The 64,420-nt window shown below is 42.6% G+C and overlaps 1 long non-coding RNA gene across 1 annotated transcript; it reads right to left on the bottom strand.

The window, feature by feature from the left end:
• Positions 1–12,959: 12,959 nt before the first annotated feature.
• LOC137299537 (uncharacterized) lies at positions 12,960–43,399 on the bottom strand. Its single transcript, XR_010957916.1, has 4 exons — positions 43,314–43,399; positions 41,303–41,456; positions 25,061–25,146; positions 12,960–13,179 (listed from the first exon to the last, which is right to left on the bottom strand). It is a non-coding gene; the product is annotated as an uncharacterized lncRNA (long non-coding RNA).
• Between the last annotated feature and the right edge of the window lie 21,021 nt (positions 43,400–64,420).

The raw sequence follows: 64,420 nt of genomic DNA, 5'->3' as shown, positions 1-64,420 counted from the left end.
CTAAATGAACTACAACAACAAACCGGTAATTGGTAAAGTCCAAAAAGGTAAACTAAACTGTACCTGCTATGAAAAAAATAAGTTTTATTTCAGGACATCTTTAAGGCTCCAAAAATTCTTGGTGTTTGGATGGTCCTTTAAACCCCCTCAGCCTTTCCTTACACTTACAATCTTCAGGCGTTTAAAACCAACCTCAGCGTCATGTACTCACTACTGATTCATTTCCACCTCTTTTACCCTTTTTCTACCTGATGGTATCACACACTATAGGCCTTGGCCCTTCACAGAGGTATCTATTAAATTAAAAAATAAGTTTGAGTTTTCACTCTCACGATTTCTGTCATTCACGTTGTGTTACAGTCCATTGATTATTCATAATTTCAGATCTAGTTTGTGTGTCCAACCCTCAGGAGAAATGGCAATTTTGTATTACAATGTAGGAATTTCAAGTAAATGACAACATGGCGAGGAATTTCTTTGGAGCTGCTCCTGCTCCACCACTCCAGTTTCCCGGAAGTCTGGCTGAAACTCCACTTACACATGTAGACGAGATTGTGAAAGCCACTTTAGAAATGCAAGCCTTTCTTTCTTTCATTGGGTAAATGCACTTAGTGCGATACTGAACCATATACACCATGAAGGTTAGCCAAACGTAACCAGAGTAAGAGTATTACAATTAGCCTATGTACCCAGACTAAGAAAAGGGAAAATTCAGACAGGATTCATGCTTCTGATCCATTTGCAGTGATAGTGCATAAATATAGGTGTCAGATGGACCAGCTTAGGCTCGACTGCAGTGGCTCCCATTCTCGAATAGCCTGCTGACTCTGTGATACCCAAACTTTGGAGAGGTACCATACGACCTCCCATGCTAGATTAGATTCCATTCAGGTATGCATGTTCGCTGTGAATAATCTGTACACCAACTAACCCCACAACATAATAGGCAAAAGCATTACCTAGTGAAGTGCTAAGCCAAAAGGTCCCAGGCTGCATCCCCAGTCCGTGCTGAGTCAGTCAGTGTTAGCTGGGATAGCAGCTGAGGTGCTTTCATTGGCCACTTAGTCCCTCTGGGTAACTGAGGAAGAAAATCAGCCAGGGTTTCTGCTCATCATTGTTATCTAGTGACCTCTTTTGAAAAATGCACATGTGTGGATGTCACAGGACAACAGAATTTGGCTTGGCCGTGATACCCACCATGGTCAAATAGCCAGAAAATACTCATTATCAAGTTTCACACAAAAAGAGTTACAATACGGGTGATATATTAGAGTGCTGCCTGCACCTGGGGAATTATGCCCCAGGAAGAGTCGGTGCCTTCAAGAGAATGGAAATTCGAGTCAGAGCCTTGAAGAGAGAAAACTGAGGGAGGAAGCAACTTTGTACCCTTTAAAAGATTTTAAAGTTAAGGTGGAGACCTCCTCACTTTGCAGACATTTGACTTTCACCAATTCCGTGTGTGGCATGCATATTTCTGTCTCTGTGGCTTCAGTGTTCCCTGTGGAGGCTTTTCCAGAAATCCTCTCTGTCACGTGGAAAGAATTTTAACCCAGGTTTCATTGAGGTCTTGTAAGAACGCTGGCGACAGCCCTGAAATCACAGCAGAACCGGAGTGGAGAGAAATTGAGTCATGTGGGGTGACTAATACGACGAAGCTTTAGACAGTAAACAGTTTGTATATTAAACAAGATTCAACTGTCCCCATATTTCTGGCATTTTGATCCTATCAAACCATGTTGTGATAATAAACAAACTCCTGTATTCGTTCTGTGTATTTTTGGTTTGGTTTTGAATTGTACCAACTCCTCAGAAAAGAAAATGATTAACCTGAACTGCTACTTGTGCAAACAGATTTTTAAAAATTTCATCACTTTTGATTGTTCAACCTTCATTTTGTCACATTACTTAACTAACACAAAAACTCGTGGGGTAACAGAAAATGTCAGCGTTGACGCAAATTGGCCATGCAACAGTTCGTCCTGCTCGAGTGGCCCTTTTGACTGCAAATGGCGAGATTCAGTAATCTAAACAGGCAGGACTGTGAAAGATGTAGTTTGGTGTAAATGGTACCTAATAGCTAGATTTAAATTAACTCGTTGCCTGCTGAGTATTTTCTATAGCCATGTTTACATTCCAAATCACAATTAAACAGTGCAAACTTACTTCTGTTCTTCTGTTTTACTTCAGAGTAAACCAATCATCTCCTAATGCCAACACAAAATGAGAACAGTCAGAAGTAAATAGATGTGAATCTAGCTGATGTAAATAGCTTGATTGATTTCAATTCTTGCTCTCCATGGGGAACAGGGATTCAATCTGACGCTGCTGTCAGTAAGTCTATACTGCTCCAAAATTTGTCTTTTAACCATAAGTTTGCGAGAGGCCTGTTTTACCCCAGATGGAGGTGGCAGGACTTTTACGGTCCATGCAGCTCAACAGTCGGCCATGCAGCCACGCAGCCCGTTACTCATTCAAGTACGGCAGCACATAGTACCAGCAGAGCACCACAGGAAGTTACACACAGAAGCTAACAGCACACAAGGAGAACAGCCATCTTCACTACATCCTGCAATGTGTAATTTTATCATTGTGCAGTGAAGAAAGTGCGCAAAAGTAAAGCTGACAGAATATAAGCCGTTCTCAGCAAAAGTATACGTGTAAAGCAAATAGCAGCTCTATGATTTGTAAATATATCCAATAGAAAGTAATAGGCCTAGAAATTCGGCCATGTAGTGCCCATTGCACCACACCTACTCTATGACAAAGAGGCCCGAGGCCCAATATCTTGGGAGCCTCGGACTTCACCATTCTGGTGCAGGGTATTAAACCTTCACCGCTCTGAGAGCCCAAAAATGGGCACTCCCAAATTCCTAGGCCACTGTAGGCCTAGGAAGAACTCAGCATTGATACGAAGCTGTCTTCCAGCCTACAGTGGCTGATGTGCTGCCACACACTGGGGTTCTCCTGGCCTTCCATGCCTTGCAGTTGCTCCTCATCCAAATCCATGGTGAGGCCTCTGTTCAAAGCAATATCACACACCAGGCAGAACATTACCAACATTTTGACAACTTTTTCTGGATATATTATAAGCCCCTCTTCCTCTCACTAATCCAATTATTGATTTTTTAGCACCCCTCAAATGTCTGCTCAGTGAAAGCTCTCTTCACACATGTGCCTCAGTTTCCTGCTAGGGTTTCGGGTTGTGCGGATATAGCAATAAATAACCCGTATCTCTGAGGAGCAGACAATCCATCCTACCTCCCCCTTCAAAGAGCTATGACACATTTAATTGGCTTGGAATGAAAGCGTCATGCGCACCCCAAGGGAAACATACACTGACGTGCATTATTTCCTGGCAGTAATGATGTACTATTTGCATGTTGATAAATGATGGCCCTCCCTATTTAGGTATGCTATAGGGTTACTGGTCAGTATAAAAAAATCCTTGCATTTATATAGTGTTGGAAATGTCTCAAAAGCACTTTACCTACAATGGGGGTGATTTTAAAATGGAACTGGAAAGGGGGCGGGGGTCAAATTGAGATCAGGAAACCCATTAGTACAGGTTTCCTGGACTTCCTTACGACTTTGACATAAGGACATCTTTTATTTTTTTTGTCGGTTTCCAGCCAACTGATCGGCCTGATTGACAGGCTGGTCTCAGTCGGACGGGAGACCAGCCAGGGATAGTACGTCTGCAGGTAAGTCTTTACTTGTATGGATGGGGGGCTGGCATGGTTGGGGGGGGGGCATGGGTGGGCAAGGCGCATAGGGAGGCAAGGGGCATGGGTGGGCAAGAGGCATGGATGGGCATAGGTGGGCGTGGGTGGGCATAGGTGGTCACTGGGGTCGCGAGTCATGGGGGATGGGATCGGGGTCAGTCATGGGGGGGTGTTGGGATTGGGGGTCATCGCGGGGGTCCGTGATCGTTGAGGGGAAGGGTCGGGGGTCAGAGGATAGGAGTGGGTGGGGGAGGATCAGGGTCATGGGTGGGAGGATCGGTGGGGTGATCAGGGTCAGGGTTCGGAGGGGGAGGATCGGGGTCGGGGGTTGAGGATTGGGGTCAGGGGTCCATGATTGGGGGTTGGGGGCTGGGATCAGGGGTTGGGCGTCACGATCAGGGGTCGGAGGTCCATGATTGGGGGGTGGGGGGGGGCGGTCAGTGCAGGTAGGCTTGTTGAGCCTGGGGACGCACTTCTGCTCCTCCGGGCCCACAAGCTGTGCCTTTCTAGGCACCTGCCTGTTAGTCTCAGGCCTTCTCACCTCCTTTCATGAGATGTAAAACAGAATCCCGGCCCCCCGGGGTTGAAAGCGGGAATTAGTGAAAAATGGAGGTCTGTTGTCTCCTTGAAAGGTTTCTAGGCCCGACTCGCCTCCAAATTTAATTTGAAAATTGAGCCTAATGAGTTCATTTGAAGTGCAGTGACTGTTGTTATGTAGGTAAAGGGAGCATCTATTTTGTGCACAGCTGCTGCATTTGACTCCAAAACAAATTATTTATCCCACAAACAACAATGAGATGAATGACCAGTGAATTTATTTTTGGTGGCGTTGGTTGAGGGGGAATGTTGCACAAATGGTAAAGTCAAGTGACGCCGAGAACCTAGGGCATGCCAGCAAAGAAAGAAAGCAAGCTTTCACTTAAATAGCGCCTTTCACATTCTAAGGATATTCCAAAGCACTTCACAGCCAATGAATTAATTTTTGAAGTGTAGTCACTGCTATAATGTAGGAAACGCGGGAGCCAATTTATACTCAGCAAGGTCCCAAACACCAATGAGATAAATGACCAGGTGGTTGAGGGATTAAATGTTGGCCTGGACACCGGAGAACTCCCTGCTCTTCCTCTAATTGAGCCATGAGATCTTTTACATCTTCTTGGAAAGGCAGACGGGACCTCAGTTTAACATCTCATCCAGAAAACAGCACCTGTAACAACGCAGCACTCCCCCGATAGTGCACTGAAGTATCAATCTGGATTTATGTACTCAAGTCCTGGAGTGGGGATTGGACCCACAGACTTTTAACTGAGAGGTGAGGGTGCTACCATAGCACCACAATGAAACTCATTGTTTACATTTGCAATCTTATTACATGGTTTATAATGACCTACATTTGTCACTTGTAAGAATGTATTAACATTGTAAATATACATGGAGTGTGTCGACCTTGCATTCATTAGTTCTGCAGCCTCTCCTATTAGCACCCATTAAGGACCCACACAGACAAATATTAGTATGTATTAATAGCCTGTTTGTAAAAGGTAAGAAGAAACCAATTTGCTAACTTTAATTCAATTGTACATATTGTTATGGCTGAGATGTTTTATGTAGTGCCTAACTGTCAGCTACTTAACAGTTGGTTTTAGTTTCATAACAAAAAATTATAGTGCTCCATTTTATGGGTGACTCAATTTAAAAGCAAGCAGTTTAAGAGCAATTTACTGTTCCAATTAATAATAGTGGAGAAAGACAGACTCCTGGTAAAAGCTATTTCAAATCAAAACAATTGTTTGGGTTTGAAAATTCAATTGGATATTACATTGATCCTTTGGCACTGGTGCTGGTCCAATGTTTTTGTTGCTCCAATGTCAAAACTGCAGTATAATGGAACTTGTACTTGCCTATAGGATGGCTGGAGGATGGAGATGCAGACTTTTCACATTGCAGCTATGAATGCCACCTTTTCTTTACTTTTTAACAATTTCCAAGGCTCCATTGGTGCCTCAACAAGTTTGTCCCACTATTGGCAGCCATGCCTTCAACTGTCTAGGCCCAAAGCTCTGGAATTCCCTACCTAAGCATCTCCGCCTCTGTCTCCTCCTTTAAGACGCTCCTTAAAATCCACCTCTACGACCAAACTTTGGATGACCTGTCCTAATATCTCCTTCTTTGGCTCGGTGTCAATTTTTGTCTGATTAAGCTCCTTGGGATGTTTTACTACTTTAAAGGCGCTCTATAAATGCAAGTTGTTGTTGTTGTTGTCCTTGCACCAGCAAGGTCATGGGTTCGATTCCAGATCTGTGCCTCGGATCCCCTTGGTTAGAGAGGGGAAAACTGAGCTCTGGCTCTAACTCTTAATCGATATCCAGAGCGCTGTTGGTAGTGGGCGTGTTTGGACCTCAGCTCAAATGTCAAGGCTCAAACATGAATACTGGCTACTAGGGTAAGGTACTGGAGGGTGCCCGTGCTCATGGAACTGTACCACGTCTAAAGAATGGAGCAAAACAGAAACAATATTTTTCTAAAAATAAATCAAGCAGTCTCTTCTAGCACCATTCTATTTTCTACTGATTAAAAAGAACTGACCCATCAATTAATCAATAGAAAAGTAACCTGCATTACAGAAGGCTGGAAAACAGCATTCAGTAATTGTGTTTAAGTTCCTGTGTGGACCTTTCCCATGGCCTGCCCTTGCCTGAATGCTCCACGGCAATGTAACCGTGCAATGTATAACTAACTCTTTCCTCACAGTGACAGTAGTATACTCGCAAAAATGTGCTAGAATGCTAGTGGAGGACTTGGCTCTATATCTCTTTTAAAATGTTGTTGTAATTTGTTACCTAAAAATTTATAATACTTCATTTATATAGTGCCTTTCATGTCAAAATACCTCGATGTGGTTCCCCCAATGAGTTACTTTTTGAAGTGCAGTGAATGTTGTTACGTAGACAAACATAGCAGCCATGAAACACTAGCAACATCCCACAAATAACAATGAGATGAATGACTAGGCAATTGTTCATTGGTGGTTTTGTTTGAGAAAGGAATGTAAGGCACAGCATCAGGAGATTAATTCCTCTTCCATAGGAGATCAATTTCTAACAGAACCAGAACCTTGGTTTGATATCTCACCCAAATTATACTGCCATAAATAACATAGCACTTCCTTTGTGCTGCATTGGAGTATGAGCTTAGATTATGCACTCGAACCCTGAAGTGGGCTTTGAATCCATAGTTTCCTGACTTACTGTTGACAGTGCTATGAATTGAGCTAAGTCTGACACAAAGTGAGATAGCTCATTTAAAGATATGTCTCTGGAGACAAAACAGTTTGACTGATATGGGGAGAATTTGAGGTTGCCACCCATTCATCTTTTGAGCAAACGACCCATTTTTTACTTTTGAAGTGAACTGGGCAGAAAAAGTTAGCTTTTCCGAGTTTTTGTCTGGTTTTCAGTAGCTTTTATTTCATCTGGAATTGTGAGATCTGGAGGACTAATGTCCCTGTGGCTGCAAAAGCATCTAGGAACCAAAATGAAGTTCGCTACCCCTAGCAAGGAAAAGAATAGCACTGATACAAATATTCCCCCTGCACCAGGCAAGTATCCAGGTCACATAGGAGTTGAAATAATGTGTCTTAATAGAATTTTTTTTAAAGTTCTTTTCCTAAATTCATCCCTGTCCCACCTGAGCCCTGCCCTCTATCCAATCTTGGACTTGGTAAACAGAGGCAACCCTATAGCTGGGGTGGAGATCTGTCAAAAAGAGATGGGTTTATTGGGTTCAATGGCTTTTACCTGTTCCCAAAAATTGTTTTGCTCTTATGAAGCAGAATATCAGAGGCTTATCTATAGCAGTGACTCATGTAGCACATGTAGGCTGCCCTTGAAGCCCAGGAAACTCAGATCTACTTGCTCTGGTAACATCACCGGCGTGTCATGTTTGAACGTTGTACTTGGAGGTTTGTTCTTAGTTCTGTTGTCTCATTGCTGGATAAATTTTAAAACAGAACACCAAGATCTGTTAGTATCAGCAACGTGAGATATATGCAAATTAACGGGAACACGAAGTTATATGTGGCCCTGAGGCTCCATGGCATGCATCAATGCAACACACAAAGACAAAATAGCTTTGATACCCATGCCCATAGAGCAAATTCCAAGACGTCAGTTCTATCAGATTACTCTCTTGCTTTTTTATGCTAACTGTTCTGACATTGGGCAACACCTCAACATTCATTGTTTGCATGAGGAAGAATATAACTCATTGTTTCTCACTGTGCTTTGCTGGCTGCAAAGTATGTTAAAATATACCAAGCCTGCATTTGACTCTTGTTAAAATATGTTCCTTGTTCCCCATCTTGTGACTTGCTACAGATGGATTTGAAAAAAATAAAACCTTGTTTTGACAAATCAATGAGTCAGGAACAAAGTGCAAGCTCCCAGAGAAATCGAGCAGCCATTATAATTTCTGATTCAAGCTTTTCATTTTGCGGAGGAGCCAAGTCAGAAAAATAGATTCCTATTTCTTATTTGGTTTTAACTGGTCCACACACAAAGTTGAAGGGTTTGGCCAAAGCATAATGGCTGGAAACTTGCTGTTGGAGTCTCTATACGTTGTTCTTCCAGTTGTTGGTTGTCATAATCATGTTGCATTTTCTGCAAAAGCAACTGGTTCAGGGAAGAAAATTCATTGTGCTGTTTAACCAGTAAGATAAGCAGAATCAAAGACTTAAATGCCAGCCTGTGAATCTAGCTTTGTGTCAAGGTAAGTACCCACACAATATTTTAGTGATCACCCACTTCTTGTCTCAGGATTCTTCAAATTTGCTGATATATATTTTGACATACGTTGATCTTTCCACTTTTAGCAGTTAACACAGATATATCCCTATCCAGCTGTATAGCCAGGCCTACCAACTCTCCCACATCCAGTGGGAGTCTCACAAGGGAGATTGCCATCTTCCACTCTCCCCCCTGAGAATTTTGATTTACCGTACATGTGCACTAGTGCCAGTTTTGCTGTTTTCTTTTGCTTTCTCTCTAGGCATAGCAGGCGGAAGAGATTCCAATGGAATCGCAGCTTCACCAGCGTTCACTGTAATAGTGAAAAGTCTCAAGCTTTTTTTGTTAAGTCGCGCCAGTTTTCTCTCTTTCTCTTCTCTCCTTTCCTGAAGGTGTTAACTTTTTGCTGGGTGCAGTTACAAAGTTGTCTTCCAATATGTTGCTCAAGTTTTACCAAAGCTAGGGGCCATAAATATAAGATGGTCATTAATAAATCCAGGAGAATTCAGGAGAAACTTCTTTACCCAGAGAGTGGTTAGAATGCGGAACTCGCTACCACAAGGAGTAGTTGAGGTGAATAGAAAAGATGCATTTAAGAGGAAGCTAGATAAGTACATGAGGGAGAAAGGAATAGAAGGTTATGCTGATAGGGTTAGATGAAGAGAGGAAGGAGGTGGCTCGTGTGGAGCATAAACACCGGCGTGGACCAGTTGGGCCAAATGGCCTGTTTCTGTGCTATACAGTCAATGTAATTGAGCCTTGAAAGTGAATATTGACAGGCTATTCAACCTTTGGGGGCATCACAGTGGAGTTCAATCCTGTTCTCATCAATATCCACATGGATTTATAACACATGTGACTGGATAGCACAGGCTAATTTTTCACTTCCTAGCCCAGGGGCACTGAGGCCAATTCTAGCACTCCAACCATTGCTCCAGCTGAGATCTGCTAACTCAGCATAGCCTGAAACCAAAATATGGAGATCTCCTGATCTGTCATGGCTCAATGGTTCACTAGCTTACTTGCTGAGCCATCAGGGGAAGCTTCCGAGCTATTGAGGCAGAAATTGCTCCCAAAATAACGGAGGAGCTCAACAGCGCTCTCCATTTTTTATGGTGAATCAAAGGAGCAAGTTCCCATGCTTGAACAAGCACACTAAAACGCGGAAATCGTGAACTTGCTCCTATTGGTTCGCCAGCAATTTGACAGCTGCGAATTAAAGGGCCATCGCACGCTACAATCATTAAAACCACTGAAAAATCGCAAACTTGCTCATCTGCCCAGCTGGAAAGTAACTAACTACGCCACCAAAAGGTACACTTAAAAATACCAGTTTAAAAGCGTGCTAACTCTTAATGAGTGCCAAACAACTAGAAGTTAAATTTTAAAAATGTGGAGTTTCATATTACTCCTTATTTCAATCGTTTTTGGTCATTAAAAAAAATTAAATTAAAAATTAAAAATTAACTTTTTTTTACTTTTCTCTACTGTCTCTTCAATTCAATTATTTCTTTGGCTTTTTATAAAAAATGTTACATTTTATAAAAAATATTACTTTTTTTTTATTTATAATGACGTCCAGAATATTAACTTTAAATGAATGAAGTCTGCTTGCCTGCTTTTGGTGTGACTTCTCTTCCTGACAGATTTTGTGGGCGTGTCTTCTATTCTCACAGACTGTTCCGTGCACATCGACTTATGCTGCTCAGAGGCTGAGTTGATAGCGTACAATTTTTTTAAAGTTCAAAATCAAGCAACTCGATGCCACGGAGCCCACAATAAGTACATTTGTTAATTTAATTCACAGGAGCTGCAGTGATCGTTGCCATGCAGCTCTGCGCAAGTTCTGGCCCGATGTTTTAGTCAACTGTGAATCTTGGGATGTCCCTGCCTCCATAATACTATCAGGCAGGTTGGAAAGAAAGAAAATGAGACAGAAAGTGGGATGATAGCAACAGAGAGAATGCAAAGAGAAAAGATAATAAACGGCAGAGTCTAAGAAAGAGATTACATTAATGTCACTTCACCCTTCAATGCAGCCCATGTGAGAGACTCAGTTTGGACTTTTATCCATCTTTACGTCCCTGCAATCAAAGGATAGCTCACAATTGAAAGCCTAACAGTGAAGATTTGTCAAGTGTTAACCACTCTAGATAAAGCATAAGCAATCTATGTGACTATCCCAGTTACGTGGTTCACAACTTACAGCAGAAAATATATAAACTTGCTGATTCAGTGCCAGCTTTTTTTGAGCACCAGAAACACAATAATTTTTCTCTTCATGTAAAATGGACATGCAAAGACCAAGGCCTTGAGCTGACACTGTATTGTGGAAGGCTTTCATTGTTAATTCCTGTACATAACCGTAATAGCATAATTTGCTATTTGTTACCATAAGTATATCCAGCGTGTAGAGTGGGGTTGCAAAAGTCCTATTTATTTCTACAAATATATCTCTACATCTCTAGCTGTAATTTGTTCACATTTTCTGGTGTGGAATATAAATGAAACCATTGCTTTATATACCTAGATGAATGCAGGGTTGTCTTTATCTGTTTTCTTTCCTGTATTATTGCATGGGCGACATTTTCTATATACATACTGGTGGCGAGCAACCTTGCCTGCTTCTAATGTGTATAAAGAACGAAAGAACTTGCATTTATATAGCGCCTTTCATGACCTCAGGACGTCCCAAAGCACTTTGCAGCCAATGAAGTATTTTTGAAGTGTAGTCACAGTTGTAATGTAGGAAACATGGTAGCCAATTTGCACACCGCCATGTCCCACAAACAGCAATTAAATAAATTACCACATCATCTGTTTTAGGTGTTGTTTGAGGGATAAACGTTGGCCACAACACCGGGGAGAACTCCCCTGCTCTTCTTCGAATAACGCCGTGGGATCTTCTACGTCCACCTAAGAGGTCATATGAGACCTTGGTTTAATCCAAAGGATGGCACCTCCAACAGTGCAGCACTCCCTCAGTATTGCACTGAAGTGTCAGCCTGGATTATGTGCTCAGATCTCTGGATTGGGACTTGCACCCACAACCTTCTGACTCAGAGGCGAGAGTGCTCCCACTGAGGCAAAGCTGACACACATAGAAAAATCTTTGGCAGCGTGCCTGCAGTTTGATAGGCACTGCCGCAGACATGTTTCCTTGCTGCCATCAGGTTTTGGAAAATTCAGCCTTGCATGAAATGACTTAGTGACATCTCTTGTGTCTCTATATGCAGCTCTAATTTGGCTATTCAACCTTATCATAAGATGGGGACAGAAAAATCTGAATTTTACTTAACTGAAACTAACTTCTGAGCTCACGTTGGTTTGCACATCCTTACATGTAGAAAGCCAGGTGACAGGCCAAGGGATAATGCAGGACACCATTAAGGGCAAAAACAGTAGGAGAGTAGATGAGATTAAATCAAGAAGTGCTAATTAAGTGATTCTACGCTTGGGTTTTAAAAGCCTGGGGATTTGTCAGAGAACGGGAAAACTGAGTGAGATAAGGAGTTCCTGAGAAAGAATAATTTTGGGTAGTCTTGATTTGAACACAATAAAAATGCAGGGAGGAGGAAGTGCAAGTAGGAAGGCACATTTGGAGGAACAAAATTAGATGATACAGAGGAGCAATGAGAGAAATGAAGGTTGAACCAAGTGTGTGTGATTTGAAGGAAGGTGATGAACACAGAGTGGAACCATCAGAGTGGATGAATGGAGGTGGTCTTTTATATGGAGAAGAAAAGAGTGGGATAGAGATCAAAATTCCCGGGGAACTCTTGACGATGGAAAAAAGAGTCAGAGGATAAGCCATCAACTAAAAATAGAGCCATTTGAGATTAAATTAGATAGCTATAAACATTGCTGTGTTGAAAGACCATATAACAGTAACTTATTTAGAAGTGAACAGTGCCAGAGTTATCAAAGATTTGGAAGATATCCAAGACAGCAACAAATCAATCACTTAATTTTTCGAAAGTAGACTTCCAGAGATTTATGGCTCAGGCAAGAAGATCACCAGTGTAATGCCCAAACTGAGAAACATACTGATCAGGGATGAGGGCAGAACTTTTAAATTGATGGATATTTTGAGAGTTCACAGCGATTTTCATACATTAGAAAGTTTATTCAAAGCACAAATTGAAGAAGAGTTCTCCTGGTATCTTGACTAACATTCCTCCCTCAACCAACATCACCAAAAACAGTTTCATTGTTCATTACTCTCACTTGCTATTTGTAAATTGTAAACAATTTTACAACACCAAGTTATAGTCCAACAAATTTATTTTAAATTCCACAAGCTTTCGGAGGCTTCCTCCTTCGTCAGGTGAACGGTATGGAAAAATATATTTCCACACCGTTCACCTGACGAAGGAGGAAGCCTCCGAAAGCTTGTGGAATTTAAAATAAATTTGTTGGACTATAACTTGGTGTTGTAAAATTGTTTACAATTGTCAACCCCAGTCCATCACCGGCATCTCCACATCATTGCTATTTGTAGGAATTTGCTGTCTGCAATTTGGTTGCTGTGCTTGAATACACAATAGTGACTGCACTTCAAAAGTAATTGATTGGATGTGAAGAACTTTGGGACATACTGAGGACGTGATAAGGTGATAAATACAAACTTATTCTTTCCAGGAACAGGTGGCAGGCACCAACCAACAGAGACCCTAAAGGAAGAAAACAAAACACATAGTTAAACATGGGGCTAACACATGGTTTTCTCTCATCCCTGATAAAGACACATTGAAAAAATTTTTTAAAACTCTAATCTCTGTCTGGGCCATGCTTTTGGCAATGCCGCTGTTAATTGTATTATTTAATGAAATTCAAAGGACTGACTGTTGTACCAGTTACTCTGAAGGGAGCCCAAACTAGATTCAACCAGCACAAACCATTAGTATAAATACATTTAAACATGTTTAAATATGTTTTAAAATTTATCCCAGTGCACAGTGGAGACTCCACTCACTGTGTTGGGCTGGGAGAACGGAGATACAGGTCCCTCACTTTCCCTACATGATTTGTTGCTGATCTTAGCTTTATCCTCAAATAGAAATCAGACACTCCCCCACAACACTAGATGGAAAATAGAACTGAAAAAGGAAACTTGTGTTTGTATGTCCTTGGGACATCCCAAAACACTTATATTTGAAGTGCAGTCACTGTTATGCAGGCAAGCTCAGCAGCCAATTTGAAACCAGTGAGGTCTCACAAGGGGCAATCCAGTTGAGGGGGGAATGTTGGCCAGGACATCAGGAGAACTATCCTGTATGTTTCAAACAGTGCCATGGAATCTTTTGTATCCATCTTAATAAGCAGCCAGGGCTTCAGTCCATCCACTCGCCTGAAAGGCAGCACCTCTGATAATGCAACACTTTCTCAGTCCTGCATTGAAGTTTCAGCTTGGGCTCTGTGCTCAAGTCTATAGTTGATCTTATGTCTACTGAGATTATGTGCTCAACTTTCTGACCTACAAGCAAGAGGTGCTACCAACTGAGTTAAACTGACACTAGTGAAAATTACCCCAGGCAGCTGGCCTAAATATCCAACCACATGTAGCCCTTGGTTACAGAATGGTGTTGATCATCTAATGCTCTCTTTGCTAGAAAAATAATGAGAAAGAATTATTAAAAAATAGCTTAATGGCTAAATACAGTGTGTGATATGTCATTAAGACAGACCTGGAAGGTCCCAAGTTGAACTCCTGCTTTGTTCTTAGCTGATCTTAGCAAGTGCAGGTGGTAGAATTGGTCCCCAACACCCCTAAACTAAAAAGGCGAGAAAAAAAACATCTGTGCTGAAAGTACACTGCGTGAACACTGGGTGAAGACAGACTCAGGGCTGGTTATGATGGCTGCCACAATCAGAAAGCCTGCTGACATTCACTGCCAGGTGCACACATGAAGAATGGCCAATTACAGCAGGTACTGGAAGGCTGCCACCACCGAGGAACAATATCCCACAGTGAGTCATTACCTCAGGGGTAGATGTAAGGAAAGAAATCAAGAGGGTAAAAACAAAACAATAAAGCCCTTAAGATTATTTTTTACAATGAGAATAATAACAATATATTTTAAGCTACTTATTTTAATGCACGCAAAAACAAATGCTGTGACTCACGACAGCAACAAAGGTGGAGTGCTGAGTGCTGGAATAATGTCAGTTGTGAAAATCTCATTCTGATAGAACGATGACTGAATCACTAAGAATACAAATCCCATCCTATTGCCTGGCAACCGTGCAGATTTTACAATGAACGAATAAATGAATGAATGAGTGAGTGTGTTGTTTACAGTAGTAAGACTGTTCAGGATATGACAGTGTTTCGTATCATGCGTACGAGTGCAATATACAGAAATGAATGGCTCGTCAATTACACTAATGCACACATGCCAACAACACTAAACAGTTTTTAGATATGTCCTATAAATTATTCTTGAAGATTTGTTCACTTACGTATGTTTAAGATCAGACTATAGAAAAAATTGGCTCTATAATTCCTGGGCGTGTGAGGGCACTGTAGTGGGTACACTGAATGATGGGGAGGAGAGGGGGCCAGAATGTGGACAGGACCTGTTTCTGTCAGGTCTCTTTCTCTTTACCGAACTTTAAAAGAAGTCCCATGGAAGTGAGGGCACCTTCACCTGTGCTGACATTAGAAGAGAAGGGGGGAGTGACAGGATCATGCCGCCTGCCAGAAATCCCAGCAGTTCTGCCTCCTTTGTCCCCAAATCAAATATGCCTGCATGATGTTAGGATATTATCCTTGTGGAAGTGGGGCCCACAATGTTGGTTTTCCAGCAGTAATCAATCGCAGAGCGATCGATTATCATTGGGAAAATGGCATATGCTTTGTTTATTCTTATAGTTCCATCTTTGGCTGGAACAGCCCACGGCCTGATGGGACAGCAAGGTACCGCTTCGAAATTCTTGGTCCCCCATGAGACAAGCACCCAGGGAGAGGCTGTAAATGGAGCATGGGGCCCTTTCCTTTTATGCACATGCTCCCGGCTCTAGGATTAGGGATGGGATCAAGGCCAGGATAGACTGGCAGCCGGAAGTCCTGCTGGTTTACTCCTGGGAGTCGGAGCGGGCCTTCAGGAATTTCAGGCCAAAAATGTAAATGATATAAGGGGTCCTATTATGCTGTAGCATTCAGAGACTTGAAAACCAATATCAATACTGTTCAAATCATGTGATACAAAGCATATCAGTTCAGTTCAGAAGTCCACCATACATCACCCTACCTGTCCTCTAAAGCAGGGGTGTCCAAGTCTGTTGTTGTGCAAAACATAGGTGTTTACTCTGAGCCCTCAGGAGCCACATATAAAGATTAAATCGGTGTTCCTGTTCATTTGCATATATCTCAAGTTGCCTTATTTCCTGATTTAGGATTTATCCGCCAATGAGGGATTGGCACTAAGAACAGCCCTTCCCCACCTCTAGGACCACAAATTCAAACAGGACAAACCAAAAATAAGGAATTAAAGTGTGGATATGATGGACCATAAGAGACCATAAGACCATAAGAGATAGGAGCAGGAGTAGGCCATTCGACCCCTCGAGCCTGCTCTGCCATTCAATGAGATCATGGCTGATCTGATTTTTACCTCAACTCCACTTTCCCGCCCTTTCCCCATATCCTTTGACTCCCTTGCTGATTAAAAATTTGTCTAACTCAGCCTTGAATGTATTCAAAGACTCAGCTTCCACAGCTTTTTGAGGTAAAGAATTCCAAAGATTCACGACCCTCTGGGAGAAGAAATTCCTCCTCATTTCCGTCTTAAATGGGCGACCCCTTGTTCTGAGACTATGCCCCCGAGTTTTAGATTCCCCCATGAGGGGTAACATCCTCTCAGCATCGACCCTATCAAGTCCCCTCAGAATCTTATATGTTTCAATAAGATCTCCTCTCATTCTTCTAAACTCCAATGAGTATAGACCCAACCTGTTCAATCTTTCCTCATAAGACAACCCTTCCATACCCGGAATCAATCTAGTGAACCTTCTCTGAACTGCCTCCAATGCAAGTATGTCCTTCCTTAAATAAGGGCACCAGATCTGTACGCAGTACTCCAGGTTTGGTCTCACCAGCACCCTGTACAGTTGTAGCATGACTTCCCTGCTTTTATACTCCATCCCCCCAGAAATAAAGGCCAATATTCCGTTTGCCTTCCGGATTACCTGCTGCACCTATATGTTGACTTTTTGTGTTTCATGTACGAGGACACCCAGATCCCTCTGTACGGCAGAATTTTGTACTATTTCTGCATTCAAATAATATTTTGCTTTTTTATTTTTCCTCCCAAAGTGGATGACTTCACATTTTCCCATATTATATTCCATTTGCCAAATTTTTGCCCATTTGCTTAACCTGTCAATATCCCTTTGCAGACACTTTGTGTCCTCATCGCAACTTGCTTTTCCACCTATCTTTGTATCATCAGCAAATTTGGCCACAAGACACTCTGTTCCTTCATCCAAGTCATTGATATATATTGTAAATAGTTGTGGCCCCAGCACTGAGCCCTGCGGCACCCCACTAGTTACAGATTGCCATTTTGAAAATGACCCTTTTATCCCGACTCTTTGTTTTCTGTTAGTTAGCCAATCTTCTATCCATGCCAATATATTACCCCCAACACCATGAGCTCTTATCTTGTGCAGTAATATTTTATGTGGCACATTATCGAATGCCTTTTGGAAATCCAAATATACTGCATCCATTGGTTCCCCTTTATGCACCCTGCCCGTTACTTCCTCAAAGAACTCTAATAAATTTGTCAGACACGATTTCCCCTTCATAAAACCATGTTGACTCTCCTTGATTGTATTATGAGTCTCCAAATGTCCTGATACTACTTCCTTAATAATGGATTCTAGCATTTTCCCAATGGCAGATGTTAGGCTAACTGGTCTATAGTTACCTGCTTTCTGTCTCACTCCCTTCTTGAATAGGGGTGTTAGGTTTGCGGTTTTCCAATCCGCTGGGACCTTTCCAGAATCTAATGAATTCTGGAAGATTACAACCAATGCATCCATTATCTCTGTAGCCACTTCCTTTAAGACCCTCGGATGCAAGCCATCAGGTCCAGGGGACTTGTCAGCCTTTAGACCCATTAGTTTACCTAGTATTTTTTCTGCAGTGATAGTGATTGTTTTTAGTTCCTCCCTCCCCTTTGCCCCTTGATTTTCTACTATTTTGGTGTATTATTAGTGTCTTCTACTGTGAAGACAGATATAAAATATCTGTTCAATTCCTCTGCCATTTCCTTGTTTTCCATTATTATTTCCCCTGTCTCATCCTCTAAGGGACCAATGTTTACTTTAGCTACCCTCTTCCTTTTATATACTTTTAGAAGCTTTTACTGTCAGTTTTTATATTTCTTGCTAGTTTACTCTCATAATTTATTTTCTCCCTCTTTATTATTCTTTTAGTCATCCTTTGCCGGTTTTTAAAGTCTTCCCAATCTTTGGGCTTACCTGTAATCTTTGCCATGTTGTATGCATTTTCTTTTAACCTGATACCATCCTTGACTTCCTTAGTTAGCCATGGTTGGTTCACCCTTTTTGTGGAGTCTTTCCTCCTCACAGGGATATATTTTTGTTGCGAGTAATAAAATATCTTTTTAAATGTTTGCCACTGCTTATCCACCATCATACCATCTAATCTGTTTACCCAGTCCACTTTAGCCAATTCCGCCCTCATTCCTTTATAATTGCCCTTATTTAAGTTTAATACAGTAGTTTCAGACCCAAGATCCTCGCTCTCAAACTGGTTGTGAAATTCTATCATGTTATGATCATTGCTTCCCAAGGGATCCTTTACTTTGAGATCATTAATTAATCCTGTTTCGTTACCCATTACCAGATCCAAAATGGCCTGTTCCCTGGTTGGTTCCCCGACGTATTAGTCTAAGAAAGAATTCCTAATAGATCCTATGAACTCCTCCTCAGGGCTATTTTTGCCAATTTGATTTGTCCAATCTATGTGAAAGTTAAAATCGCCAATGATTATTGCATTACCTTTTTTACAAGCCCCCCTTATTTCCTGATTAATATTTTGCCCTACAGTGTAGTTACCGTTAGGAGGCCTATATATTACTCCCACCAGTGATTTCTTTCCCTTACTATTTCTTACCTCCACCCAAATTGATTCGACATCTTGATCTTCTGAGCCAAGATCATTTCCCACTATTATACCAATTTCATCCTTTATTAACAGAGCTACTCCACCACCTTTACCTTTTTTCCTATCCTTCCAAAATGTTAAATAACCCTGACTATTTAGCTCCCAACCTTGGTCACCTTGCAACCGCGTCTCTGTAATGGCCACGAGATCATACCCATTTGTTTCTATTTGTGCCATCAATTCATCTATCTTATTAAGAATGCTGTGCACATTCATTTAATTTTGTCTTTTTACCATTCTTTCCTACCCCAGCTCCATTTGCTAGTGCACTCTTATGTTTGTACGCTCTGTCCCTTCCTGACATATTCTGTTTATCATTACCCCCATCACTTTCCTGTACTACTTCCTTGTCTTTTCTCTTCATCAATCTAAGCTTCGTCCCACTTGAGCCCTCCCCCCCTCTATTTAGTTTAAAGCCTTCTCTACCGCCCTAGTTAATCGGTTTGCCAGAACACTGGTCCCAGCATGGTTCAGGTGAAGCCCATCCCAACGGAACAGCTCCCTCTTTCCCCAGTACTGCTGCCAGTGCCCCATGAATCAAAACCCACTTCTCCCACACCAATCTTTGAGCCACGCATTCATCTCTCTGATCTGTTTGAACCTGTGCCAATTTGCTCGTGGCTCAGGTAATAATCCGGAGATTATCACCTTTGTGGTTCTGCTTTTTAATTTAGTCCCCAGCTGCTCAAACTCCCTCAGCAGAACCTCTTTCTTAGTCCTACCTATGTCGTTGGTACCTACATGGACCACGACAACTGGATCCTCCCCCTCCCACTCCAAGTTTCTCTCCAGCCCTGAGGAGATGTCCTTAACCCTGGCACCGGGTAGGCAACACAGCCTTCGGGACATGGAGGGAAAGCTAAATAGGTACATTAGGGAAAAAGGAATAGAAGGTTATGCTGATAGGGTTAAATGAAGTAGAGTAGGAAGAGGCTCGTGTGAAGCATAAACACCAGTATAGACCCAGTTGGGCCAAAGGCCTGTTACTGCGCTGTAAATTCTATGTAATTCTGTGAGTTGCCAGGACTTTGAGGGCCAGATTGCCAGGTCTCGGGGCTTCACGTGGCCTTAAAGCCACAACTTGGACACTCCTCGGCTAAAACACCTCCAATTGGGAAAGAAAATATGCCATAAAAATTTAAGTTATTCCTACATGCTTCACAATATATCCTCCTCTCTCCCGATCACCCCCTCTCTTCCAATTGCTTCCCTCCTTCTCCCGATCGCCCCACTCTTCTGATCGCAGGCTAGCACAAACCAATTTCTAGACACCTGGGTCCAATTCCTATGTATATTCAACCTTTCATCCTTCTGAGGAGGATAAAATGAGTACCAAGTCTTAGGATGTTTTGAGAAAACAGTAGCTTACACAGAGTGCTTGCCAAACAGTCACAACATCTGTCCTGGGACACTCCTGACTGTTGGTAATGAAAGTGAGTATCAGAACAGACCCAAAAAATCTTCACGTGTAACAGAGACTGACTTTTATAAGTGTTTTCTATTTCCCTCTTATATTACAGGCCTGCTTCTAGAGTACGGACATTTCACCTCACGAGGGGTGGCAAAAGCACGGGAAACACTTGCAGTCAGGTGCCATTTTGTTTTGGCCGCTGGAAGCTTAGACCTTCAGGCCATCTGTGGAGGCCAACGGTGCAATTTTCACTTCTTGTATGAATCTCCTATTTTACAGCACGTCAGCTCTTCTGTCAGCGGGCTAAAATTTAGAGTCTGGAATGTGATCAGTATAAATAACTCTGCAGTGTTTATACCTGACCATTTACTGAGAGCCAGTGAAAATTCACAACAAATGCAAAATTTACAGCTATCATGTAAACACGGATTTTTATTCCATGATTAACAGGGGTCCAGACTAAACAGAAGACAGGCAGTATCACCTCTCCACATACCTTCACTGCCACACTGCCAAGTCCATATATGGTACTGGCAAAATACCCATAGCAGGTAATTTAAAAAGACTTCCCTATATATCTTCTGTAAAGCTCAGTGGTAATACTTTTGCCTCTGAGTGAGAAGGTTGCAAGTTCAAACCCCACTCCAGGACTTGAGCGTATAATCTAGGATGATACTTCAATGCTGTACTGACAGAATACTGTATTGCCAGAGACCCTGTCTGCCTGTTCAAGTGGACATAAAAGATCCCATGGCACTATTTTGAAGAAAAGCAGGGGAGTTCTCCTGGTGTCCTGGCCAAAATTTATCCCTCAGCCAACACCACCATGACATATTAACTAGTCATTTATCTCATTGCTGTGCACAAATTGGCTTCCATGTTTGCCTACACAATAACAGTGACTACACTTCAATAGTACTTAATTGGCTGTGAAGTGCCTAGGACGCCCTGAGGCCATGAAATGCACTTTAAAAATGAAGATTCGTTTATATTTAAACTTGAATTTATATAGCAGCTTTCACATACGATCAGATGCCTGACTTAGCTCAGTGGTAGTATTTTCACCTCTGAATCATTAGGTGGTGGGTTCCAGTCTACTTCCAGAGACTTGAGCAGAAAATCTAGGCTGACACTACAGTGCAGTACTGAGAGCCTGTTATACTGTCAGAGGTGCCGTCCTTCGGATAAGATGTTAAACCGAGGCCTCGTCTGCCCTCTCAGGTGGATGTAAAAGAACGCATGGCACTATTTGAAGAGCGGGGCAGTCTTCCCTGGTGCCCTGGCTAACATTCATCCCTCAACCAACATCACTACAAAAGATTATTTAGTCATTTATCTCACGGCTGGTTGTGGGACCTTGCTGTGCGCAAATTGCTTGTTGTGTTTCCCTACATTACAACAGTTTCTTTCTGATTCAAACAACCCAGTTGATATCCACAGGCTGCTGCGTTCTCCTTCAGAACACCTAAGCCCCAGTACCGGTACTAGCAGTCACCTGCAAGTATCGCTTCTCACCAGCTCATCAGCCACAAGATTTCCCAAGCTGTCACTGATATAATATAGCTTGAGGTTGTGCTTGAGCACGGTCTTTCTAATTCTAGCACAGCTCCATTCCAGTTTGCAACATATGATCCTTTTTTTCGCACTCTGAAGTCTTATAAAGAGATCTCCGCGCTCCTCCAATTCTGGCCTCTCGCGCATCTCCGATTTTCATCGCTCTACCATTGGCGGCCGTGCCTTCAGTTGCCTAGGCCCTAAGCTCTGGAATTCCTTCCATAAACCTCTCTGCCTCTCTACCACTCTCTCCTCCTTTAAGAAGCTCCTTAAAACCTACCTCTATGAGCAACCTTTTAGTCACCTGTCCTAATACCTCCTTATGTGTCTCGGTGTCAAATTTTGTGAAGCGCCTTGGGACGTTTTACTATGTTAAAGGCTCTATATAAATGCAAGTTGTTGTTGTTGTTATGCAATTCTCCCGTAATCTGCCATGACATAAGCGTTTTTTAAACTTACTGACATGGCATGCAGATACAGGAGTGACTTCCTTTTACATCCCGCTAATATAGTAGAGTCACAGAAGAAGCTGCAGGTTTTTAACAGCCTACCCACCAGGCTTTTCCTAGCTTTTGCTTCAGGCTTCCTGCAATGCTCATTTAGGATTCTCAGAGCAGATGCTCCAGGCTGCCCATAACTGGCGTGTCAGTCTTACAGTGACTGACACCCCAGGTGTTTCTTGACTGGTGCGCTAGGTGCCCTCCCACTCCATGTTCTTCGGCTGTGCCGTTTTTCCCATGAAATAATGGCTACACCGAGACGCCCATGACGATGCTGCTGTTGCATCCTCATGGGAAAAGAATCCATTCAGCTACTTCCAGAGGAAGACAGAAGGCACTGCGTGAAATTTTCTCTCAACTTCCTCCCCACAAATCCATTATATTATTCCTTGCGACAGTCCCCAACCTCAGGGCAGTTATAATGATGACCAGTGACTGCAGTGAAAGTAACCTCAAATAATTTTCTTTCTGCACTCTCCCTTTTTCTCCTGAAGATGCCGATTTATACTGAGCTCCAGGTCCTCGGGCTTCAGGTCCAATTTGCAGGAGAGATCACTGATCAGCAATCAGAAGCAAGCAAACCTGGCTGACTTTTCCGCTTTATTGCCCTGGCTCACTAAGGCACTCTGCCTCTCCACCTCCTTTAAGGCACTCTTTAAAACCTACCTCTTTGACCAAGCTTTTGGTTACCTGTCCTAATGTCTCCTTCTTTGGCTCGGTGTCAATTTTTTTTGTCTAATAATGCTCCAGTGGGTCGTTTAACTATGTAAACTGTGCCATATAAATGCAAGTTGTTGTTAACATCCTATCGATGCCCAGTTAACTCAGCGCAGACCAGAGATCAAAACTGAGACCTTTCATGTGATTTCTTTAGTACTGAATGGGTTAAAAGATGGAAAATGTATTCTTTCTCTGTTTTTTCTCAAAACAAAGGAGAAAAAGCAAAAGTTAGTTGGGAATTCATCCAGCCAAAATGACCTAGCTCATTGCAGCTTGCAGCTTTGGCTTGCTGGCTCACCAATGCCTGTTAAAAACACATAAATAATTTTGCAGATGTTCATAATATAACAGAAAACAAGTGTGTATTTTGAAAGCTGAAAAGGTAATTTAGTTCCCAGGAGATTAATATAACAACAGAAGCCTATCCAAACTAGGCAAGAGTGTGCTGAAATGCAATAAAATATCCCAAGAGCAGGACTTAAAATTCATCATTATACCTGTACTGAAGTTAAGTGACATGAAAAGTGAATCGCACTTATATCAGGGTCAAGCAACAGGAGCAGGACTGATGGGGATTTTTACTTGCAGTGCTAGTGAGTAATTTTAAGCCAGCAGTGTTCCTTTTATAGGCCTATATATAATCCTGCCCACCAATCTAGGGGGATGGGGTTTCACCCCAATTTTCTCTTCTTTCATCCCCTTCCCTCTTCATGACTACGGTGTGGATTTTCTGATCGGGCAGACATTGAGTGGTGGATCATTAAAATGCATGGATTGTTAGTGTTTTATCCCAGCTTGTATTTCCGGGATCAGCCTAATTAACATTCTGTGGGCAAGCTCCCAGTGTGAATAAAACCACTGATTAGGAGCTTGTTTGTTTGCAGACAGGAAATCTCATGCTGCTGCAGGCCTTTAAAGGCCCTACAGCACTTTAAAGGGTAGCCTTTTTTTTTGTCAGCAATACTGGGAAGAGGAAGGACGTTGGGAATTTTGCTTTGTCTGCTTTTATTTGTGCTGGCCACAGGATGTCTCATTTTTCAGATGGAGTCATTGCAATATTATTGGAGCAAGTGCACCAGAGAAGGAAGGCCCCCACCAGTACTGACGGAGGGCAAGTACTCAGATGAATTGCTCATGAAGAGCATAGGAGGAGGTAGCCATCAATGTAAATGCACTATGCACCATTCAGCAAACATGCACATTATAGGCAGACATCTGATGTAAGCAATCTCCCACTCATACATCTGCTTGGTTACGACTCAATTATGCACCTTTATGGGGTATAGCTCAGCCAAAAATCAACTCTGGTGACTTATGTTAAGATATGTTTCTGAGGACACTCACAGAAAATTGCTCATGTATCTATTCTCCATGGGTGAGCCTAGACGATAGAGGACAATTTCCTATTTATAGTGAAATCATAAGCAAGGTTATTATGCGAATGGGGAAGAGGAGGAAATTTCCCCCCAAGTGACAGTACACTGTTCAATCATGGGGCAATCGGGCGATGGGATGGGCGGTGGGAGGGGGGAAGGAGGGAATATCAGCTGAGCAGGATTCTGTCCTCACCCAATATCCACAAATGATCACCTCCAGTAAGTGTCACTGGATGTGGTCAGGAACAGAACTTGGATGATTTTTTTTTCTCTAGCCCAGAACATTAAGGCCAATTGTAGCATATGGCAGCTGACCTGGCTCAGAATGGTTCAGGTTTACTATCCCCTGTTCTGCAGAAGGATCAAGGTGTTGCACTCATGAAGAACCGTGGTAGGGGTACCAGGGCAATTACAACCTTTTCTTTCATTTGAAAACCTTCATATAAAATTATTGCAGCTCAGTACCTATCCCAGGAGAGGAGAGGGGAAAGAAAGAGCACAGGAACAGCTTGAGCTGTTACATATGACAATGTCAATGGGATGTCGCCTACAGGATGTCAAACCCAGCACCGTCAGGGAGCTCCGCAATGGTGGCAGACATTCAGAGTCAGTAATGTTGATGGCATGATCACGCTGTCAATCATCAGCACTGCCACAGAGAGAGGCAGACAATTTGCAAGCATCCAGATGACAACGGTAAATATGAATGTGTCACAGATTTGATCATGAGTGTGCTTTCTGACATTTTTGTCCTGGTGTAGACTTACAGCAAAAAAAATCCCAAAATGAACATACCATCAGACTCCTGCAATCTGCAAACGTGACATCACAAAGAACACTCGTTCACGAACGTCACCAGCTCTATTTGTAACTGCCAGATTCTGTCATGTCACAAGGAAAATAATACAGGAATTAGCTCACTTCAAGGAAAATAATACAGGAATATCTCATGAGAAGGAAAATAATACAGGAATACCTCATGAGAAGGAAAGTAATACAGGAATATCTCATGAGAAGGAAAATAATACAGGAATATCTCATGAGAAGGAAAGTAATACAGGAATATCTCATGAGAAGGAAAGTAATACAGGAATATCTCATGAAAAGGAAAATAATACAGGAATATCTCATGAGAAGGAAAATAATACAGGAATTAGCTCACTTCAAGGAAAATAATATAGGAATATCTCATGAGAAGGAAAATAACACAGGAATATCTCACGTCAAGAAATAAATGAAAAATATGAAATTAAGTCTGTGTCATGAAATTTAGTTCTGCAAATATTAGCCTATTAACCCTTAACCTGTTTGTACAAAATTGTCCCCTGCAATTTTAAGGGCGATATTAACCCCAAACATGTGTCAGTTTGGCTCCATTGGTGGCACCCTCACCTCTTAGTCAAAAGGACCTCTCAGTCAGAAAGTTTTGTGTTTGAATTCCACTCTAGGACTTGATCACAAAGTGGGTGAATTTCCTTGCCATTTTCAGCGCATTAGTTGTGTATAAGTGTCAAAGGAAACTTTTCTGGAGAGGAAATTTGGGTGGAAGTCATTTCCACCACTTTTACGCCTTGAGAACACTTCCCCTGAGTTTCCCCAACTTTTTGAGCCTTCCTGCAATATCTCCGCCGAGTCCCCGTGGCCTCATTTGCATATATCAGAGTGAGAACCAGTGGCGTAGCAGCTACACATTTCCTGGGTGTGCACTGCTAATGCACTCTGGGTAACTTAGAATGAGTGGCTGTCAGAATCAGCTGATACAGGCGGAAGTGAGACAGAACTGACACAGAAGAGTGGAGATTTTGAATACATATATCTGTAACTGGGAAATGCTTTTTAAAGCGTTTTTTTCCCCCATTTTGCCTATGCACACCTTTTAAACTCCAAGAACGCGTGGGTGGGAGTTGAAAATAGTTGTTTTTTGGGTCACGACCACTACCCGCCTTTATTTCCGGGTTTAATGTCAACGCGGAAAGGTACAGGCTTCCCACTGGGAATGCCAAGTCCAAAAACTTTGTGGTCGCGACCCAAAAAGACAACTAATTTCAACTCCCACCCGGGCCCAACCTACCTGTTCTGGAAATGTGCATGCGCAGCCAAGAGGCCATCTTGGATGTTGGCAAGGCCGTGTACCGTCAAAACAACGGGCATTAAATGGTCCAATTTAGCGCCCTATATTCTTTAAGATTGGTGGCAACAGTATAAGGGATCAGAACAAAGCAGACGCGACATGTGGTACCAGGAGTGGACTTGACGGAAAGAATAAAACCCTCCTGGACTTGCTTCTCACAGGGTCAGACCACTTCTTTTTCCCTCCACAGTTTTCTTCCCTGCTTCTCCAGGGGGTACATACGAACATATGAAAAGACAGACAGCAAAAGACCATCTGGTCCATCGAGCATATCCCAAATGGTCACGATTCAATAAAGCATCAAGAAACCCAATTTCCCTCACACTAATACTCAAGTAATCTCCTGGGAGATGCGAAAAACAGATAAAAAACAACCAAGGCCAATTTGCGGTTAAAAAATCTGGGAAATTCCTCTCCGATCCCCCTAAGGCGATCAAAAGAAGTTCCAGGAGATCAGACTGACCTTGAGGTGCAAATAAAATCCCACCTACCTTCTGTATGGAGTGACGATAGGCACAGCGAGGAACTCATTCAGTTTCTTTCTCCACTCGAGCTGGCAACTTGTCCCAGGCATCGACAACCCTCTGCTTCAAGAGAAACCTCCTGACATTTAAGTATTGACTCGCTTATGGCAGTATAATTCCACGTGTGGCGATCGTGCTTCAGAACCTTGTCTAAACAGTTTTTATTTACGTTTGAGCCTTGACAGAGAGTATCGGAGGCCTATCTCATCTTAAAGCACATCACAGTTGAGCCCAACCCTGCCGTCACTTACCATCCACACGTGAGCAATAGCCACATAGCGACCAGGTGCAAGAAAATGGGGTGAATTTCCCTCTTGTCTAATGCAGGGCTGCTGCAGCCAGCTGTGGTGCCCTTAACACTACTTCAACTGAGATCAGTTTAAACAGTACAGACCCAGGATCGGACACAGTGGGGCAAATTCTCTTGTTAATGTACTGGGTATATTAGATTGCCTGGGCACTGTGCCTGGAGGAAAACTGGGCAGAGAGAAATGCACATGTGTAAGGGAGCCTGCCGCATTTTCCATCCATTTAAATTAAGCAAAGGAAAATCCGGTGGCCTCCCTTATTGGTGTGCACTCCTCCTCGCCCGATTTTCCTTTATGGGTTACACTCAGTACAATCCGATGCATCTGGGCACAGGATCAGGAAAATCTGACCCTGTGGCATTACCTCTGAGCAATCAGAGGAACTGTGATTCTGCATTTGAGGGTATGTTAGACCTCAAAAGTTAGCTTTAATCTAAATTCCAAAATCTGGCATATTTGGGTGTAATGAGGCATTCTGAAATGGTGCAGTAAAATAAGACCCACCTCCCAACCACTATCCAGCTGATATTGATTTGGATGCATGCCAGCAGAACCTGATGGTAGACTCAACTCTCGTTCTCCTTTCATTGCAACTATTGAATCTCCTTATTCTTTCCGTTAAGTCCACTCCTGGTACAACATGTTCCGTCTGCTTTGTTCTGATCCCTTATACTGTTGCCGCCAATCTTAAAGAATGTAGGGCACTAAATTGGGCCGTTTAGTGCCCGTTCTTTTAGCGCTACATGGTCTCTCCAGCGTGCACATTTCCAGCATGATGTATGCTGGACACCATCTTGGTATAGGAGTTAGCTCAAGCGCAAATACCGAATGCCGGACGCATGTAAAGTAAGGAGAAAATGGATAGAATCAGTTTGCAACGCTGTTTTAAAGAGATAGACACCATTTTGGCACTTAATGCTCAACGCAACACACAGTCTGAAACCCGACCATCTAAACGTGTCCAAGAGTGCCTGGAGGACTCCCAACAGCGTTATTTAAAGGGACCATGCAGGATTTACAGGTTAGTGGCCAGATTATTGCTTCTAGCTGCCGAGACATTTCACCTGTTTTTGGAGGTCTCCTATACTTGAATATTAGGACTAGGGGACATAGCCTAACATTTGGAGCCAGGATGTGCAGGAGTAAAGTTTGGAAATGCTTCTACACACAAAGGGTGGGAGACGTTTGGAACGCTCTTCTGCAAACAGCAGTAGATGCTAGCTCAATTGTGAATTCTAAATCTGCGATTGATAGATTTCTGTGAACCAAGGGTATTAAGGGATATGGGGCTAAGGCGGGTATACGGAGTTAGGTCACAGGTCCACTATGATCTCATTGAATGGAGGAACAGGCTCGAGGGACTAAATGCCACTGCCACTTGCTGCCTCCCGATATGCGCCACCTTTTCCTGCAAGAAAGCGGGATGTCTGGGCGATGTGCCTGTCATGGTTGAATAGCTGCCAGTGTGTGTGGCCTGTGAGTTGTGGATGGGTGGCTTGCAAAAGCGGTAATGTGTAGGGGTGAGAAGAAGCATCTGATTGGAAGAGTTGAGTACTGATGGAAAGAATTTGTTGGTTCGTGGGTGATGGGGGTGTAGTGCGTGGAGCAGTGGATGCGGATAGTGGTGCAGTTGGTAGGAGACGCCGCTTAACAGTTGACCACTCACCTTGACCACTCATGTCCAAGCATTGAACTTCTTCCTGCACTGCATCCATGTTCATGATGCTGTGCGCCTGGCATTGACTTCGTCCCCCGCTGCCTCCCACTTCCTTTTGGGTATATGTCTGGTGGTCTGCCCATTGCTTTAATCTAGTGGGCTCAGCAAAGCACAACTATAGGGTTTACAGCTCGATCTGTGAAATCCTGAAGGATTTACTTCTGCCATATAGGTTGCTGTTGTTCCCTATAAACCCAGCTAAAAATTCCATGAACGTATAGTCGCAGTACATAGATTTTTCCAACATAAAGAAGAGAAAAGAAAGATATGTATTTATACAGCGTCTTTCATTACCTCAGGACGTCCCAAAGTGCTTTACAACCAATGAAGCACTTTTGAAGTGTAGGCACCGTTGTAATGTAGGAAAGAACTCTTGGCCACAAACCAGAAAAAAAATAACTCGGCAAAAAAAGAGCAATGAAAATGACTTGTAACATAAATCTACACAAATTGCAGTTTCAATTTACAGCAATTATGGATCACTGATCTCCCTTTAAATGCTGACTTCATGTCAGTGTGGAATGGGCCTCCCTGCAAGGCCTGGGTTAAATGGATGAGAGGAGGGCACAGTGCATTCCCGTGATGACAGGAAATTGCGCTTGTGTTGATCATCATACAATTTTACTCCATTTTGATATTGTAATAAAGTTCTCATCTGTTGTCAGTGAGAGCTTCTTATCCCTCCTTCCTCCAGGAGTAAACACATGTAACTGGTACAAAACTAGCGATTAGGTTCTCTGCCTGATTTCCCAACCACCCGCTCTATCAGCAGCAGTGACATTTGTAAAATGTGCACGACGTGTATGCAGAGTATCAAAGGGATCAACCTCTGGCGGCTTTGTAGAAGTACGTTTCCCATGAGCGTTGACACATTGATCAGTCACTGTTTCCCGACTTGGGTGGGTGGATTCTGTATTCAATTGCTGCTGATGTCAATATTTTTCTCATGGGACAGGCCAATTCCAAAACCCAAGTCATGCTAAACTAGGCAAATGTGCTTGTGCAGCAGGGGAAATGTGCCCTTCCTTCCTGCCTGACAGGCCGATCAGATTTGCTAGCTGGATCAGCCTGAGGACTTCTTCCACTTTCAAAACAAATTCTCATCTGGCTAGGTCTGAGCTCAAATCTCCAGCATGGGGCTTGATTCCAATAAGTTACTGCTTCAAGGCAGAAGAGCTACCCTACCAGTCAGCTGCTCACTGTCGAACTGAGCGATACAAAGAAAAGACTTGCATTTATTTAGCGCCTTTCACTACTTCACAACGCCCCAAAGTGCTTTACAGCCAGTGAAGAACTTTTGAAGTGCAGTCACTGTTGTGATGAGGAAGGTCCTATATTGACTCCCCACTATGTTCTAGGGAGGGAAGAAATCGAGCCAAGATTCTTGCTCCCAGTCCCTATCAAGTGACCCCTGTGCGTGTGTGTGGGTGTCGGATGAAGACTGGATTGGGTTAGGATGTGATGCCCCTATAGTGGAATAGCTAGTCACCACTCATTTCCTCAGACATGCTGAACATCCACTTGGGCAAGGGATTCAGGAGTACATCAGCAGAGAGCAGAGCGGATGAAAAGAAAGTTAAAATGTATGCAGTATAAACCTATCATTTTATTGAAGCCTGATTAATGTAACTACAACTTCTCAACGTGTCCTTGTCTCGGAAGCCAGTCCGATTCTTTTGTGAACTCCACACTATTCTACAGCAAAGGGAAACCTCACAATGATTATTTTGTTCACGGTTGCCGGCTTCGGAAAGGCGACCGTCCTTTTAAAAATAAACCGCAGCTGTCGAAAGGGAGAAACACGATCTTTCAAGGGGGTTAAGGTCATCGGCTCGATGCCATTAACGTTCACCTGGGTAATCAACAGCAAATCGGGAACAAAACCTATCTGTGGTCTGTTGGCAGCTGGAGAGAGCGAGAGAGAGAGAGAGAGGAGCTAGGACTGAATGTACATAACCAGTGAGACGTCAACAGCAGCGTAATGTTTCTGAGTTACATGTAAATAGAATGACGCATTAAGCTCTAGGAGCGTTTGCTTTTTATGGCAGTTATTCCATAGACAGCAGCAGCAGTTGCAGAGTTTGCTAAAAGCAAGGGTGAGCCTGAACTGAAAGGCCAGCAATTTCCTCTTCAGGATTTTTACTGGCAAAAGCACCAGTGGCTGAGTAATCACTAAAATACAAAATTCAGTACCTCGTGGATTGATTATCAAATGCAAAGCATGTCGTTTGGCTTTTAGTTGCCTCACTTTACTGGGGAAAAACATGTTTCAAGTCTGAATTCCTATACTATGACACTCCAATTGATACCAGCTGTAAATAAATAATGCACAAAGCAGCAAAAATAGTTTTTACCCTGGTAGATTACAACAACCACGTCAATCTGAAAAGGTCAAATTCAGACAATTAATCTATTTTAAGCACTGCTCTTATAAATCTTCAATTATGGCAAGGTTAGCATTATTTATTTTTCAGAATTCAATGCTGCATCCACCGTAAAGTGTTTTGTTAATAGCGGAGGGTTTCAGATACTGTGAGGTTGTGTTTGATGTTTGTCTGCTGACGAGAATCTAGTACAATCTTCGGAACATACATCTGCATTGAAAATCTTCAATCAGGTTCTCTCCCTTCAATTTCTCCCCTTCCTCTTCCTCAAGCCACTGACCCTTGCCAGGGTTTGATTCCCTGGACGCTGCCAGCCCTTCCTGCCTCGCTGAACAAATCAGTCTATACGTGTGAGCCTACACATAGAGCGCTAGGCTTTCCAGCCCATCCTGCCTATTTTCCGGAAGATTTGGGGTGGGGAGGGCCAGAATTGTGCTCGTCATTCCCTCCCCCAATTTTTCCAGAGGGTGGACCCGTCAGCCTAAAATGCACCTAAACATATTCGGGTGGGCACATGCCAATTAAATTAAAATGAGGGAAACATGACCCCCACCCTGTTTCTCACTATTTTCCATGATTGAATGCTAACTGCCCGGGCTGCCTATTAAGCAACAATGTCCAGCGTTCAGCGTTCGACAGTGGGCGCCTCAGATGGATAATCATGAATGGACTGGTTCAAGTGCACTCAGAGCGTGGTGATGCCCATATCCCAGTAGCAGCACAAAACGTTTAAAGATTTCTATTTTCTTCAATTGGATGTGAGAAAAGAAGACTGAGGGGTGACCTGATAGAGGTCTTTAAGATTATGAAAGGGTTTGATAGGGTAGATGTAGAGAAGATGTTTCCACTTGTGGGGGAGACCAGAACTAAGGGCCATAAATATAAGATAGTCACTAATAAATCCAATAGGGAATTCAGGGTTAACTTCTTTACCCAGAGGGTGGTTGGAATGTGGAACTCGCCAGCATAAGGAGTAATTGAGGCGACTAGCATAGATGCATTTAAGGGGAGGCTAGATAAGTACATGAGGGAGAAAGGAATAGAAGGATATATTGATGGGGTTAGATGAAGAAGGGCGGGAGGAGGCTCGTGTGGAGCATAAACACCGGCAATGACCTGTTGGGCTGAATGGCCTGTTTTGTGCTATGCATTCTATGTAATTCTATGTAATGCTTTGGGGTGCCTCAAGGATGTGATAAGGTGCTGTACTTACTTACTGTACTTTACTTACCACCACCACTGCAAAGATCACCTAACTCAGCACAGTTCAGAGACGGAACCTGGTAACTTTCCAATGTGAATGGCTCAGCACCACACTGGGCAGTGGATTTAACCACTCAGCAGGCGGGTAGCGATGCTGTGGCACTCTTAAATGTTGATGTTTTGTCTATTGAAGTTGGAGTTTTTTACTTGGCCAAAAATAACGTTCTTGTTTAGGAAAATCTTGCATTAAGATTTCATTTTGAATAAAGCAGAAATCCAGGAATAACAACCTTACTAATTAAAACCAGTAGCAAAGAGATTGTAATTTCTTATCCACTTCCAATTAAACTGTTCTTGAGAAAATAAATTTTACTTTAACTTGTCTAAAGAAACAACTTTTTTAAAACAATGATTGTTAATGACGTCAGCTTGAAGAAAGTGAACAAAATACTTAGTTAACTCTTAGTTCTTCAATATTGTTTCAATTGTATTCGCGTTACTTCAGCTCCCTCTCTCAGCTGGGATAAATAACTGCCATTGTTGCACTTAGTTTTCTACCATGGCTGAAGTGCCACTGTACTACCCAGGATACCCACTTGGCACACACTGGTTTCCTCTGAATTGGAACGTGCAGGTACACATGCGTTGCATCTATACATTGTCATAATGGGCCGAGTGACACTCCAACTTCCTACAAAAAACCGGCATGCCCATTGTGTGGAGCGGGGAAGGTATAATTTGGCCATTCACATAATAAGTCTGCTTCCCAAGCCAGCTCCGTTCCTCTCCTGAGGACTGACTCATGCTGGAGTATGTTTCCATTGGCCCTGGTAGTCCGCAGGTACCTCGCTCTCGGTCAACAACAACATCAACGACATTTATATATAGAACCTTTGCATTTATATAGTACCTTTAACATAGTAAAATGTCCCAAGGTGCTTCACAGGAGCATTATAAGGAGATATTAGGAAAAGAGGTTGGTTTTAAGGAGCGTTTTAAAGGAGGGGAAAGAGACGGAGAGGTTTAGGAAGGGAATTGCAGAGCTTAGGGGCTAAGCAGCTGAAGGCACTGCCACCAATGGTGGAGCGATTAAAATCGGGCATTTTGCAAGAGGCAAGAATTGGAGGAGTGCAGAGATCTCAGAAGGTTGTAGGGCTGGAGGAGGTTACAGAGATAGGGAGGGGTGAGGCCATGGAGGGATTTGAAAACGAGGATAAGAATTTTAAAATCAAGGCATTGCTGGACCAGGAGCCAATGTAGGACAGCATGCACAGGGGTGATGGTTGAATGGGACTTGGTGTGAGTTAGGATATGGGTTTTGGGATAGGCAGAGTTTTGGATGAGCTCAAGTTTATGGAGGGTGGAAGATGGGAGGCCGGCCAGGAGAGCATTGGAATAGACAAGTCTAGAGGTAACAAAGGCATGGATGAGGGTTTCAGCTGCAGATGAGCTGAGGAAGGGGTGGAGATGGGCGAATTTACGGAGATGGAAGTAGGTGGTTTTGGTGATGGAGCAGTTATGTTGTCGGAAGCTCACATCAGGGTCAAATAGAACGCCAGACAGTGGCCAGGGAGAGGGATGGAGTCGGTGGCTAGGGAACGGAATGGCATCGCAACCGACCCCAAACCCATTGCAGAAATACATTTGGTGTGAACAACATACTTAAAAAGGAAAGATTTACAGGGCTATGGGGATAGAGCAAGGGGGTGGGACTAATTGGTAGCTCTTTCAGAGAGCCGGCACAGGCACAATGGACCGAATAGTCTCCTTCTGTGCTGCATGATTCTATAATTCTATGATATCTTCAGTCTTTACTCTTCAAAGTGTTTTTGGAGGAAGAAAAACAAAATGGATGCTAATTATAATGAACTGACATTTTCTGAAATGGGTGGAGATAGTGAGACTGGCTAAACATGCAGTCTGAAGTATGAAACTATAACCCTTGGTGAATACTGATGTTAAGCATTTAAAGGAATCATCAGCTTGCAAAGTTTGCTCAGTTCAGATATTATATTATGTATTCTGTTGGAGGCATGGGCCTGCCAATCAATATTCACATGCGAGACATTAAATTTTGCCGATCTCCAAATTACTACTTTGCTAGCAAAAGAAATTACTTTGGGAGCTGGTAATTTTTCTGCAAATAGTGTAATTGTCACTTTGCCTGCAAGTTTCTTTCTGTGAAGATATTTCCATCTGGTAATACACACAGTCGGTATTGAGCCTGGAAGAAGTGGCACCTCATGGAAAGGACTTTCAGGATAAGGGCCACATTCCTGAACCAGCCAGACACCAAAGTGATGTGGGGATACTGGTTAAACAAGTAGGCAGAGCTGGATTTAAGGAGTAACCTTCAGGGCATCATTGTCGTCAGGCAATCTCAGTGCACAGTAAGGTTACTGCTGCATTGAGCACTTATCTGCAGTTATAACTCCAATTACTCTTCAGTTACAATAACTTGGCAAACGTTACATTGTTAGGGTTCTGGCATCTGCTACTCAGAACTGGAGGACAGCTTCCCCTGGTGCAGAGGCCACAGTTCTTTCTGGGTCACTGTCCCAAAGACATGTGAGGTGTTTAGCTGTCTCCTTTTTCTCCTGTCATATAAGTCTGTCCACCTCCTTAGGGTGTATTGTTCCTTATGTGTGAAGGAGCACAAATGAAGACACTCCTCCATTAATATTTAGGGGAATAATCCCCAGCAGTTGTATTGCTATCCTGAAATAATGTAGTTCTCATCATAATTGTGGATGTAATGCAAATGAATTATAAATATTTAAAAAAAACTTTTATTGGTGTTCAGATGCTTGGGCCTACTGCTGGTCCCTGGGATTTCATAGGTATCCTTCGCTGATCAAACAGGCCACTGGATCAAAGAAATGTTGCATAAGGCCACAGCATCCCTTTGGCCACCCCATCAGGCCCAGATGGCCTTTGCTGACCTTGGGACCCAAGAGACTGAATCCGCCAGTAATCCCTTGTCAGATTGCATTGTAATCATTAAGGAACAACCTTAAGTGGCCATTAGGGAACGGCCTCCTCAAAACAGCTGGTTGAGAATGTCATTTTACCTTTAAGTTTCCAGAATTTTGAGCGTTTTAGCCGCAGTTTACTAACAGCAGCCACTTTGAAGAAACCTGTAAAACCTCTGCAGCCGACATGTAATTAGCATAACATTTTATTCACCTTTATGACAGAACCATTCTGCAAGTAAGCTCAAGAAAGTTTTATTGTACAGGGCTGGAATGTTATTCAAGACATATCCTGCAGTGCAAACCTGCTTTACTAATGGTTTAAATGGGAAATGCACCAGCCTGTGTAGTACTGAGTCAAGAAGACTAGGAAGGCTCTGTGCTGCTAGCCAATTTCAGCCGGGGCTTTACAATTAACTACATTGTCACGGGCTATGGAGAGGAAAAATTAACCAGGGATCCCACTTCTGCTCGTTATCAAATAACCCCCGCAGGGAGGTTTGTGTCATTGGGTGAGGAGAGGACTGAACTTGGTTATGATGCCGTCCATGTTGGAGTAGCCTGCCAGTACTCACTATGCATGCCCACATATGCAAAGGGGCAGCTGGGGCAAGACACCAGAGGGCTGCTGACAGCTGTGAAACTTTACCATAACATAACTCAGAAAGCGGAAAATCTGGGAACTGATTTGCTGAAACTCCAAGTGTCTATGAATGAGGTAACTGAGAACTAGTAGATAAAAGTAAGGGCTGATTATGGAGTTCCTTTCTAATGTCAGTGGGACTGCTGAGATTCACACACGTGGTCAATAGAGAGAGAGAGAGACAGACAGAAAAGAGGCGATTACAGCATTTGTATTTTTTTGTTTATATTGAGAATTCAAAAGCAATGAGTCCACAGAACAGAGTTATTTATGCAGCTATTTAATCTATTTATTAATGCAGCTGCAGCTACAGGGGATGAGGTAAATATTAATCCCTTATCTTCCAGAATTCAACCAAAAAAACACTTCACTGGCTCAGGCAGAATCCTCCTAAATTTTTTTCTTTTTTTTTTACTCGGGATGTGCATCACTCCACCATTTCCACATCCCGGGAACATCCCATTCTCCTGGGAACAGAATAATCTAAGCCCACCACTTCCGGTTACGTCCTGGCTCCTGGCTCCCCATTCCCTCCCAGTTTGAATCTCCAGCTCGTCAGTTTATTTCTCAATTACATGTCTCCCTCCTTAAACTTAATACCTACCTTCAACCTGTTATTTCTTGTTATCATCTTGCTCTATACCCTGGTCCTAAAAATGATCTATTTGCTGCAGCTCTTGTCTCCAGTAAGGATTTCTTGACATTCACCTGAGGAAGGAGGAAGCCTCCGAAAGCTTGTGATTTTCAAATAAAATTGTTGGACTATAACTTGGTGTTGTAAAATTGTTTACAATTGTCAACCCCAGTCCATCACCGGCATCTCCACATCATGGCCCCCATATTATGGGCAGAGATATATTTATATAACTGTGACATCTATTTAATTGTTTATACATAGCATTACATCGAATGTACAGCATGGAAACAGACCATTGGCCCAACTGGTCCATGCTGGTGTTTATGCTCCACACGAGCCTCCTTCCACTCCTATCAGCATATCCTTCTATTCCTTTCTCCCTCATGTCTTATCTAGCCTCCTCTTAAATGCATCTATGTTAGTGACTCAACTACTACTTGTGGTAGCAAGTTTCACATTCTAACCATTCTCTGGGTAAAGAAGTTTCTCCTGAATTCCCTATCGGATTTATTAATTTATTATCTACCTATAGTGGGTTAGGAAAGCAAACCTATTTATTTTCCAGGAACCAATCAAAAAAAAAATCACTTACTTTACTGTCTCTGCAGAGATCTCTTACAAACATATTTCTAAATTCTTTTACTGGAATGTGCAATCCTCCCCAATTTCCACCCGTCAGCAATAGTGTAATCTCTGTCTAACTTTGAGCAATGCATGGGAGTTTATATAAACATTTTGAGTGTATGTAACACTTTTACATTAAACTCCAGATGTCATATGCCAGACATCACACTCCAGACAATTCAAACTTGAAGAATCTTTAAAAAAAAATAGAAAGAGACCCACAAAGTTCTAGCTGTTTCTTTTTCTGACCTCGCGATAACCCGAAGTGTGTGTTGCATAAGTAAAAGAGGAACCAAGCAACTGCCAAACTAGGGAAACTTTCAACAACCACAATTAGTCTTCAAATGACCTCAGCATCTATTTTCAGAGAATACCTGAGCAGTGGCATTGAGAGAACAGGCAAAGATAGCAGCTGAACATTGCAACCTTCCTCCAGACCCAAGATTACATAGGAACATAGGAACAGGGGTAGGCCATTCAGCCCCTCATGCCTGCTCCGCCATTTGATAAGATCATGGCTGATCTGTGATCTAACTCCATATACCTGCCTTTGGTCCATATCCCTTACCCATGAGAAATGCCACAGGAGATCAACTAGTTTTCAAAATGCATATTAAAGACTTTGTAAATCTCTTGTAAAAGCAGGAAAATTGAAGCTAGGTGCAACAAACACTGCATGAGAAGAGAAAAAGCAGGAAAGAGAGCTCAAGAGAGGTGAGAACAGGAGACAAAAAGTGAGATAGGCAGAGCACAACAGAAAGTGACATAAAGCGAGAGAAAGAGAAGCACAGGAGAGAGTGAGAGAACACAAGAGCATGAGAGACAGAACACAAAAGAGTGAGAGCATGAGTGACAGAATGAGAAAAAGGGAGAGAGATTCTTAGGGCATTTTCTTTAAATCTAATTTAAGGGTAATGCCAGTGGAAAGGTTAAATACTTTATGAGTACAATGTAGGCTATCTATGAAATGTTACACACTGAGAAAGCAAAATGATCATAAAGGCAAGAACTTATAATTTTTTTTCACTAATTGTACACATTTTAAAAGCGAATGAGTTCCACAGGAATTATTTTGGTGAATAAGCTGAAAGGTCATGTACCATTACAGTTTTTGTTTGTGTTCAACTAAGCAAAGCTGTAAGTGCCTGGAGTGCCATTTATCTCACATAGGTTTTTAGAGGCTTTAAAGCCTTAACATTTAACTTTTGTCTTCAAAGCAGCACCTGGTAACTCATTCTGCATCATTTCTTGAAGTAAATAAGAATTTGTAGTGCAATCATTTATTACAGTAGTCTAATGATAAAAATGTCTTTTATGCAAGAATGGGCAAAATGTTAAATATTCAAGTCTTATATTTCTCAAGAACCTAATTATGTCTCTGTAACCTCCTCCAACCTTACAACTCTCCGAGAAATCTGTGTTTCTCCAACTCTGGCCTCATGCACATCCCTCCACTCCTTCCGCCCCACCATTGGCGGCCGAGCCTTCAGCCGTCTAGGCCCTAAGCTCTTGAATCCCCTCCCTAAACCTCTCCGCTTCCTTCATCTCATTTATGACCCTCCTTAAAACCTACCTCTGACCTAGCTTTTAGTCACCCCTTCTAATACCTCCTTCTCTGGCTCGGTGTCAATTTCTGTATGATTACGCCCCATGTGGGATGATTTCCTACGTTAAAGATGCCATATAAATGGTGGTGGTGGTGGTGGTGGTGGTGGTGGTGGTGGTGGTGGTGGTGGTGGTGGTTGTTGTTGTTGTTGTTGTTGTTGTTGTTGTGCTTGGATTATTATATATGCCAATGTGGTGATGTTACAATGTTGGCTTACTCTGTTGGTAAGTGCGCTGTGGGACTGAGCCACAGGTTGAAGTTCGACCCCCAGTCGGTCCTGAGCTAGCTACTCTCAGCCAAGGGTGTAATAGGAATGCTGAAATTGACCATAACATTCCTGGGCTCATGAGGAGTAAAATCAGGCAGGGTACCTGATCCTGATAGCTGTTGAGTGACTCATACGAACATACAAAATTGATGGGCAGGAAAAGTCCTGCTGGTCTATCAAGCCTGCCCCACACCCCATGATGGTCTAAACACTTCTTCCCTCCGTCCCCACCCCACCTCCCACCCACCCCTGCAGCCATGTAATCTCCTGGGAGAGGCAAAAAAAGAGAAAAAAGAACCCAAGGCCAATAAGGGAAAAAATACTCTGGAAAATTCCTCTCCGAACCCCTCAAGAGATCAAAACCAGTCCAGGAGATCACATGGACCAAGTGTTATCTATAAAAACACTTATTTGTGTACAAAACTACGAGGGGCCTAGATAGAGTGGATAGGAAGGACCTAGCGGAGGGGTCAATAACCATGGTGCGTAGATTTAAAGTGATTGGTAGAAGGATTAGAGCGGAAATGAGGAAAATATTTTTCACCCAGAGGGTGGTGAGGGTCTGGAACTCACTGCCTGAGAGGGTGGTAGAGGCAGAAACCCTCATCACATTTTAAAAATACCTGGATGTGCACCTGAAGAGCCGCGACCTGCAGGGCTACAGACCAAATGCGGGAAGGTGGGATTAGGTTGGATGGCTCGTTTCTCAGCCGGCGCGGACACGATGGGCCAAATGGCCTCCTTCTGTACCGTAAATTTTCTATGATTCTAAGATTACTTTCCATGCACTGCAATCTCTGCCCCAGTCAGGAACCAGTCCAGCTCCCTTTTGAAGACATGCAGAGCATCAAGACCCACCACACCAGCCGGCAATGTATTCCAGAGGCTCACAATTCTCTGGGAAAAGGCTCCTGGTGAAAAGCATACATTGTATGGATATTAGGGGAGGAGAAGGTCAGGCTCGGCGGCAATGTCCCCACGATTGAATAGCCTGCCAACACTCACTGTTTATGCCTACATATGAACAATGGCCACTTGGATGAAAAACCGGAGAGTGGCTGGAACTTATGGCACTGCAGTCCAGCAAGAGCAAGATCCTTCAGGAAGAAAAGGAAACATCAGAAGAGGGAAAAAAAAGAACTATACTGGTATTAAAAACAGAAAATGCTGGAAACACTCAGCAGGTCGAGGAGCATCCGTGGAGAGGGAAACAGAGTTAACGTTTCAGGTTGATGACCTTTCATCAGAACTCGGCCATACTGGCATTGTCAGTAGGGCTAAGGAAACAATAGCACCATGCAATTATATAGCGTCTCTAACATAGTAACACAGCCCAAGATGCTTCACAGAGATAGAAAACAGATGCTGAGCAGTAGCAGGCCAGATCAAAAGGTGAATTCTGGTGTCACTATAGGTCAGTGCTTTAAGCTGCTTCTATGCCATGCGAAGCCTGTGCCAGCATTGCCAGTACCTATCGCACAAAACTCACACAGTCAGCTGCGAGCTGAAGGCAAACCAGCATTTAAGGCTCATCTCTAGGAAGGCCCAGTAAATTCAGGTTTGCCTTCAGGCTGCAGCCATCTGTGTGAGGCCGTGCGTCGGGTGATAGCTCAGGTCTCCCGCCATAAGCAGCTTTGCACTGAACTGTTTTACATAATGTGGAGATGCCGGTGATGGACTGGGGTTGACAATTGTAAACAATTTTACAACACCAAGTTATAGTCCAGCAATTTTATTTTAAATTCACAAGCTTTCGGAGGCTTCCTCCTTCGTCAGGTGAACGATGTGATCTGTTTTACATAGGAAGCTTGGGATCGAGGGGATGAGTTTTTGTGTCAACAAAACTGCAACATGAGGGTTTACACGGCAGGTTTTGTACAGGAGTTGAGTCTACAATGGGAGTCACTCTGAACTAAAAGTTGAAGTGCGAATGGGAACTTTGCAGTAGCTGGTAGAGATCGGCATACTCAGCACAGGATCGAACTGAAACCTTTTTATTGTGTATGGCTCAGAAATATACCTGAGGGTGCATTAGCCCACTGATCCATTGCAGCAGCCTGGCTCCCCTTCTGATCATAGCAAGATTCAGGACAGTCTTTTGCTAGCAACTGATGCTTTTGCCCTTGTTCCTTCCTTTCGGTTCAGAACTGCATCCTCTGCTGCAGATCTACTGTCTGGGAGTGAAAGACAAAAAAGGACTTATGACGACTTCACAGCCTTGTTGTCTCTGTTTCTCTATGTGCTGATCAGTAAATACTCAGCACTGAGGAGCAAGAGAGGAAGATTGTTGAGATTTTTTCCCGGGTGAGGGTGCCCTGACCAGCAACACAAAAAGAACTGGCAAAGCACATTGTATGTGAGGAAGTTAAGTCAGATTGTTAACTGGTGCCGAGATTTAAAATCAGTGTGAGGTTGGCGTGTTCCAGCATTACACCTCCCATGTAGACTTAATTTTTTTTTAATAACAGCAGAAGCAAAGCCCCAGTAGATTCACTTCAGTGCCATAATGTTGATCTGCCAATCTGACTGCTTTGGACTCACATCAATTTGCAATAAGCAGCCAAATTTGGCTTTGTTATGAGGAAATGGTTCAGTCCAGACAACCTATTTGGTGCATTATCTTCAAGTTAAAACACATGGCTCTCCCAGTGCAACAACAGGACCATCTAAACCATCAATCTTTAGTCTCCGATGTGAAATAGTTGTACGATTACAACAGACAATAGTTATTTAACAGGGAAAACAGATTCCCTCCCAATTATCTCTCCTTCTATGCCGAAGGTACTCATGCTGAGGGAGGGTTCCACAGTAGCTACAATAGTTCATTCAAATTGCTATTTTCCATGTGTAAGTCTAAAAAACGAGTGCCAGCAGGCTTTTTGCTTGTATATGGGGAGGAGGGGAGGTAACACAGCCAAGCCCTATTTTATCCTACGTCCTCGTATTTTCTAGCAGAGGCCATTGAATAGTAATCAGGAATCCTGACTGATGTTTCCCCCTCCCTAACCTAAGGGCACAGAGACTTTAGACGTTGTTAACCAGCCTCCAGGTTACCGCGCTCTCCCTTTTACATTCCCACCCAGCAGCATTAACTATCAGCCACCAGGCAGAAGCAGAACTAAAGAAACCAGGGCATCTCCACACACAAAAAATAAGTTTCTGCTGTTGCCGGAAGAAGGTAAATCATCAAGTTTAGATTACTAAGTACAACCGACAACGAGTGAGCCGTTTGTTTGCAGTCGGCTGCTGTTTGAAATTTTTTAACAGCATCTCATAATAGTGCGCCAAGTGCTGCTGAGATCACCAAACTCAGCACACAACAGGGGATCGAACCAGAGGCCTTCCTGCTCCGTATGACTCAGTAGCCTGCTGAGGAGCACATTTACCCATTAAGCGATCAGGGTAGACGAAAACAGGTTCAGTATGAAAGGAAACAAAGCGAAAGCATCTGCACAATGGCCTGTGCCATATCCCTAAACCCTTTAGTCTTTTGTAGGCCTACATGGAAATGAATGCTCAAACTAAATCCACAATCAGGCACTCCCAGGGATCCTGCTCCTCGCTGGAAGGCCCGAATCGTGGAATCAGCCCTGTAGTGTCCTTTTTGAATCTCTAATTTTGTCTCAGTTACTTCTCCTTCAAAAGTTAATTACATTTTGCTGCAGTAATCGACCTACTTAGAACTCTACTCACAGACAGTCTGCAGAAACTATGGGCTGTTTCTCGATTTATGAAGATAAACTGAAAATTCACAAACGCACGGATACTTCTGCTTTAAAAGTCCAACCCTCTATTTTGAAGAGCTTTTCTTTTAGGTTTTACATTTTGCTGCAGTAATCTACCTACTTAGAACTCTACTCACAGACAGTCTGCGGAAACTATGGGCTGTTTCTCGATTTATCAAAATAAACTGAAAATTCACAAACACACGGATACTTCTGCTTTAAAAGTCCAACCCTCTATTTTGAAGAGCTTTTCTTTTAGGTTTTTCTTTCTCATTCTTGATTTTAAATTTTTTTTAAAGGTCCTACCTTGGCTTGACGTTTGAAAAATATATTTTTAAAAATATGGTTGAATTGCTTTACTTCTGTTTAGAGGCTGTTCTGATTTCAGTTCATGTATTTTGGTTCTAGGGAGTGGAAGTCATTTCATTCCGGGAATATGTAACTGAGACCTTGCTTGTGCCCCAGTGGCTATTTTAGTCAAAGTTAACTCCTTCAGTGCCAAGGTGCTGGGGCTGGGACTTGATCCAGCCAAAGCAAAGCTCAAGAACTCTGGGTTGTTTGTCCAGGACTGGTATGGATGTAAGAATTTGGATGAATGGTCCCCATCTGAGAAGTTAACCTTTCATTTCACTATCAGATCCTTATAGACCTGCTACACATTAACAGGACTTCTTGTTTATCTCTGTTGGCCCTGATTTCTAAATCACAGCTCCGGATACTGTAATCACAAGCACGCTACTGATTTCCCTTGTTGCTACCTGACTTCTTTTCCTGTCCCACCTCCTGCCCACCGCCCCTACCCCTGCCCGCTTTCTAGCGCTTTGCAATTAAGGCGTAGAGGCTAGCATACTTTGCATATATGTCTGAAATTCCCCTCTCCGCTATTTGAATGGAGGTGTTAACCTGTTAAAATAAATGGATTAACACTTCTTTTAAAAGAGCAGATGAAGGAATTTCACACAAATGCGTTACATGTCTGTGAGCTAACATCCCATCGAGTAATTTAAGGCCTAGGTCTTCAACCTTCCCACGTTTCTTAAATCTTCTCTCCCATTTACCTGCCCAGTTACATTTTGATTTAATTTCTTTAGACTGATGCGCTGTATTAATTTACAATCAAAACTTTGAACAAAAGTTTCGGAGAAAAATTGCCTCCCAGTCTACACACCGACCAGTTCACAGGCCCATTACAGTGCACTTTATTGCTGCAGCTTTCTCCCCTCCTCTCCTGAAGGCAGGACTCATGCTGGGGTACAGACGCTGACAGTCATTCTTCATGTGTGGACCTAAACAGTGAGGGTTGGCAGGCCATCTCCATATATCCCCCCTTTCATGACACGGTTTGTTAGCTTGCACATGGCACACATTCCTTTTACCAAAATATCATGCAGCATCTCAGCACTGCACACCACCAGTGAGGAGATTCACTTGAAGTGCAGGACTGTGTGTCAAGCAGAGATGGAGTACCTTAAACTGACATTTGGCTTTATACATCTAATATGGGCCACAGAGATGTGGCCATGTGTCAAGTTTATTTACACACCTGTAGTTTATTTTATATCAAATATGTCATTTTGCCAGTACAGTTGCTTCTAACAGAAAATACTTGAATAAAACACCACTGCTGCATTCCTTGGCCAAGTAGAGTCAGTGAGTGCCAGCAATTGGAAAAGAAAGAAAGAAGGAAAGAAAGAAAGAACAAACTTGCATTTATATAGCACCTTTCACACCCTCAGGACGTTCCAAAATGCTTTACAACCAATAAAGCACTTTTGAAGTGTAGTCATTGTTGTAATGTAGGAGACGCAGCAGCCAATTCTCGCACAGCAAGATCCCACAAACAGCAATGAGATAATGACCAGATTATTTTTTTAGTAATGTTGGTTGAGGGATAAGTAGAATTCCCCTCCTTTTCTTCAAAATCATGCCATGGGATATTTAATATCTCATCTGAAAGACGGCACCTCCGACAGTGCAGCACTTCCTTGGTATATGCACTGAAGTGCGGTGTCAGCCTAGATTATGTGCCTAGGTGTCAGGAATGGGACTTGAACCCACAACATTCCAACACAGAAGCAAGAGCGTTGCCACTGACCCACAGCTGACACCTTTTGCATTTGTCATTTCACTTTACAAACTGAAATTTTTGTGAATGCCACAGATTCAGTCTGACATTTTCAGCTTGGAAAATCTATGGTTATTTGAGTTCAAAAATTGTGAATTTGACACGTGCAGAGGGATAATAAGGCAGTTTGCGTTGACAATTCAATGCAACTTGATGCAATCTTTTCTTCTCCCTTTAATTTTCTTTCTGTACTTTCTTTCCTCCATGTTGTGGACTTCTCTGGTGTCAACTCAAAAGCCACTTTATTACCATGATGTGGAGATGCCGGTGATGGACTGGGGTTGACAATTGTAAACAATTTTACAACACCAAGTTATAGTCCAGCAATTTTATTTTAAATTCACAAGCTTTCGGAGGCTTCCTCCTTCCTCAGGTGAACGAAATGAAACTTTATTACCAGTCAGCGGGTTATCCACTTCCACAGGGGCAGGGTGACGAGTATCAGTTTGAAACTGATAAACTCTCCATTCTTCTGAGCTGTTACACCCGCTGTCCCAGCAAAGGACTAAGAAGATTGATCAGATTCATAGCTGAGGCTGGCAGACTCCATTGCCAGGTATCCTTGGGCTCTGAACCTGGTATCGTCTTGGCATTCCACAAGTGGGCATATTTATGTTCTTTTTTTCTGTACATGTGATTTATGTATATATAACAGTGGTTTCTTTCTGACGATCAATGACTGCAATGAGATATTGGGATGAACTGAATAGCGACTTTAAATTCATAGTTTATTAAGTTGCCTTGTGGCATCAGAACTTTATTGCCCACTCAGAGTTTGGGTCCCAAATGTTTCTCAGTCATTTAATTTTCAGCAACAGCTCATCATTATTTAGTCATCTGACAAATTCGACATCCCTTTGCCAAATGTCATTCGGCTATTGACCCACAACCCACAACTGGAAAAACCAGTAGACGTAAATGCATTAATCCTCTAAGTAAAGCAGGAGCGTCCGACTTTTCCATCCAAACAGCGGTCAACCCATCGTGCTAAGCAGCTCCAGGGTTAACAGGGAGGCATGGAAACATGTAGTGTTTCCAGCCACTGATCAAATGCAGAAATACTTCAGTAGTTGAAGCACTGTTGTGCTTGAGGGGTGCGGGAGGGGAGGTACTTGGCTGGCAACGAGTAGGAAATTTAAAGTATTCCAAGTGTTGCATAAGTTGTACGGAATGTAAAAATGTGCCGTCACTAGGCCTGTAAACTTTCCATGGAAAATGAGAAGCTAAAAAATAGATAGTTGACTGTGATAATACACGTAAATCAACTGAGAAAACATTATCGCCAGGTTAACTCCTTGAGTGGATCATTTTCTACTGCAGGGCAATATATGAATTGCTCATTTTGTCTCAATGAGAAGTCATCATAAAACATTCCATTTATGTTGACTGTGACAGCAAGTATGGGAATGCTGTTAATAACAGCAGGAGGTAAAGGAATCAAAACAAGTCATACAAAAAAAGAGAAACCTACAATCCTGCTACTCTACTGAAGCAAACTCCCCCTGTGATGAACTCAACCAGTGCACCACTAGATGAAACTGTTGGTTAGATTTTCGACCTAGTGCTCCTGCTGCAGAGCTCGGCACACCGAGAGTGCAGATCGGGAGTCTGGACGTGCACCCGATCGATGGGCCGAGGATTTTCTATCCATTATAATTTTACTGCTAAAAATGTACCTCATTTCATCAGTGAGCTTCACTTGTTTATGGATAGGGCAAACGATTTGATGTAGAGCAACGCCACGCGACGAATCCCGCAAATTCCTACACTTGCCACGTGTCGCACAATGTCTGAATACTGCAGTTTTGGGTGAAATGTCCACGATGCAGTGAAGATAGTCTCTGAGTGGATCTGAGTGACAAGTAATCATTTACCGCAGTCATGAGGGGTATGGGGATAAAGCGGGAAAGTGGAGTTGAGGTAGAAGATCAGCCATGATCTTATTGAATGGCAGAGCAGGCTCGAGGGGTCGTATGGCCTACTCCTGCTCCTATTTCTTATGCTCTTATGACTGTTACACGAGGATTTCAGATTCACGCAGTGTGATGGTACTGGTGTCATTAAACAATTTACACAGGGTTCCTTGAGGTAACTGCTGCATCATCTAAGGAAAACTTCAAACTGAAACAATCACTTTGGGGGTGATTTTAAATCCCAAGAACGGGTGGGTTGGGGGTGGGTGGGAGTTGAAAATAGTTGTTTTTTTGGGTCGCAACTGCAAAATTTTTGGACTTTGCATTCCCAGTGGGAAGCCTGTACTTTTATGCGCCGACGTTAACCCTAGAAATAAAGCCAGGTTGCGGTTGCGACCCAAAAAATAACTATTATCAACTCCCACCCGCCCCCAACCCACCCGTTCTTGGGGTTTAAAATCACCCCCTCTGGGGCTTCCCAGGTGGCTCAGTGGTTGAATGCACTACATGGTGTGCAACTGAGCTATACAAAGCAGGAAAGGACCGCTAAGTTCTTTTTCCATGTTGAATTAGTGGATGATCCCAGCTGGATTATAATAAGATACTGCAGCTGGTTTTAGTGCCACTGGGTTTGGGAGAAGAAAAATAATCTGCCAGGGCTCCTGTTCCTGATTTTTTAAGGAAGTGGTAACAGAGCACTTAGAAAATCATAATATGATTAAGCAGTGTCAACATGGTTTTATGAAAGGGAAATTGTATTTGACAAACCTATTAGAGTTTTTTGAGGATGTAACTAGCAGGGTAGATAAAGGGGAACTAGTGGATGTCGTATATTTGGATTTTCAAAAGGCATTCGATAAAGTGCCACATAAAAGGTTGTTACATAAGATAGGGGCTCATGGAGTTGGGGGTAACATATTAGCATGGATAGAGGATTGGTTAACAGACAGAAAACAGAGAGTAGGGATAAACAGATCATTTTCAGGCTGGCAGCCTGTAACTAATGGGGTGCCGCAAGGATCGGTGCTTGGGCCTCAACTATTTACAATCTACATTAATGACTTAGATGAAGGGACCGAGTGTAATGTATCCAAGTTTGCTGACGATACAAAGCTAGGTGGGAAAGTAAGTTGTGAGGAAGACACGAAGAGTCTGCAAAGGGATATAGATCGGTTAAGTGAATGGATAGGAAGGTGGCAGATGCAGTATAATGTGGGGAAATGTGATGCTTTGGTAAGAAGAATAGAAAAACAGAATATTTTTTAAATGGTGAGAAGCTATTAAATGTTGGTGTTCAGAGAGACTTGGGTGTCCTTGTACAAGAAACACAAAAAGTTAGCATGCAGGTACAGCAAGCAATTAGGAAAGCAAATGGAATGTTGGCCTTTGTTGCAAGGGGGTTGGAGTACAAGAGTAATGCAATCTTACTACAATTGTACAGGGCTTTGGTTGAGACCTCACCTGGAGTACCGTGTACAGTTTTCGTCTCCTTATCTAAGGAAGGATATACTTGCCTTAGAGGCGGTGCAGCGAAGGTTCACTAGATTAATTCCTGGGATGAGAGGGTTGTCCTATGAGGCGAGGTTGAGTAGAATGGGCCTATACTCTATGGAGTTTAGAAGAATGAGAGGTGATCTAATTGAAACATGTAAGATTATGAGGGGGCTTGACAGGGAAGATGCTGAGAGGTTGTTTCCCATGGCTGGAGAATCTAGAACTAGGGTGCATAGTCGCAGGATAAGGGGTCGGCCATTTAAGACTGAGATGAGAAGGAATTTCTTCACTCAGAGGGTTGTGAGACTTTGGAATTCTCTACCCCAGAGGGCTGTGGATGCTGAGTCATTGAATATATTTAAGGCTGAGATAGACAGATTTCTGGACTCTAGGTAATCAAGGGATATGGGGATTGGGCAGGAAAGTGGAGTTGAGGTTGAAGATCAGCCATGATCTGATTGAATGGCGGAGCAGACTCGAGGGGCGATGTGGCCTACTCCTGCTCCTATTTCTTATGTTCTTATGTTCTTATTTGTTTCATACAAATTGTGTATGCATGTGTGGACACTGGATGAACTCAGTATCAGGCTCAGATGTGCTCCCCCGATGGTTGAATGGCAATGTGTACTTCTACTGTTTGTGCTAAATTTATCGATAGGTGGATGTTCATCCCCTCAATAGCTGAATAATGGCCTCTTGGTTGAGTTACCTTGTATCCAGCACATCAGGAACCATACCCAGCTCATCATCACCTTCAGGGGCCAGCAACCCCCATGGAAACATATTTCAGCATGAATCAGCACCATCAGGGGCCAGTGACCCTCAAGGAACCGTATCCCTGTGCAAGTCAGCATCTCCAGACAAAAAATAAAATTTTAAAAATTGAGAAAAGATTCTACTGATGCACTGAGTCAAGTTTCACAGTTGAAGAAAAGGTAATTAATAATCTATTTTTGAATTCTGCATATTTTGAGGGAACCACTCCAGCTGGTTACTAAAGTTAACATTTTCTGTCATTCCCACCCACAGCTGATATTATTAACTTTTGTTGAGCATAATTAGATGTTTAATCACCATTTGTGAGGACTTTATCACTAAAAAAAGTCACATTAATTTTAGAACTACTGCAATATGATCATATACTAAATATGTTCTTGGATCAAGTGATCCATCCTACATTATATTGGAAGTGTCAGCCTTGGCTCAATGATAGAACTCTCGTCTCTGAGTCAGAAGGTTGTGGGTTTAAGTCCCACTCCTGAGATTTGAGCACATAACCTAGGCCGACGCACTAATGAAATACTGAGGGAGTGTTGCACTGACAGAGGTCCCATCTTTCAGATGAGATATTAAACCCAGGCCCAGTCTGTCCTCTCAGGTGGACGTAAAAGATCCCACCGCACTATTCGAAGAAGAACAGGGGAGTTCTCCCAGTGTACTGGCCAATATTTATCCATCAACCAACAACTTAAAACAGATGATCTGGTCATTATCTCATTGCTGGTTGTGGGACCTTGCTGTGTACAAATTGGCTGCTACTTTTTCTACACTACAACAGTGACTACACTTCCAAGGTACTTCATTGGCTGTAAAATGGTTTGGGAAATCCTGAGGTACTAAGAGGTGCTACATAAATGCAAGTTCTTGCCTTCTTTCACAGAGTTTAGTGCATATTTATGGACAGTCATTTCCCCTTTAGTTTCTTCCCCATCTCTTGTAAAGCATAACTCTTATTGGGGTCTGGTTTCATGGGCACTGACAGCCCTCATTGTTCTAGAAGGTGTCAAGTGGTCCGTAGAGGAGAACACCCTTTGATATTTCCCTGTCTCTGTCTCTGTGGGTAAGATTTGGCTTTCATTCAACATGATCACCCAATTGTACTGCTGAGACTGAAGATTCATTTTGTGGAGAATCAGAGGTGAGAATCCAGCAGTGTGTGATACAGTGAGTTGGAACATCACAGTGTGATACAGTGAGTTGGAACATCACAGTGTGATACAGTGAGTTGGAACATCACAGTGTGATACAGCAAGAGGGAACATCACAGTGTGATACAGTGAGTTGGAACATCACAGTGTGATACAGTGAGTTGGAACATCACAGTGTGATACAGCAAGAGGGAACATCACAGTGTGATACAGTGAGCTGGAACATCACAGTGTGAAACAGCGAGAGGGAACATCACAGTGTGATACAGCGAGAGGGAACATCACAGTGTGAAACAGCGAGAGGGAACATCACAGTGTGATACAGTGAGAGGGAACATCACAGTGTGATACAGCGAGTTGGAACATCACAGTGTGATACAGTGAGCGGGAACATCACAGTGTGATACAGTGAGTTGGAACATCACAGTGTTATACAGCAAGAGGGAACATCACAGTGTGATACAGCGAGTTGGAACATCACAGTGTTATACAGCAAGAGGGAACATCACAGTGTGATACAGCGAGTTGGAACATCAGAGTGTGATACAGCGAGCGGGAACATCACAGTGTGATACAGCGAGCTGGAACATCACAGTGTGATACAGCGAGCTGGAACATCACAGTGTGATACAGCGAGTTGGAACATCACAGTGTTATACAGCGAGCTGGAACATCACAGTGTGATACAGCGAGAGGGAACATCACAGTGTGATACAGCGAGAGGGAACATCACAGTGTGATACAGCGAGAGGGAACATCACAGTGTGATACAGCGAGTTGGAACATCACAGTGTTATACAGCGAGCTGGAACATCACAGTGTTATACAGCGAGCTGGAACATCACAGTGTTATACAGCGAGCGGGAACATCACAGTGTGATACAGCGAGCGGGAACATCACAGTGTGATACAGCGAGCTGGAACATCACAGTGTTATACAGCGAGCGGGAACATCACAGTGTGATACAGCGAGCGGGAACATCACAGTGTTATACAGCGAGCGGGAACATCACAGTGTGATACAGCGAGCGGGAACATCACAACGTGATACAGTAAGTTGGAACATTACAGTGTGATACAGTGAGTGGGAACATACGGTGAGATACAGTGAGTTAAAACAACACAGTGAGATACAGTGAATTGGGATGTTACAGTGAGATACAGTGAGTTGGAATATCACAGTGGGATACAATGAGTTGGAATATCACAGTGGGATACAGTGAGTTGGATAATCATAGTGGGATACAGTGAGTTGGAATATCACAGTGGGATATGGTGAGTTGGAATATCACAGTGGGTTACGGTGAGTTGGAATATCACAGTGAGATACAGTGAGTTGGAATATCACAGTGAGATACAGTGAGTTGGATAATCATAGTGGGATACAGTGAGTTGGAATATCACAGTGGGATATGGTGAGTTGGAATATCACAGTGGGATACGGTGAGTTGGAATATCACAGTGAGATACAGTGAGTTGGAATATCACAGTGAGATACAGTGAGTTGGAATATCACAGTGGGATACAGTGAGTTGGAATATCACAGTGGGATACAGTGAGTTGGAATATCACAGTGAGATACAATGAGTTGGAATACCATAGTGGGATACAGTGAGTTGGAATATCACAGTGGGTACAGTGAGTTGGAATATCACAGTGGGATACAGTGAGTTGGAATATCACAGTGAGATACAGTGAGTTGGAATATCACAGTGGGATACAGTGAGTTGGATTGTCGCAGTGAGATACAATGAGTTGGAATACCATAGTGGGATACAGTGAGTTGGAATATCACAGTGGGATACAGTGAGTTGGAATATCACAGTGAGATACAATGAGTTGGAATATCACAGTGGGATACAGTGAGTTGGAATATCACAGTGGGTACAGTGAGTTCGATTATCACAGTGGGATGCAGTGAGTTGGAATATCACAGTGGGATACAGTGAGTTGGAATATCACAGTGAGATACAGTGAGTTGGAATATCACAGTGAGATACAATGAGTTGGAATACCATAGTGGGATACAGTGAGTTGGAATATCACGGTGAGATACAGTGAGTTGGAATATCATAGTGGGATACAGTGAGTTGGAATATCACAGTGGGATACAGTAAGTTGGAATATCACAGTGAGATACAATGAGTTGGAATACCATAGTGGGATACAGTGAGTTGGAATATCACAGTGGGATACAGTGAGTTGGAATATCACAGTGGGATACAGTGAGTTGGAATATCACAGTGGGATGCAGTGAGTTGGAATATCACAGTGGGATACAGTAAGTTGGAATATCACAGTGAGATACAATGAGTTGGAATACCATAGTGGGATACAGTGAGTTGGAATATCACAGTGGGTACAGTGAGTTCGATTATCACAGTGGGATGCAGTGAGTTGGAATATCACAGTGGGAAATGGTGAGTTGGAATATCACAGTGGGATACAGTGAGTTGGAATATCACAGTGAGATACAATGAGTTGGAATACCATAGTGGGATACAGTGAGTTGGAATATCACGGTGAGATACAGTGAGTTGGAATATCACAGTGGGATACAGTGAGTTGGAATATCACGGTGAGATACAGTGAGTTGGAATATCATAGTGGGATACAGTGAGTTGGAATATCACAGTGGGATACAGTAAGTTGGAATATCACAGTGAGATACAATGAGTTGGAATACCATAGTGGGATACAGTGAGTTGGAATATCACAGTGGGATACAGTGAGTTGGAATATCACAGTGGGATACAGTGAGTTGGAATATCACAGTGGGATACAGTGAGTTGGAATATCACAGTGGGATACAGTAAGTTGGAATATCACAGTGAGATACAATGAGTTGGAATATCATAGTGGGATACAGTGAGTTGGAATATCACAGTGGGATACAGTGAGTTGGAATATCACAGTGAGATACAGTGAGTTGGAATATCACAGTGAGATACAGTGAGTTGGAATATCACAGTGAGATACAGTGAGTTGGAATAACATAGTGGTATACGGTGAGTTGGAATATCACAGTGGGATACAGTGAGTTGGAATATCACAGTGAGATACAGTGAGTTGGAATATCACAGTGGGATACAGTGAGTTGGAATATCAGAGTAGGATACAGTGATTTGGAATATCACAGTGAGATACAATGAGTTGGAATACCATAGTGGGATACAGTGAGTTGGAATATCACAGTGGGATACAGTGAGTTGGAATATCACAGTGGGAAACGGTGAGTTGGAATATCACAGTGAGATACAGTGAGTTGGAATATCACATTGGGATACAGTGAGTTGGAATATCACAGTGAGATACAATGAGTTGGAATATCATAGTGGGATACAGTGAGTTGGAATATCACAGTGGGAAACGGTGAGTTGGAATATCACATTGGGATACAGTGAGTTGGAATATCACAGTGAGATACAATGAGTTGGAATATCATAGTGGGATACAGTGAGTTGGAATATCACAGTGGGATACAGTGAGTTGGAATATCACAGTGAGATACAATGAGTTGGAATACCATCGTGGGATACAGTGAGTTGGAATATCACAGTGGGATACAGTGAGTTGGAATATCATAGTGGGATACAGTGAGTTGGAATATCACAGTGGGATACAGTGAGTTGGAATATCACAGTGAGATACAGTGAGTTGGAATATCACAGTGGGATACAGTGAGTTGGAATATCACAGTGGGATACAGTGAGTTGGAATATCACAGTGGGATACAGTGAGTTGGAATATCACAGTGTGCTGCAATGCATTGGAACGTATCATACCACATTACTAAAACTGTCAATTCCAAATAAACTATTTGTCATGATACAAAATGCAGCACGCAGATCTTCAACCTAATGCACCTACCTTGCACTTTTGAAGTTGATAAAAATCATAGTGTTGTAAAATGAAGGAACATTTTTAATGCAGCCACTTGATCCCATTTAAATCAATGTTTTCTGAACAGAATTTGATTCACAAAATAAATGTAAAATGACAGATTTGAGTTATATTCAGAAAGTGAAAAAAAGACTTTGAGCATAAAGCTAAGTTTTTCAGTCCTGGATACATCTGAGTCACAGAAAACCTTATTCAGGCCCCTCTCATCCTTTCGCACTGAGAGGTTAATGAGACTGTATTGTATAGGCATTGCAGGCTGCGTACTGGCGATCCTCAGAGCCTTTAACTGCAACATTATTCCTGAGGGAGAGCTTGGCACCGTCTCCAGGACTGGCTGCACACAAGAAGCTGAGAACAGCTCTCCTCCTGCCAAAACCAACATCACTGCACTTACATTAACAAAAGTAGTCAAAGGAGGGGCTTAGTGCCCTGTTCAGGCACTGCACAGACTCATGCTGTTTTAACCAGAACAAGGGCCTCCTTATGGATGCAGCTGTCCGATCCGATCAACTTAAGGATCATGAGTAAAATTCCAGATACCTAAAAGGTTGAAAAACAATGTGGCTTGCACAATTGGTACAAAGTGAAAGAATTCTCCTGTATAATCACTCTTTGCCCTCTTTGATCTTTTGCTAGTAAGAAGTTCGAAAGTGCCACCAGCTCATCTCAAAAGGGGTATTGTTACTCTACCTCGAGCCATATCGAAGCCTCGGTTCCTGAACTAACTTGCTCTAAAAATTCAGTTTAAATTACAGCATGAGAGTAAGAACTGCTCTGACTGTGTAAATATGTAGTAACATCGTAAATATGTAGTGACATCAGAAATATGTAGTGACAACAGAAATATGTAGCAACATCATAAATGTATTTGTGAAGATTTCGTCTGGTATTTCTAAAAAAATTATCTTTTAGAATGAGTTCACATTTTTGCTGGAAATATGAATCTGAGGAAATTATTAAAAGCACATTAATGATGTCACTGCAAATAGTGACCAGGGCAATTCTTAACTATCTACTGACTGTAGGAGTTGCCACATCAATGACAACTCGAAATTTTTGTATGTCTCGTAGCAATCTTGCCTCTGAGTCAGAAGGTTGTGGTTCAAGCCCCATTCCAGAGACGTGAGCACAAGATCTAGGCTGGCATTTCAGTGCAATACAGAGGGAGTGCTGCACTGTCGGAGGTGCTGTCCTTCAGATGAGACGGTAAACCAAGGCCCCATCTGCCCTCTCAGGTGGATGTAAAAGATCCCACGGCACTATTTGAAGAAGAGCAGGGGAGTTGTCCCGGTGTCCTGGCCAACATTTGTCCCTCAACCAACATATCTAAAACAGATTATCGGGTCATTATTACAGGGCTATTTGTGGGACTTTGCTGTTCCCAAATTGGCTGCTGTGTTTCCTACATTACAACAGTGACTACACTTCAAAAGTACTTCATTGGCTATAAAGCACTTTGGGATGTCCTGAGGTTGTGAAAGGCGCTATATAAATGCAAGTTCTTTCTTTCTGTCTCGTCCTTATTTCATTTTGACTCAAACAATAATAATTTGCACTGTCTGGCCTGCACTGAGTTATACAGAACTGATAGGCCCCAGGTTCAATCCTTGGCCCGCACGTTAGCTGATCACTAGGATTGTGGTAAGAGTAGTGCAGCTGGCCTCATGGGTTACGGAGGAGAAAACATCCTGATTGTATCTAGTGATCCCCCTGTTGGAAAGAGCCTATGTGTGTTGGGTGAGAACAAGATCGAGCTTAAGTGTGACAGCCTGTCCCTTCAGCCTTTGGCCAAAGAGCCCACTGACCCGCACTGTCCAGGTTTGCAGTTGGAGTCAGCATGAGTCGTTACCTTCAGAAAAAGAGGGGAGATCATTGGGAAAAAAACATAGGGATAAATGATTAAATCATTTAAAAAAAGTAATAAGGTGACTTATTAAAAACATGAAAAAGCACATACAAAGCGCCCAAAATTCCATGGCCTGGGAAAAAATGCGACATGACCCCAGTGGAGGGCTGCAATTTGGGGCAGAACTTGGATCTGCTGGTTTCTACAACATTTCCTTTACAAAGAAAATCCTGATTGAGGGCCGGGGAGGAGTCAGACATGCCTTCTGCCCACCCACCACCCCCGTATCCCGGCAGCAGTTTTGGAGGCATGTCTGGGGTGCCTCACAGCACTGCCAACCCTTTTAAAGGGCCTGTGGAGTTTCGGGACGAATGTATTTGTTTTAAAGATAATTAGAACAGATTTTGTCTTTGAATAAAAAGTTTTTTAATCAATTATTTTTCCATGATTTTAATTTACACACTTGGCCACATCAAGATTGTTGCTGCCGGTGGAGCTTGTGCTACACAGAACTGCTCAGTCTGTAGCTCCGCAGTTCTGTCATACTGGTCCTGCTGATGCTCCACCTGTAAGGTCAATTCTAATTAAAGATGTGCGTGATAATATTACCCGTTGGAATTGGTTTAAAGTGTGAAGAAGCTGTGAATCTGAGCTTTCAGTCAGAGGAGCAAAGGGGCAGATAAGGCTAAGTTCCCAGGCCTCTTCCAACATATCATAGAATTTACAGCACAGAAACAGGCCATTCAGCCCAACAGTTCCACGCCGTGTTTAAGCTCCACGCGAGACTTCTCCTACTCTATTTACTTCATCTCACCCAATCGACATATGCTTCTATTCCTTTCTCCCTCATGTACTTTTCTAGCTTCCCCTTAAATGTATCTATGCTATTCGCCTCAACTAATCCGTGTGCTAGCACGTTCCAAATTCCCATCACTCTCTGAATAAAGAAGTTTCTCCTGAATTCCTTATTGGATTTATTAGTGACTATCTTATATTTAGAGCCCCTAGTTTTGGACTCCCCCACAAGTGAAAGCATCTTCTCTATGTCTACCCTATTGAACCCCTTCATAATTTTAAAGACCTCTATCAGGTCACCTCTCAATTTTCTCTTTTCTAAAGAAAAGAGCCCCAGTCTGTTCAGCCTTTCCTGATAGTTATACACTCTCAGTTCTGGCATCATCCTTGGAAATCCTTTTTGCACTTTCTATATCCTTTTTATATATAACACCCAACCCCAGCATATGAATTCTCCCCAATTTTTCAGTCAAAAGCCAAACGAGTAATAATTAAGTGAAGCTAAAGGTCAAACCTTAAAGGTCTCATCTGTGTAGTAAATAGTTTCGTTTTGTAAAAAAAAGGACATTTTTTTCTTCATGTTCTCCATTCTTTTAGGTTCCCATGGTACGCATTCTTTCATGGCTGACCAAATCTCTGCATTGCTGCAGGAAGTTTGAGAGAGTATCCCTGGTTGACTCACCATTTTGGGAAGTGCCTGGTTTCAGTTCAGCAATGCCTCCTGATGGCCCATTCACCATTTGTTGGGGTGTTGCAGGCATTAACCTACAATGCTCTACTCTGTAGCACGGCACATTAGTACACTAAAACATGGCATCGCCATGCCAACTCAAATCCAGCTCTAAGCATTGGAGGGGCGGGGGGATATGGAGCTATCAATCTACTGCCACTATTATTTTAAAATAAGGGCATTTGAAAAATTATGAGTAAAGTTCACTTGTGGATTCTGATACCTCTGTGGCAGTTCCTCTCCTGTGTGATGTGAAACACATCTGCTTTGGCAGTACAAATATACGGAGTTCATTGCCACAAATTGCCAGAGTTTCTATTTGAGCTGCATGGAACTATTTATGCCATAAAATAACTTTGTTGCCTCAAATGTGTTACCAGTGTTTCTGACAGAGAAGCATGTAATGACTTAATTGAGAGATAAAAACATTATTACAACACAGCTTACCTTCTGGTATAAATTATTTTTATCATAATTTTAGTAAAACATTGACAACAAACTGTTTAAATGATGTTGCATGAATTGAGCCTGTCGGAAAACGTGTCCTTGCAGAGACAATACCTCTTTAACTAGGTTGCAAACTTGATACATTTGGTGATATCAACAAAGTTAATTTTTATTAAAGGCCCATAAATCCAAAACTTTTCCCACTTCCATTTTAAAGTGTGAACCTAACACATCTTCAATTACGCAATCAGCTTCTGAGACCCACCTCGACGTGCTGTACTCAAAAGAAATTCAAGATCACGTTGATTGTTGAGCCTGGGACTCCTTCTGCTCTTAAGATCTGCCTGGTTGAGGTTTAGGGTGGGGAAGAACTGGAAAACTGACCTCATGAATTTTGAATTGTATTTGGAACGGAATCTTGTATGAGGAACTTGGCAAAGCAAATTTTAGCTCCTCCCACACCCTCAATCTGCTGACATGCAGTCTGGCACTGATGAAATATGACAGGTTGGCAATACATTTGAGAATCAGCAGTACCTGGATTAAGCAATCACATCTGCACAGAATTCTGAAAACCGTTTGGTCAAAGAGGAGAGTTCACCCTTAAACCTCATTTATACTGAGTCCCATTTTGGAATCTGGGCTTTTCTACTTTTGATTTTCAATTCATCAAATGACATTTCTGAAAGTGTAGAGAATTACATTGATGGTAGTTTCAGGGCAAACCAATTAGGAAAACACCACACAATTTGGCTTTCTTTGGTTCTGGTTTATTCAAATTCATAATAAGTTTGCAAAGATATCATTGTGTATCAGAATGTGGATTCTGGCTGATTTGAGAGCTGATTCAGCATTTGTGTAGCATAACCTCTGTTGGTCATCCAAAGGTTTAGTTCCCACAGTTTGTGATAATTCCAAAAAATGACTAATTCACTGTATTTAGATTATTAAGTAAGTGTTAACACTTAGATGTTAGAATTTGTTCCATTCTATGAGTACTTGAACTGGGGTTGAGATAAAAGACAATAAACACCGGGTGGAAAAGTACTGAGTAGAAGTTAAACACCTTCCCCATCAGCAGGGAGTTACGATCAGAGGCAGTTATACCCGGACTGCTCTAGTACTGCTTTTGAAGTTGCATTGATAGATACCAAGAAGTAACTCACCCCTCTCCTGTTTTTGTGCGGATGGTATGTTACATTGGAATATCCAGTTGGGTAAAGGGAGAAAGTAACTTATCAGACAATCCCATGTCCATGTATGGTGAATGGTGCATTGATGTAAACAATGTTGCTATTGAATCTCCAGTTGATCATGTCACTATGAATTTAATTGTCTTTATCTACCCACCAGTTTCCAACAAACTCCCAGGGAACCGATGGCTGCATGGGTAAATTTAGTGCCTGGTGTGCTACTGAGCCATATGGATAACAAAGCTTCCATATATGATCCTTGCTCTGTGTTGGGAAAGGAAAAATCAGCCAGGTTCCTATTCCTGATTGCTGTCTAGTGACCCCTCCTGGAAAGTATATGTGTGGGGAATCAGGCTAAGCTGTGATGGACTCAACACCTGAATAGCCTGCTGAAACTCACTGTCTAGGTTCACAGGTGAAGACTGACTCCTTAAGTGAAGTATCCTAGAGTTGCCATTGTCCACGGAATCATACCCCAACTTGAGTCTTCAGGAGAGGAAAAGGAATACTAAATAGGCTGAAGAATACAAAAGCTTACCCAATGGCGACTTTCCAACAGAGATGCCGTAGGCTTATAAAAATTGGAAGCCATTTTACCTGCTGGTAGCTGTTACCAGTACTAACTGCTCAATAATCATGCAGGAAAATCAAGCAGTGCAACCTCCAAGCTAACCCAGTATGCATTCCCAGCATATAACAAAGGAAACACCAGCGACCTAGTCTCTATTGCATTTATTTAAAATAAATATGACATTTTAACCATATAAAGCCATATGCAGAACTTTGCAAAGAGTAAAAGGTATATCAATGGTGAAGTATTTTAAAAAATTAATCCACCTGTACTCTCTACCAATAAAGTGTATTTTAATTAAAAGGCGAATGCAAATAATAATGGAGATTTCTTTGGATGAGGTAGAAGTCAAAAAGGAAATGATGTGAGAACACGATCCTGAAATGTTAAGTGGAATAGTCAGCTGTAGTCACAAAATTGTTCAATTTTTTCAGGCCTATTATAGTATTTTCCCTACTCTAGCAATTTGAGCACAAAATCTAGGCTGACATTCCAATGCAGAACTGCGGGAGTGCTATATTGTCGAAGGTGCTGTCTTTCTGATGAGACGTTAAACCAAGGCCCCATCTGCCCTCTCAGGTGGATGTAAAAGATCCCATGGCACTATTTTGAAGAAGAGCAGGAGAATTCTGCCCAGTGTCCTGACCAATATTTATCCCTCAATAACATCACTAGAACAGATTATCTGGTCATTATCAGATTGCACGTTTGTGGGACCTTGCTTTGCACAAATTGGCTGCTGCGTTATCCAAATTACAACAGTGACTACACTTCAAAAGTACTTCATTGGCTGTAAAGTGGTTTGGGACGTCCTGAGGTCATGAAAGGCGCTATATAAATGCAAGTCTTTCTTTTTTCTAGATGTGGAGATGCCGGTGATGGACTGGGGTTGACAATTGTAAACAATTTTACAACACCAAGTTATAGTCCAGCAATTTTATTTTAAATTCACAAGCTTTCGGAGATTTTCTCCTTCCTCAGGCAAACATTTGCCTGAGGAAGGAGAAAATCTCCGAAAGCTTGTGAATTTAAAATAAAATTGCTGGACTATAACTTGGTGTTGTAAAATTGTTTACAATTCTTTTTTCTAAAGGAGGTTAGTAGATTACAGACATATGGATCTCTCTCCATTGACTACACTCCTTAGTATAAGCATTCTGCTGTTTGGGGAAATTATGGCATCATTAGACCTATGGAAATGTTAGTCTACTAATGTCCTGTCAGATTAATGGAGCTGATTTCAGTAAACTAAATAAGAACATAAGAACATAAGAAATTGGAGCAGGAGTAGGCCAATCGGCCCCTCGAGCCTGCTCCGCCATTCAATAAGATCATGGCTGATCTGATCCCAACCACAAATCTAAAGAACACAAGAAGTCGGAGCAGGACCCGGCCACATAGCCCCTGGGCCCTCTCCGCCACCCACAGGGCATTGACCGATCCGAACTCAGCTTCATGTCCAATTTCCTGCCCGCTCCCCATAACCCCTAATTCCCTTTACTTCTAGGAGCTAGCCTCTCCACCTCCTCCCTCCCCACAACCCCACATAGTGCATTTTCACTGATACAGCAATTGGTCTGTGGAGCCCAGCATGACTAGCAACCATCTGGAGTAAAAGGGGGAAAGCAATGCATGAAGGTCACATTCCTGAGACAAGACCGACAAAAATAGGTAGAGTCAAGGCCACTTAAAAAAACTCCAGATAAGGAATCTTCTGAGCTTTGCTGCATTTTTCTTTCGATTTGCAGAACACATGCACGCTACAGCTGATTTCCCAACCTCATTCCTTCATCCGACACCTCACTGTGGTTGCTTTAAAAGCCCACAGTCGCCAGTCGAATGCCATTTGCATTTTTTCAGGCAGCTTATCAAAAGGTTAAAGCTGTTCTCAGCAGTCAGCCAGTTAGGGAGCCCTGCCACAAATACCAAGCAGCTCGATGGGACGTGTATATTTGGAGAAAACTTAATAGCCTTTCACCAACCAGGGCCCAGCACTCATGGAAAAGCAGTCTGTCGGACTGCTAATGACATCATGGGAGCCATGACAATACATATGGAGCTTATTATTAGTATGTGTAGTAGATAAACTGCAAAATGGGGTGAGAAAAAACAAAAGCCTATCATCCCACATTAATTAGTTTGACCTCATACTTCTTTGTGAGGCTTGTTTTTTTTCATAAACTTTGCTCTTTTTCAGTTTGGTGCAACATTTCAAAACATTCAAATTAATTCATCTCAGCATTTCAACAACAACAATTTGCATTTAACAAGGTGCCTTTACCATAGATCTACGTTCCAAGGTGCTTCACAGACACATAATCAAAGAAATGGTTCCTGAGCCAAAGAGGGAGATATTAGGAGGGGTGACCAAAAGTTTGGTTAAAGATTTTTAAGGAGGGTCTTGAAAAGAGGTAGGTATAGAGCCGAAGGGGTTTAGGGAAGGAATTACGGAATGTGGGGGCCTAGGCTGCTGAAGGCAAGGTCCCTGGGGTGGGGCAAAAGGGTGGGGAAATGGACAAGAGGCCAGAGTCAGAGAAATGGCAGGTTTGGGTTGGATTGTAAGGCTGGCGGAGATTACAGAGATAGGGAGGGGCAAGGCCAAGAATTTTAAATTTAAGATGTTGGGGGATCGAAAGGCAGGTCAGAAAGGACAGGAATGATAGATGATCGAGACTTGGTGTGAGATGATTTATGGGCTGTAGAGTTTTGGATAAGCTGAAGTTTACAAAGGATGGAAGATGGAAGGCTGGCCAGGAGAGCATTGGAATAGTGAATCTGGTGACTAAGGCATAAATGAGGGTGTCAGCAGTTGGGCTGAGGTAAGGGCGGAAGGGATGATGTTATGGGGATGGAATTAGACGCTCTTTATGATAGGGGGAATATGGGAGCGGAAGCTCAGCGTGGGGTCAAATAGGATGCCAAGGTTGCAACATCTGGCTGAACCTGAGAAAGTAGCTGTGAAGGCCGATGGAATTGGTGGCAAGGATTTGGAGTTGTGACAGGAGCCGAAAATTATGGTTTTGGTTTTCAGTTCAGCTGCAGAAAATTGTGGCTCATTCAAGGTTGGATGTCGGATAAGCAGTCTGACAATACAGAGGCAGTGTAGGAGTTGGGAGAGGTGTTGGAGAGGTAGAGTTGAGTGTTCTCAGTGTACATGTGGAAGCTAACTCCACGTCTGTCTATGATGTCACCAAGGGGCAGCATGTAGAAGAGGAGGAGGCCAACGGACTCCAAGGGTAATGATGTGGGAGTGGAAAGAAAAGCCCTTGCTGGAGATTCTCTGGCTATGATTTGATAAGTAAGAATGGAACTAAGTGATGCTGAGCTAGACAATGAAGGAGCAGATTGGAGGAAGATGGTTCAGTTGACCATGTCAAAGGCTGCACAGAGGTTGAGGAGGACAAGGAGGAATAACGCACCACAATCACAATGAATGTTATTTGTTGGGATGGCTTTGATGCTGTGGCAGGGATGGAAACCAGATTAGAGAGATTCAAACATGGAGCTGTGGGAAAGATGGGCACTATTTGGGAAGCGACATGTTCAAGGCTTTGGAAAGGAAAGGGAGGTTAGAGATGGGACAGTAGTTTGCAAAGATAGATGGACCAAGGGTGGGTTTTTTTGAGACGGAAATGATGATGACAATTTTGAAAGGGAGGAGGACAGTACCTGAGGAGAGGGAACTATTTACAATGCTACCTAGCATGGGGCCAGGAAAGTAAGTTGAACCTGGAGGAGGTTTGGCTTGGTGAGGAAGGGAGGAAGTAGACAATGCCATGTTTTATAGAACACTGCTACCCCTGTTATAAGGTTTGGAGTTCCAAGATTGTGTTTGTTTATCGACTGCCTACTTTGGCTTCCAAACTCTGTTATATTTTATGCTATAGTAAAGAGCATCTTCTGTGCATTCTCATACTTTATAATACACAAAATACTTGTTTTGTGAGGTATATTGAAGGATGTTTCACAGAGAACAGAGGGAACACATTTTAGTTTGGATGGAGCGTACTTAGCTTTGGAATTTCTAGATCCACTGGGATCAGTAAAACTGCCCCAGGCTTCTCTGCCTCAAACCTTTCCTGACAGATTCTTTTTGCTTCTCTCCCAGCTGATTACCATTTTTGTCCAGGTCACACTCTATGGTCCTTAACCAAATCATCTCCTAACTGTTTCTTCACTGCTGATTTCTGGGTTCCGCATAATAACCTGCTTCATAATTTGAGAATTGAGTAGCCTAATAATATGGCCACAATCACACAATGTCCCTTGTTACTGGATGGTCTGATTAACAAGCATCTGGACTGCCTGTTGTCTCAGTTCCCCATCCGATACTTGTGCTAAGTAATGCCCAGTATCTTTCTCAAATGAAAGTTATGAGGGAATAAAAAGCTCGGATTCCTTTCCAAAGTAATTTTCAGCTGCAATCTTTCTCCTGCATATGTTAAAGTAAACACACCACAGCTGTCGG

Source organism: Heptranchias perlo, chromosome 29 (assembly GCF_035084215.1).
Source record: "Heptranchias perlo isolate sHepPer1 chromosome 29, sHepPer1.hap1, whole genome shotgun sequence".
Lineage (NCBI taxonomy): Eukaryota > Metazoa > Chordata > Chondrichthyes > Hexanchiformes > Hexanchidae > Heptranchias > Heptranchias perlo.
This window is presented reverse-complemented; position numbering and strand designations above follow the sequence as displayed.